The 60,948-nt window shown below is 39.5% G+C and overlaps 2 protein-coding genes across 3 annotated transcripts in view; one reads left to right on the top strand and one right to left on the bottom strand.

Moving 5' to 3' along the window:
- The window catches only part of LOC111218989 (AP-2 complex subunit alpha-2), a 25,413-nt gene extending 11,947 nt beyond the window's left edge, over positions 1 to 13,466 (bottom strand). For both annotated transcript variants that reach the window (XM_022741528.1, XM_022741519.1), the window contains exons 1-13: positions 13,285 to 13,466; positions 10,612 to 10,680; positions 8,748 to 8,890; positions 8,452 to 8,645; positions 6,854 to 6,983; positions 6,448 to 6,549; positions 6,245 to 6,353; positions 4,124 to 4,274; positions 3,863 to 4,031; positions 2,263 to 2,400; positions 1,995 to 2,177; positions 1,673 to 1,770; positions 533 to 764 (exon numbers count right to left, since the gene is read on the bottom strand). In XM_022741528.1, the coding sequence (XP_022597249.1) occupies positions 533 to 764; positions 1,673 to 1,770; positions 1,995 to 2,177; positions 2,263 to 2,400; positions 3,863 to 4,031; positions 4,124 to 4,274; positions 6,245 to 6,353; positions 6,448 to 6,549; positions 6,854 to 6,983; positions 8,452 to 8,645; positions 8,748 to 8,890; positions 10,612 to 10,680; positions 13,285 to 13,351 (1,785 nt within the window). In that variant the 5' untranslated portion in view covers positions 13,352 to 13,466. The remainder of the gene's footprint in view (positions 1 to 532; positions 765 to 1,672; positions 1,771 to 1,994; positions 2,178 to 2,262; positions 2,401 to 3,862; positions 4,032 to 4,123; positions 4,275 to 6,244; positions 6,354 to 6,447; positions 6,550 to 6,853; positions 6,984 to 8,451; positions 8,646 to 8,747; positions 8,891 to 10,611; positions 10,681 to 13,284) is intronic.
- Positions 13,467 to 26,241: 12,775 nt separating this feature from the next.
- cd81 (CD81 molecule) lies at positions 26,242 to 59,829 on the top strand. Its single transcript, XM_022743795.1, has 8 exons — positions 26,242 to 26,438; positions 37,607 to 37,721; positions 51,116 to 51,213; positions 51,707 to 51,781; positions 52,963 to 53,082; positions 54,144 to 54,242; positions 56,570 to 56,653; positions 58,582 to 59,829. The coding sequence occupies exons 1-8, from the start codon at positions 26,373 to 26,375 to the stop codon at positions 58,642 to 58,644; spliced, it is 720 nt and encodes a 239-aa protein (XP_022599516.1). The 5' UTR covers positions 26,242 to 26,372; the 3' UTR covers positions 58,645 to 59,829.
- The last annotated feature ends 1,119 nt before the right edge of the window (positions 59,830 to 60,948 follow it).

Consider the following 60,948-nt stretch of genomic DNA (forward strand, 5'->3'; position numbering starts at 1 on the left):
TAAACAGAACAGACGAATCTTATCTGATGATCGATTTATTTACTAGATGACAGCATTAACAACTAAACAACTATGTCATTAAATGTTGTTATATTTGCTGTGTGATAAGGAAAATCAGCTGTTTCTCCCTGAAAGTTAAAGTTTTATAAATATGTAGTAACTTTTTAATCCTGACGTTTGCAGAGGTGGTCTTCATTTGGGGCAAGACTGAGGGATACCATGACAATATGACTCTTTATTATTCACTATGGATGTGAGTTAATATTACAAATATCAAGTGATTCCAATTGAAATGTGGACGAAACTTCAGAAAAGATATGATGTGATGTTACTTTACCATCACTGTAATCATATCGGATGATACATCAGATTTACTGTATGGAGGAGGTTCCAGTAAAGGGCATGCATGAGTTTATATGGGTATATGTTGGGAGGCAGCGCAGCGCTTTAAAATCATGAATGAGTGAGTGTGACTAATAGACTAGAAAAGGTGTTATCAGTATTCTGTCCACTTTCTGCATAATTCACGAACCAAAATGTCAGTGCTGGCAATGCAGCTGAGCCTCAAGTACTCCACAGCTCTCTGCTGAAGCTCTACGTCGGCATTGCGGAGCTGGCTGTCCGACCGCAGGACATCTTGGATTGTGGCCTTCACTTCCGGAAACAAGTTAATGAACTTGATGTAGGCGGAAAGCAGCAGGGCCCGAGTCGGCACAGAGCAGAGATGAAACTTGGAGTGAAGGAGGTTGAACTGGACCAGAGGGCTGAAGGAGAAGACAGTAACAATAAAACCTCTTAACAACAGGTCAGCTCAAGAGCTGTCACAAAATTAAACTCACAAGACAATACTAAACCAATATACCCAGTTAAGTTTTTAGACAACATTTGTTTATAGGTTTGGTTCACCCAGATTACAAAAATACTTATTGTCTCACCTGTTCAAATGTAGCCATGCAGATAGTGTTGGTTTGATTTAAGCTCCATATTTTCCTCTTCTTCTGTGTTTTATTTAAAGTGTTGATCCATAAGAAGATATATTTGTGGTTTTAAGAACCAAAAACCATCTCAATGTAGCTTTAATCTCCTCTCTCATACTTCTCTCTGGAGCTCTAGTAACAACAAGGCAGTGAGCCAATCAGAAGAGAGGAGGCTCTGAGCCTCTCTTCTGATTGGCTGACTGTTTTCTGAGTGATCCAATAAAAATATAGCAGATTTCAGGTAAACACTCAGAGAAACCAAATCCTGCAAGGTTGTATGGTGGGGCCAGGTGGGCGGGGCTTGGAGTGTGGCTGAGAGCGATGACTGTTTTGTTGTGACATTACAAAGTTAGAGAAGTCCTGACAGCTGGTTTTAAGGCTCAGTTTGGACCTTTATACTATATGGGACCTTTAAGACGACTTCGTATAGAGGAAATAGTCTGAGAGAAACACACTTTTCTGGAGGCGAGACTGTTATTTTGCTGTGCTGTGAATATCACAAAAAAAACTCTAATCAAATACATGAAAACCTGGGAAACCATCTGTAGGACTAGACACAACTTGAGGCAGGTAAGAAAATATTTGCTTTTATAAACTGGGGGAACAAACAGGAAAGACTTGAGCTGAAACATCAGCTGAACTGAATGATATGATTGTCAGAACAGTGGACTGCACTGTGTGGATGCTGTTTCTACCTGGAGCGTGAGTCACCAGCAATTAGGTTACCAAACTCTCCCAGGATGTAACCCCCGACCTTCACCAGGTTCTCGTGGCAGGCGGGAGCCTGTAGTGCCTACAAGTGTTCACAAAGCAGGACATTAGGAACAATATGGAAGAAAGCACAAACTGCCATCTACTGCAAGTAAGATTTTGAATGCAATAGGTGGCAACTACTCAGCCAACATGTACAAGTGGACCGCACATAGTCCAGCTACAAGAATACAATCCCTCATTGGCTTCCCACTGTGTATTCTTTGGTTATTTCTTATCTGTGAATGTATAAATCTCCATGCTCACCTCAAAGACAGTCTTGGCAGCATAGCCTTGGACGTCATCTCGGTTTATGACTATCTGGATGACGCGATACCACACCTCCTCACTGACATAGTCACCTGCGATGCGGATGAGGTTTAGGATGGTGTCCACGTACCAGGTGTAGTCCACAGCATATTTCTCTGCCAGGATCGCCACCTTGAGCACCTGAGGAACAGAAGCAACTGGCTGAGGACGAGAGCAGCACACAGAGAGGAACTACATGGTGTACAGGCCTGGACTGAGGACCCACTATCTCCTCTCTGATCGAGTAGTCGGCGGTCTCCAGATAGCTCAGCATCTCTGCCACAATCTGCTTGGCGTTGCTGCGGTCACACATGGCGTAGAGCAGATCCACAGCCCGCTGACGGACACTCACATCTCGCTCTGTCTGCACAGAAAATACACATGGACAGAAGATATGAAATGACAGACGTCTCATTAGCATAGTTAATCAATTTGACCAAACCACAACATGAGAACCAGGCTGTCGCAAGTTGTGGTATATTATGCACAGCCAAACAGAGACAGAAACATCCCTGTCTATGTTTTGCTACTAATACTTACCCAAATATTGAAATGAACAGAATCTTTTGACTATAAGAAGTGCAGTGATCTCTTGATGTTGATCAAGTTCACAGTCATTAACTGAGTAAATATATAGGTATCTTATCCTACCACCATCTTATCCTTATCACTGAAGTTCCTTGCAGAGTTTCCTCTGAAGAGTTATTCACAAAGCTGCTCAGAGCAACTAAAAGAACATCTGAGCTAAGAGTTGATGTGTTTAATTAATGACTGACAATATCTACAGTGAGTGGCAGACAGGTGAACTGACAGGTGAACAGTCTGTCAGTGAAAATGAAGAAAAATTAATTGAATTGATGGAGAAAAGGAGTGAGAAAAGGATCAAATTAAATTAGACAGACGATGGATGGTTGATCTATTTAATTACCTAAATATTTTATAAACTGTGTCACAGATTTAACATGTAACAAAAAAATCCACATATGTATTTGTCAAGTAGATTGTATCTTAAATCAAACACCATCTGCATGCTGACACAATGATACTTCTCTTCAAAATACAAAAACATATCTTCATCCCTTTAATTCTACATGTAGAACCAGTTTGACCAAGTGATCCAGCAAAGGTCAAGGAATCAGTTTTTTATTATTACAGTTAGTGTACAGTCTAGTCTGTAAGTATTAGGACAGTGACACAGTTTATATGATTTGTTCTATCTGCACAACAATGGTGCTGAAGGGTAAATTTCCTGGCCTGTCCCCTTGTTGTTTCATGACAAATTAAGCAGAATTAAGCAAAATTACAAAAATCTTGTCACTGTCTAAATACTTATGGACCTGACCTGTATATTCAATGTTGCCTACACTTAACAAACTGAAACATAGGTCTAAAAAGCCAAAAGCCAAAATTCTGACAGATGGCTATAGTATTTCAAGTTCCACAGCACTGTCTGTAAACTGTATTTTTCCAGTGTCCAAGTTGTGGAGAGTCATCATCTTCAACATTATTGTTTTGTTTTAATTTGTTGGTAAGCTGTTCTCATTAATTTACCTGCCTGTCTTATGAACAATTAACAATTAATTTTCTTCCACCCTCAATAACTTTCAATTATTACATAGCTATTAATAATTAATAATTCATAACCACTTAAAAAGAGCATAATAATTCCAGTGTCACATTTCAAACTCACTGATCACATGTTTAAAAAAACATTCAAGAGAAACCATCAGGTTCTAGAAGAAGTTATCCAAGCTCTACACATCATCATCACTTTCACATTAATCTCCAAAAGCGTATAAAAGGCTCAGAGCTGGTGAAGGACTCACCTTTAGAGCATTGATCACAGTTTCTATGTGCGTCTTCACTGCCTCATGAGAAAACTCAGAGCTGGCCAGCGTGCACATACTCTCCAAAGCCAAATAACGGAGGTTGGTTTCCCTGTGCTGCAGAAACTGGCCCAGCTGGTTACAGGCTCGTACCAACAGGGTGGGTTCGCTTAGAGACAAGAGAGAGAATCTAGCTTTAACATCCACAGACCCACAAGTGTCCCACAACACAGGAATGTGAACTAATGACAGAATATGAACCTGTCGTGGTGGATGATGAGGGAGATGGCTTCGAACAGAACTGCGTTCTTGGCGTTGGAGTGCTGGACCTTCTTGGACTTGGGCGGCTCCTGGGCTTTGTTGAGGATGGTCTCCAGACACTCGGTGAGACGACTTCGCAGCGCTGCATCCTCTGCAACAACACAGGCTTTGTTCTTAACACTCTGCTACCCTTCACTTTAACTATTGTCAACATCCCCGCTTCCCAAAACTCTCAGTATGAGGGCTTCATTATACATTTACTATAATACTATAATAATGATGAATCAGATCACTCTGTGTAATGTCACTTTACAAAGAGAGACATTACAGACGTCAATGGGAAGCCCACGTGGCTGGTTTTCTGCTGAATGTCTGAGTGAGCACAGGAAATGTTTTTTCCAATTAGATGATTAGATAATTATATAAACGACAAAGTGAAAAACGCACGCCTACCTACACCTCTACAGCTGTCTTACTTATATGATGTATCTTGTTTATTCAATCTGTGCATGGCCAGAAATGTAAAGGGACAATTTGTCCAGCTTCAGGTCGTCCAATAACAGAGGTGCACTGAAGTGAAAAACGAATACAAAGCAGACTGGATTCAGAATGATGTGTGGCAAACAGTAGAGAGATAAATTATACAGTTATCATCATGGGGCAGAGATGTGTTCTAAAAAATGTGATAAAGAGTTAAAGAGGAGGCAAAGTGGCAAGTCTCACAGATTTCCATCCAATAAAATAAATCAACCGGAACTGTGGCTACAAGTCAACACCTTTAAGTGCAACACACATCAGTGCTCACACAACTGATGCTGATAGACTGCAGCTGGGATATGCACATCTGGAAAGAAAAGGTCATGAAATAGATTAAAATTAATTATATCTATGAATGTAAGCTCCGGAGAAATTTTACATCTCTGTATTGGAGGCAGGATTTCTGGGAGAGGATATGATTCAAGCTTCTCCAAAACGACACGTAGACATCTCTGCAAACCTACGCACAGAGGGGTGTGATGAGTAATGGTAGGTCAGAGGCAGAGGTTCATTGGGGAGCCGACATACACACCTCCCATATCTCAACTGCGTGTTGTGCAAACCTGTGTGTGCATGTTGACTGATATATTCAACTCCTGACAGGAGGCGAGTTCAAAACAGACTGAATGAAAACAATCGATAACATATAACATACGTGTGTAAAAGAAACAGCCACTAGAACAGGCACACGGGGTCACCTGGATATGTGGAACCTGAGGAAGCCTTATTCTGGCTCAACTGTCAATCTAGGGACTCCCACAGCAGCTGGGTGTCCACTATCCTGCTGAATACTGCACTAGTATTGGCAAGCTGTGGTTTCACAAAGCATAAGGGTGATGCTAGAGCAGTGGTTCCCAACCTGTGGGCTGTGGCCCCTGGTGGGATGATAGGAACTTTTATGTTGTTGTCAGCTGGACCCTTTGCTGCCGGACCACATTGTAAACTTGCTTGCTATCTTCATTCTGATTGAGCGCTAAAAGTGGAGGATCAAAGTGGAGAGCTGGTTAGCAACGGGAAGAATTAAAGGGAAAGAGTGAAGAGACAGATGGTGAATCAACAAGTGATCCACGAACATGTTTGCCTGCTTTCAGTTCAGTCCTGAATGTTCGATCGTTATCATTGAAGTAAAAAGTGTTATAAATCACGTTATTTGGCCTCTGTATTGTTTCTGAAATTTTCAAGTGAGTTGGAAAAGGTTGGAAACCGCTGCTCTAGAGAAAAGGTAATAATGAAATTATCAAAATGGGTCTCCTATACCTACAGTAAATTTAATGAAAATGTGGCCATTAGTTACCTGGTGGAGGAAGCTGATAAATTGACCTGGCAGTAGAAGAAAAGGCAAAAACAAGAAACGACACAAAGTAGAATAATCAAATCAGGAATGATCATCTGGGGACCATGAATATCCATAATAGTATTACTATTTTTAATCTGGCTGGTGGTTGTTGAAATTTTTGCTGTTGGAAAAAATAAAAATGTCTGTTGCAAAATTTTAGAACAACTAGATGTAGGTGATGGAACTGTATGTTTCTACGCTGGATCATTATTTCCCCTCCACAAACACAGGACTGTACTGTACCACACCTGGTGGAGGGTAGCACTGTAGGAGGCGCAGCAGTTTGACAGACAACCACGGTGCAGCAACAAAGTAGTATGTATAGTCCTGTAGGTCGATGGATGCAGAGGTCACGATCTGGGCAGGAGAGAACAAGATAACACAGGTCAGATTTTTATCTCTGACCTCAGAGAAATGAAGACAATGTGTGAAGTTAGAGAAACACACTCACCCTACTGAGCCGGGCCACAGCCAGTGAGATGGAGGTTTTGAAGTCGTCCGGACTCTTCTGTGCCAGAGTGGTGATAAGGCTGGTGGCTGCTGTGACCACTCCCTGAAAACAGAGCGACAGCATTTATACAAAACACTGTGTACCAAATCTAAATGCCAATTCTAAATAGTATGTACTACATACTGATTGTTATAGCAGTTAATACACTAAAAACAAATCAACACACTTTTGATACTTTATTTTGTTGAGCTGCTTCACCACCGACGATAATTTATTTCATTTTTTTCCAGCTGTAGGCATCTCCATTTCCTTTGTGCTTTCAGGATTCTTCTTTCTGATACTAGACACTGAAAATCTGCATAGAATCAGCACATTATATGGAAATGGGACATAAGTAGAGTCTTACCAGGTGCTGATCATTAAGCAGATGGACCACTCGTGCTGTCCATTCGCCCATGGGCACCAGGTCAGGAGACGTCCTGTTGAGTCGTAGCAGACATAATGCTGCACTCTGTTTCACGCTGTCCATGGTGTCCCTGATAGAAGCACAATACATCATCACACATCATCATCACCCAATACATACACAACATACAGTACAATTCAAAAGGTCACCGTCACACTGGGAATCCTTAAGATTTCAGTCCCGGTTGCTTTGCGGTTACCAGTGGCAACAGTAAGTGCATAATCTTAAGGATTACAGCTTTAAGTCAAAAATTGATTTTTGTAATTGCCTTTGCGACATAGTGCAAGATGTTTATCAAATACAACAAAGAGCTACTGGAGTCCACGACCGATATGAAACCACTGACAAACATTTATCATTTTCTACTGATGAATGTTTATAGCGAACGAATACAAAGGAAACAGTTTATACTGATCAACCACTTACATTATATGGATCAAACAGCTTGGGACAGACTCATTACTATACAAATGCTGTTTAATAATTAGCTTATATCTGCTATATCTGCTTACAGTTTATTTTGGTCTTTTCATACATGTTAATATATGGAAAAATACATTTTAAACTGTTGTAGCCCTGTACTACAAGCTGTCATATGCTGAGGCTCTCTTCTAACTTCTGTGTACGAGGGTTTTGGTGCCACTGAATAATGATCTGCCTGCTAGGGCAATTAACTGAAAAAGTATCAGCCAACATTTACAACCTCTCACCTCCTTAATCTTGCTCATGTTGGTTAATACTTCCCCCAATATGTGCGTTCATGAACTTGTCTTCAGTCACATGCCTCAGCCTCGTCTAACTAACATTAGTCCGCGTTCACTCAGAGCAACGCTGACGATATGGATGACACAAGCACAAACACTGAGCCTCAACCTGAGCAGCTTCTACCTTACAAAGAATAACATGTCTGTCGTTTGGACACGTTTTGACTTAGTGAAGATGACACCAAACAAAAATTCAAATGCAAACACTGCAGAAAAATGTCAATGATGACAGGTAACACAATCAATTTGTTTAACACAATCACATTCCTGAATACAAAGAGTGCATGGCACAAAATAAGAGAGAGACCAATAAGCGCCAAAGTAATTGTTCATCAATCGTAATCAAGTTTGTGATTTTGAAGCCATAACACCCAGCTCTGCTGCCTGCTCTCCCAACAAACGTTCAATGAGTGTGTGTGAGATATCCTCACCGCCACGGCTCAGTGAGTTCTTTTACCTCCTGTTCTGTGTTTTCACCCTGAACACTCAGACCAGGCTTGGAGCAGGAGAGGGCCACAGCACAGTTTATGTTAATTTATCAGTAAATAGAAAAGCTGTCCGTTTCCATTACTTTATATTCATGTAATAATTACACAAATGTCAATGGTAATCTGCATGAGATAAAGAAGAAGGAAAAGAGTCTGGTTATAATAATCATCCGCTTATAGTGATCAATTTGACCCAGATAAAAGTGATCACTGTGAGCAGTTTCCACTGTATTTTGTTTGAGACTTTAATTTAATTTGAAACATAAATTAATGTGTATGTACAAACCCTGCCACCAAAATGCCGGGAATTTCAGAAGCAAAAGCTTCAGCCATTTCTCTGCTGCCCACGTTAGCGATGCAGTGCAGAGCCAGGTTCATGAAGGTCGGATTGCGGCTGGCCAGGTCATTCTTAATGGCGTTGTTGATGAGACGGATCAGGTCGCTGTTAGAGTTCACCAGCACTGAGATGAACAGGTACCCCTGAGAGGAGACAAAGGAAAATGGTTTTTAGCGCCACTCTACCAAATAGCAGTCAACAAGCTCTCAGCTTCAGACACTTGATGAACATGAAGATAAACGTACAATTTGTTTCTCCGTGTACTTGTTGGAGCTGAGGAGGTTGACGGCCTCCATGTGTCCAAAGTCGATGTCATGGCCCAGAAGAAAGATGAAGAGCAGCTTGCAGACATACTTTTTTTTACTGTAGCCATCGAGAGCCTTGTCCCCTGTCCACACACGTGCAAATATACACACGCACATCCACACCCACACACACACACACACAAAGATGGATTTGAATGTCTACATGAACTTACAAACACAGGGATGTTGGTGGTCTGTCATTTTCTTATGAGTATGGTCATTTTAGACCAAACAGGTGAGTAACAGAGGAAAAGAGAGAGGGAAGTTCAGCTGAACCCAAGTTTCATAGTCAAATAATCCATGGCTGGAATGCTCTAAGTATTGTTTAGGATATTTAGAGTTCATTCAGAGTTGGCACTTGTCAATATTTTAATTTGTCATGCGCTTTTGATTCACACTTTATCATATCCACAAATATTTATATAGTTTTTTTATCAACACTCAAGATTATTACTCATGTTGTCCTTCAATACACCCTGCCTAGAATTGTAAGAAATGTGTTATTGTTATTGTACTGTAACAAGGTGGAGGCCTGTAATCTGTAAAGTTACTCCTTGGCACTTTCAAAAAAAGCTCCACAGGATATAATGTATTAGAAGTTTATTTTTCACAATTTTAAAAATGGTAACTTGGCAACCAGACGCTTGGTCAGAGTGAGTCAGAAACCGAATGCAGGGAAATTACACAAGTTGAAGGGAAGCCCAACAAACTACAAAGGACAATAAATTTCACTATAGTCACAAGGATGTTTCTTTATACAGATTGAGGTTTCCCTTCTATTTTGACTTTGGCTAATGAAAGCGAGTCTGAATTGGATTATTTCTATGAGTAAAACAGCGGTAAAATTAGCAAACATTCTTTCAAAGTTTTTTTTCTGCTAAAAAACTGATCTGACATTGATCTGTTGCAGTGATTGGTCACATTTCTGCTAATTCTTGTGATCGTACGCATCCTGGAGGGACTTGACCACGGCTGTGTTTTTGTCAGTGTTTTACTTCCTCAGTTTTCTAATTTTCAGTTAGACTGTAGCCTCTGATGTCCAGAGAAATGCTACTACTGTAGCTGTAAAAGCTGTTGCTCTTTATAATCACATCAGACCCTGTATCACACTTGAAACTGTTCAGCACATGCATTAACAGAAGTCTGAACTGGATTATTTTTTATGTGTGCTTCCCCATGAGGCACTAAAACACAATAGCACATGAGTCTTTATGTTTGAAATGAAAGTGCTTGTTGAATTGCCAAAAAGCATCTGCAACCTCTTCCCTCCAAACCTTTCCAGTGTTGTATTTGGTGCGACTGTGGATGGCAATCTTTATAACTTTAATAATAATTTATGTAGAAGGAAAAGTCAAGCTCACAGGACAAATAATCATCATCAGGGAAAAACATTCTTGACATAATGCAGGGCGGGGGAGCACATAGGGAATATATTAGAGAGAACACAGGGCAGAAGGCTGGGCACTGTGAGCAGAGGAGACAGCTTCATTCTGGAGCAAACTAATTATAGGCAGCGTGGAACAGGTGGCAGGAGAAACAACACCAACAGGAGATTTACAGTGAGGTGTGTGAACCTCTAACACTGCATATGTAGAAACAGCCATTAAAAAAATAGAGACAAAGTCAAGACACAGTCACGACATGAGTTGGCGAAACAGCAGCAGCAAACAGCAACAGGAAAATTGATGTCATAGAAAGACCAAGGTTTTTATACCAATCAAAAAAAAATCCACCAGGTCTTACGTATCAGTCTTTGAATGGAATGAGAACCTTGACTCGTGGCCTGTCAGAATTGTTCACCTACCTTTAAATTTGGACCGGATGTTCGCCAGTTCTTTGTTTATCCTCTTAATCTCTGCTTCTTTACTTTTACCTGCAAGACATTTTGCATGTTATGTAGTGAGAGGAAAAAACTACACTTCCTGTGTACATCATTCGTAAAAAATTACATCACTCAATGCAACCTCTATGTGTTCTGTATAGGGCACTGGAGCTCCATTATACACAAACATAATAGCTACACTCATTGGACACTTTATTAGGTACACCCACAGCCTCAATTCTTCATAGCGTGGATTCAACAAGAAGCTGGCAATATTCTTTAGAGATTCTGGTCCATGTTGACATGATAGCATCATGTTGCTGCAGATTTGTCAGCTGCACATTAATGCTGCAAATCTCCCATTCAACTACAACCCCAACATGAAGTGGAAGCCATTAGAGAGCCATGAACTCATTGTCATGTTCATGGGACCAGCTTGAGATGACATATGCTTTATAACATGGTGCTGGAAGTAGCTGCTAAAAGACGGTAAATTATGGCCATAAAGGAATGCGCATGGTCAACAACATTTTTAACGATGCTCAATTGGTATTAAAGGGGTCTAATGTATGGCAAGGGAACATACCTCAATCAGACCACCATCAGCAATCATTTAGTTTATAACAAATTCTAACCCTACCATCTCCGTATTGCAGCAAAAATCCAGATTCATCAGACCAGGCTGCATTTTTTCAGTCTTCAACTGTCCAGTGTTGGTGAGCGTGTGTCCACTGCAGCCTAACAAACACTGGATGTTTTTTGTTTTACACTATGTAAACTTTACAGACTGTTGTGCATGAAAATCCCAAAAGATTATCAGTTCAGCAGGTCTGAACAACAACCAAACCTCTCCACCATGTCTGCATGCGTGTATGCCACATGATTAGCTGATTATATATTTGCAATAACAAGCAGGTGTACAGGTGTACCTCATAAAGTGGCCACTGAGTGTATATCACACATTGAAATACATAAAAGTCATAACAACATCTCAATTGCAACAATGCATTTAATAAAGAATAAAAACTGGAGACTTTTTCCTGTAATTATGACACCTGTATCTCATAACCACGAGATCTGTATGAGAATATCATCTCATAATTACAAGAAAGGGATCTCCTATGAGACATAGGCATTGAAGTTATCAAATGTTGTGGGTCAGATTTTTAGAAAAACTTTAACACCTATGTCTTGGTTTTGAGGAAACAGATGTGTCCTCCACTTTTTGTCTATTATCAGAGTGAGCTTACATACACCACCCTCTCCAGCCCTGATGCTACATAAGTATCAAGCAATAGTAAAGTGATAAAGACCTGTGGTGACTATATACTGTATCCATTTTACTGGAATTTGATAACTATGGAAACAGTTTGGGACCAAGTGTACTTGCTGATAGCTGCTGACAGATTTCATACACTGAAACAGCAGAACTTCTGAACAAAGCTGTGACATTATCTTACAGGAGCTGAGACTGGGGGACTGACAAGACGAGGAGATCAGTAAGAGCTTTAAGTGTGGTTGTGATTAGACATTCCCAACAAATACAATGCCTGAGCAGTGTTGGCATGGACATGTCACTCACTATCTGATAACTGTTCATGTTGTTCTCAAATAATTCTCTCACAGTTTTCAAACACATATGTCATGATTACAAGAAGTCAGTTTTCTCTTAATTGTTAGACACAGACCATAAAATTGCAAGACCTTTATAAAACAATGAGACAGTTTTGTGCTAATTACTATTAATACCACTAATTACAGAATCCTAACCCCAGGATGTAAAAGTCAACTAATAATGATTTATTTTTTCATTTTGTTAGTGTCAAATTCTCAGAACAGTTCTAGTGAGTGACTCTTAACTTCTTGACAAACAGATCAAGGCAGTAGCTTTATCAGACCATAACAAAGGGGACAGTGGAAATGACAACTTGTTTTGCAACAGTACCGCCCTTCAGAAATACACTTGAATGCACAATGAATATGTGATATTTATGTATGTGACCATAATGGAGTCTTTAATTATGTATGTTCTTCTCAGACAGACACCAGCGTCTGTAAAGGTCTCCATCTTGAAAATATTGGGAACGTTAAAGCTCCAGTTGGGCGGTTTTTTAAGACCCAAACTGGGGGAGTCTAAAAGTAAAACACACCAGAGCTGTCCTTAGTTGTAGCTGTGTACGTCCTATAGACGTTACCTTAAATATCCCTCACAAAGTCTAGTGCCACCGTCAGCTATAACGTTGCACAGAAATGTGTAAATGGTTTTAGGGAGAAGTCGTTATATTTCTGGCAGGAAACTGTTTAAAAACTGTAGAAGTAGCAAGACAAACCAGAAAAGCCACAGACTAACAAAAATGCCAGTTTGGCGTTATCTCCACTTAGCGGTGCGGTCCACGCCCTTCGACATGACGTTAGCAGCTGGAAGCTAGCAGCTAACAGACGCTAGTCTATGCTAGCCAGCTGAGCGGTTGACTCAGTCCACTTTGACAAGTTAAAGTTACCAAATGTGTGGGTAACGATAGAAATGGCAACAGACACGGTTCTTGGCATGTTCAAGAAACCACCTGCCAGATCGATAATGCTGGTCAACGTTACACCGGCTAACTTATAACTAGCAAATCAAGAACTGTCTATGAATGTGATAAACAAACTTACAGTTCCTGATGTCAGAGATGAACACGGCCAGGCCACGCATCCCATCCCCTTTAGACACTGCAGGCATTTTGTTCGATCCCTGTTAACGTTTCTTCTGTATTTAAAACAGCCTGACTATATAAAGTAAGTTTGTTTCAGAGTTGTTTTGCTCAGCAGATAGGAAGCACTGTTTAGTCCAGGGATCCCCGATATGTGACGAAGACAGGAACAAGGCACGCTGCGGCTGCGTTCAATGACTCCCGAGTTACACCTACAACCTCGCAGGGCCGCGTTCCATACATGTGGAGTCGCCAACTCAACCGAGGCTGCGATTCCTCCAGGTGGATCTATCTGATGAGAGATTGTTGTGTTGCAGACATAACCTCAGCAGCCATAATTATTTTGTTGCTGGATGTAACCAACAATCAATAAACGCTTAAAAGGGGTTGACCTACACCCTCTTACCAAGAGGTTAAACTCCTTGTAAAACATTAATTGCAATATAACAAAAAAAAATTGTGATTAAAATGGTCATCGGGCTTTTCATAATTGTAGTAATTTAGCAACAACAAAAATGAAATAAGCCTAATGCTCTGTAAATATCTGTATTAGCCTTTTAATATGCTGTCTCAACTTAAAATTGCATTTATATTGCATTGATACTGATCTTCTACTTAATAATAAAAATATTTGCATCTTTAACAAAACAAAAGCTTCCTTTAATATATTTGATTCAATTGCTATACTGTATGTTACACTGAATAGGGGATTCATTTCTTGGCAGCTACAAAATCAGTTAAGTTTATCTGTGGAAACTTGAGCCCTTTTCAGACATGGAAGTGGCATTGTTAGCTTTACCCATCAGGTACATTGATGATTTCATGTTATTGAAGTGTCGATCACATGTCTGAAGTGTCTTTCAGTGTGTCTGTCACTGCTTAATTAATCAAATGGCTTTGCTAGCACATATTTTTGGCTTGCTTTAACTTAACAGTGTGTATTTCAGACACGTAACGTTGACCTTGGCTGAAATAATAAGGCATGCAATTCTCAGCAGGTGCAAAATTTGGGTTGCCAAATACTGCTTCAGTTTCTCTATGGAGGCCAAGTAATCAAATAGGGTACCCAACCCTACCAGAAAATTTCATTCATGTAACATTCACCAGCAGTTGTTGAGCCCCACCCCTTATGTTTCTATACAAGAAATCCCTGGTGAGCAATTGCAGCATTAAGTCTTCTTGGGTAATTCTCTACAAGCTTTGCACACCTGAATTTGGGAATTTGTCCCATTCTTCCTGAAAGATCCTCTCAAGCTCTGTCAGATTGGATGGGAAGCCTCTGAACGGCCATCATCAGGTCCCTCCACAGATGTTCTATGGGGTTTCAAGGTCCCATATTGTATAAAAGTAGATGTCCATGTGTTGTTTGACTATAAAGCAGGTCTAGTTTCTATATTAATACTGTGAAAGTATCAAAAAGCTCAGTCGACAGAGAAATGCACACAGCCTATATTCAGAAACTGAGCGTTAAAATAAGCCATCAGGACTTCTGTAACTTTGTGATGTCACAACAAACAGTCACTTCCTTAAGCTGTGCCCCCAGCACAGCCCACCTGGACCCACCATCCAACCTTGCAGGATTTGGTTTCTCTGAGTGTTTACCTGAAATCTGCTATGTTTGGCCTCTCCAATGATCTTTTCATCTTTAAATCTTTTTAACGCTAATTTTCTATTTGAGTTACACTCAGACTGAAAACCAGCTATTGCTGGTGGTGTGTGTGTTGACTGCAAACTTGCTTACTCACAGTTAAGGGATGAACCACCACCTGGAGTCACAGCCCCCAAGAAAGAAAAAGCTGCTTGATGACTTTGTCTCCATAGCTGATCACCCTCTTCCCTGATGTCCCTAGTGGCCACACTCCCCTGGTTGGTCTCTACACACACTGGCACTGTACAGGTCTGCCCTGAGGGTCTTGCAGCTGACAAAAATGAGCTGGTGGCTCAACTTCTCTGGAAGTAGATTAGTCAGGTGGTGTAGTATTTTTCTATTTTCTTCATCTGACAACCAATGACCTTCCAGGGTACAAATTTGATGGGTTACATGTTAGAGTTCAGCATTTGATATGAGGAGTCAATTTAAATGCTAATGAATATATATAATAATATGTTACAGATAATGTTACAGCCTGGCTCAACGACTGTGACAAGACAGGGGAGACAACACAAACTGGCAGCTACATTTAAGCAATTTATATATATAAAAAAAAAGAAGATTCAGGTTGACCAATATCAAAAGTATCAGTACACAAAAGAAAGGCCACAGCTATCATCTAGTTTGTCAGGGAGAGGGAATCTCCACTAGAGCGCCAGAGACCTGGGCTGCAGAATGAGGGATGTTTTTATAGCTGAGCAGGTGTGGCTCATGAGACTGGACCATGGGCTGGACACCACATTCAGCACCTACAAAACAACAAGAAAAAGAAACAGGGACACCTAGTGCCCTGGTGGAGGGGTCGTCACATGTCATACTGAGGATGCAATGTGATGGTGCATTCCACAAAGTGACACACATATAGACGACAATGGACACAGAGTTACAAACACATAGAGATCACAGAAAATCAAACACAAAAGAAGAGGTTTTCAGGTGTTCGCATAGAGTAGACACAGACTGAGGTGCATCTGTTCAGTACATCCTGGGATGAAATGTCCATTAATATTCTTTCAGAGAGCAAAATGATTGAAGTGGGGGAATATATCAAGTGTGTATCGGTGTGGCATAAAGACTGTGAGTGTGTGTGGCTATGCTTGTTTGAGTCCACAGTACGTTACTTTAAAGAGTTTTGCCTGCTGCTGGACTAGTTCTTCATGTTTTGTTGTTGAGATTTTTTTCCTCTAAGAGGATGCACGCAGTAAAAGGTGATGATGGTGTCAAATGGTATTTTGAGCTGGCTGACAATGACTTCCTTTATTGTCTTTCCTGGATCATCTGGATTGTTTTTTTCTTGGATGCCAGAAGAGACTAGATAGTGTCTCCGCTCGCATGCTTGACTCTTTCAGTCATTTATTTCTGTGGATTTATAAGCTCACCACTGTTTGTGACTGAATCCATGTTCATCTCTCTAAAGGCATCTGAATATTGTTCATGCTCAGAGGTGGCGATCTTTGTCCTGAATTTCAGCAGACTATTCCCTCAAAACCTCAGCCTCTTTTTTTCAAACCCTTCACCTGCTGTAGCAAAGCAGACACTCTGTGTCTGCCTTCCTTTTATAGCAACTGTTACAGAGGGAGTCATTTCTCTTCTCTAATTGAATCTTTTCTAAGTGCTCAAACATCCTGGACTCTGCTTTCTGTCTGAATTACTGCCTGTTCTAGAGCCACGTCCTGTCTTCTAAGATTCTCAGTTTGTCTGAAATATATATTTTTGTATTATACAGTTGTTTATTTGCTAGCTATGTATATATAATCAGAGGTTGTGGTCAGTATTCAATGTAACCAATCAAAGGTGTCCCCGCCTCAAAAGGCAACTTGACCGGAGAGTGACTGTTGACCATTTTCTTCCTTGCCAGGATTTTATGGGCATTGAGACCTATATACTATGAATGCCAAAAAATAACATAAGTATAAATAAATAAATAAATAAATACATACATACATACATACATACATACATACATAAAAAATGCTATTTCTTCTTTCTTTCTTTTTACATTTATTTATTTATTTATTTATACTTGTCCTTTTTTTGTCCTTTTAATAAAAGCAGATTGTAGCACTGTAGCTTTTTACATATATTTTGCTTATTTTGTTTAGGTCTAATATATACTTTTAGAATTGAAATCAAATTAATTACTTTTGGGATGCGTTTATTTAGGAAGAGAAGTCAGTGAGAGGGAGACAGCTGAAAAAGATGGACTGGCAATGTCGATGTTAAGAGAAAGCAGACGAGGAGTAATGTTGTGCAGAGTAACAGACATGAGGGCAGAGCGAGTGAGTAACAAGATAAAGGCAAGAATAATGAAGAAGAGCTTTCCAATGCAAATACAGAACAGACCCCAACAGGTGGAGAAGACAGACAGCACACAGGATGATCAGGTGTAGCCACAGTCTGAGTGTCAGACACAAACATAAGAAAACAGTGGGACAGAGAAAAAGAAAAGGACAACAGTGCACAAAAACAGAACACACTGACTACAGAAAGGGAAGCAGGGCCAAAAGTCTGCAAAATTGTGATGACATGAAAACAATGGAACAAAATGAAAACTAAACATGGGAGGAAAAAACTCACTTCCCATCCCATGGACTCATAGTTAGATTGACATCAAAATAATTCTCAATTTTTCTATCCCTCAGCACAATGCATTTGACAGATGTAGGGCTGTTTATAGTATCTCAAAAAAGAAGGGGAAAATCAAAGGATAAAAAATGTGTTATAAAGTGATTTACTGTGGTGAAGTCACATGCCATGTAAATCAAAGGTGATTAAGACCATGCAGTAAAAGACTTGTAAAGAGGAAAGACTGCTCTAACCAATGGTGTCAACAATTATTATTATCAAAGACACCTGTTGAAGAGATGGTGGCTGGTTTTGAAGAAAATATCCCCCAAGGTGAAGAAGAGTGTGAGGCTCCGTGATGATGTGATGCTTGAGCTCATGCTGACTGAAAAAGTAGTGAAAGAGAGTAGCAGCCATGCATCATGTAAAGGCAATCTTCATCAGAAGGCGATCTTCAGCACTTAGATCCTTCTGTTGTACATTTACACACAGACGTTGGAATAAAGATTTTAGCTGAACACTTGAGAAAATCATAAGCCATCACCTTCTAGACTGATGCTACAGGTGGTGTGGTGCAGAAAATCCCTGATCAAAAGAAACAGCTCTTAAGTTATGCTCTAGTTTTGCCAGACATGGGCAAAGATAAACCTCCCCTGCCTGTCACAGAGCTGATCTCCATCAGCCGTTCTACTCTATGAGGGAAACCTCATGAAATTCAAGAGGAAGTTATCTTATACAGCACAAAGACAAATGGCACAGGTTGAGACTGATTATAGGGGCTCTTATTAACAGTGTGTTTATATCCTTCACCTTGCCAGAGCATTTGAAATAGTATCTGCACGAACCGATCTGTTTCCCAACTTCACTGTGCTGTGCCTGTGCTCTGCCCATATCACAAAGGCTGTGTCACAAAAACAGACAGAGGCACACGAGACTATACAATAGAGCTGGACAGTTTATCGCAATATAATTGAAATCACAATAGTGCAATATCCAAATCGCAAGAGCAACAATTTTTTTTAGCGTTGTGGTGCTACAGATGACAGAAGAGAACATGTTTGTTCTGTTCAGTACAAGACCCAACAAAAATCACATCATCGTTATTTTTATCTATTTTTCAGTGAAGATTAAATGCAAAAATTGACCGTTCCAACTGAAATTGTGACACATATCATAATCGCAGTATCTGCCAAAATAATCTCAAGAGGACTTTTTTTTGTTGCATATCGTTGAGCCCTAGTATACAACATTCAGTTTCACACACCTCCTCAACTGCACGAGTGTGAATGTTGCCCTTGAGGTTTTTCCTATGTGTGTGCACATATAGGAGTACCTACACTACATTTGGTAAAAAAAACAGAGCAAAACATGTGTTTTGCAAAGCCAGCACTGGAAGAAAGAGGACATGTAATGAGAGAGGAGGAAAGCTCCAGTGAGAAAACTGCTGCCAGTGTTTACATGTGCTTTTTAAATCAGATGGGACCAAGCAGAGTGTGACATGCTGTCAGAACCATTACCTCTGTCCTGGTGGAAGTGAGAAAGTGGCAGACCACATCATGAATTATAGTAAATATATTACTGTCATTTTCATATTAATGAGTTAAAGTTTTTTTTATCATAAAAGAGGCTAAATACTTCTTAGGCAATGGCAGTATGACGTTCTAATAAATATGAACATTTTCTTTTATTTTAAGTTATTTAAACATTACAATTTAAAATGACCACTCTGCTATGGAAGAAGAGAGACACAGAGGTGGTCACTGCAGTCCCTTCACAGATTAAAGGGCGTAGCTTCTTTATCCACTGTGAACTATAACTATCTGAAGTTTCACTCTTCACTGTGACATTTACTTTATCTAGCTTTTTAAGATTCATAACAAGAAATCCTCAGACACTTAGATTCACTCAGTTTCTGGACAGGATAGTTCGGCAAATTTTGGTGTATGTATTAATTGGCCAATGATTTATGTTGTTTTTGCTGGTTTCATGTTGCTGCTCATACATTCATTGTGGTGCACACCAATAAATCATTACACAGCAGGTGGGATTTTGAACTGAGCTTCCTCATCACAAGACCATTTTAAACAGAGATCCCATTATATTGCTGTTAAAAAAAACCCTCGTTATACCAGCTTTGCTTGTTTACACTAAACCAAACAATCCTGCATAACGTCGCCCCCGTGTGTGGAGAGACAGCATGTCAGTGTTCATTCAACGTGTAACACAACAGTGTCAGTGTCTGTCCTTCCATGCCGGCTCTCAGATGTGGGTCTGGCTCTGTGGCTGCCTCTGCTGCTGGTTTAAAGGTGGTGCTACAATGTGATGGTGGGGGGGGGGGGGGGTTGATGAAGGGGGTTGGACTCATACTTTAACGACATGGAGTAACAAATGCACTCAAAAAATCATTACTCATTGGATGAACTCAATTAAATTGTGGGCAGGATTTCCATCCAATAAATATATGTAGCCCCAACTCAAAACAAGTACATCTATGCAATATAATGTATTTGAGTTAATCTAACTCACTTTTTTATGTTGGTGCAACTCAAACTAAAAACATCCATGTAATATAATTTCATTGAGTTACTTCTATTCTCATTTGTGTGAGAGCTAAAATAAAGTAACTACATTAAAGTAGTTAAAATGATTTGTGTTTGTTCAACCTAAAAAATTATAACTAATTGGAAATGAAAGTAGGTGAGATAAATTAATTTGATTCCCCCCTCCCTTAGGAAACACATGAGACCATACCTGGTTGAGGTGCTTTTATTTAAAAGTAATCGGAATGCAACAGGATCTACAGTGCAGCTAACAGATTATTTTTTAGAACCAATACCTCAAAATGTAATCAGTAAGGTAATTAACGTTCCTTATTAAACTTCAGTGCCTGAACACACATTAACTTTTGTAACTTTTGTTAAGAAGGGTGTTATAATCAAGTACCTTGGAAATAGGCCAGTACTGCCACAACATTTTCAAAACTTCCCAAGCCCAACTATCCCAAATGCCCCACAGTTGCAAACAGTGATACTACAGAGGTGGACGCTTTGCACCATTCTCAAAACAGGATGTCATTGGGTCGTTTTGATACCGCAATTGGCACAATTACATGGAAAACAAACCCTTCATTTTTAATAAATCGGAATACTAACTGAAGTACAGTTAAAATATGAAAAACTCTGTACAATTCAACAATAAAAGTGCATAAACATTTTTGCAAAATACTCCCTATTTTACAAATGCAGTTCAAAATTCAACAGGCTTAGACAACTGCTCCAGGCAATAAAACATCAGGGAGGAGCAATTACAGAACAATGCTCTACTCCCTGTGGCTCGCTGTCCAACCAAAACCACATATCTCCAAATTTAATGTTTTTGAATTTTTTTGACCAGGTTTGGTTCAGACTCAGTTCAGTTCAGACTCAGTTCAGTGCAGACCAGGTTCGGTTCGGCTCAGTTCAGACCAGGTTCAGGTAAAGCTCAGTTCAGACAATGACAAAACAAAAACAACAAAACAAAAACAAGTCCCCAGTCTCAGTGTTATTTGTCACCTGTGCCTCATTTTACACAAACAGCTTGATTTTCAGCTGCTGTATTTTGGTGTTGAGCCTGTTTCCATCCAGATTCATAAGGACTTTCTGGACAAACTCAAAAGTGTATTTCAGGCTGTCTGAGAAACTAAGAGCCAGGGCATAAATTAGCCCAAACAGTAAGATGAAAGCAGTTATGGCACTTCCCACATTGGTGAGGACTTTCACGCTTTCAATGACGACCCCCACGTCGCCTGGCTCCCCGAACTCATATCTTTGGAATGTGTAAATGCCCATAACTGTGGTGGCAATGTCATTCTCTGCATCCTCAGCAGCAGAGGGCTGAAAAACAGAAACACACAACACTCATGTTACATACAAAACACTATTTATTTGCACAGAGCCAAGTTGCAAATAACATTGAAAATACAAACATTGAAATATTGATGAATACAGTGAATATTGATGGATATTGCAGAGGTCCATGCTGTAGAGGCAGAAAAATGGTGAATATGGGTGCAGCGAAGAATGTTGTGAGACTCAACTCGTGTGTGCAGGAGAGCTGAGAGACATTCTTGGAAGTGTCTGTGTGTGTTCATCTCATTTCTTTAGAATATAATCTCTGTAGTTTTGAGTACAGATTCTGTATTGTGTTGCTGTTTTCACATTCAGGTATCTGCTGTGTTCTACTGTCATGTTCGCTTCGAGCTGTATACAGGTGCATCTCAAAAAACTAGAATATCACGCACAAGTTATTTTATTTCCTCAGTAATTTAATTTAAAAAGTGCAACTTTCATATATTCTAGATTCATTACACATAAAGTAATATTTCAAGCATTTTTGTTTTAATTTTGATGATTATGACTATTGAAAATTATAATAGAAATATACAGTATCTGAATGTTTACAGAGTCACATTTAGTTACATTCATCTACACAAACAACACTGAAAACTGTTGGAATTATGAAGAGTTGGTACTGCTAAATGTAGAGGCCAGTATTCAGTCAGTCATATTTATGGCTCATCTATCCCCGTCCTTCATGCATTAGCGATGATAAGGTAAATTTGCTGGTGGTACTAAATGTCTGTGAGCTGACATTATAATTTCACATCACCTACATAACAATGTAAAGTGTATTAACATTAATCTAATTCAGGGAAGACTTCTAGGATGAGGAGGACCTGCCATGGCCAAACAGACTGAGTGTTGTGCCACCCAGTTCAACAGGATGGAAGCAGCTGTGATGTAATTGTTGTCAAGGTAAGCTGAGGAGATTTTGTAAGATATGTTTGTGTGAAAAACAATTTAATTTGAACCAATTTAGGCAAATGTGAAGGGAAATTACAAATCTGTTAAAGGTTTTGGGAGGCTGTCTTGTCAGGGTCAATGTCATTTATAATGTGTCTCAGTGACAATCCAATGAAGAAGAAATACCCACTGTAACAGGAGTGTGGTTTGTTTTGATGGCCAAAGCAGTGATGGAGGACTTCCCTCTGATTCCAGATGTTAAATTTGAGACATCCAACAAGGACATGAAGAGGGAGAGGAAAGATCTCCAAATCTCCAAATCTCTCCAAATCCTAGAGGCATGTACATACTGTAAATCACAGTGTATACTTAAGAATCCATTAACATAATATATGAAAATAGAGCTGCACAATATTTTTTTCAGCAAAATATATTGCAACATGAAAAAATACAGAAATTCTCACCAGATGACTTGAATTCTTGGTTTTGGTCAACATAACCATATGAAATAACCTTGTTTTCATTTTTGAAACCAAATCTTCCTTTTCACTGTTTATTTCCTATTTTATCGCGTATTTTCAGGTTGTGGTTGATGACCGGGTGTGGGTGGGGTGATCCGTGGTTCACTGTGCATGCAGAGCCTGTATGTCATTCTCTAGCAACAAACTCCATGTGTTAAAGAACCCTTAAAGTGGAGTAAATGACTTTATTTAAGTTAAATAGTAACTTTATTTACCTCAACTGCAGAAGGTTAAAGATCTTTATTAGAGGCAGGTTTTTATTTCTAATTCCCTCTGTTATATAATTGGTCATATTTTAGCTGGAAGCCTTGTTTTGAGCCACTCCCGTTTGCCCTGTTGAAATTACTGCGTTACACTGATAATAAAAACTCAACACTCCTTGTAACAGTTTCAAATTAAAAGCCTTCTACCATTTCTTAACAGTGCTTTTATTGTGAAACATTTGCAGACATACCATATGCAACAACAGCTGGACAGGATTAAAGAATGACAAAGCTAAGTGGATCAGAATGAATTAATCATATACTTGAGATGAGTAATCTAGAACAACATAGCGTTCGAACATAGCCTGATTATACTGTTGAATTTATTGTCAATGATGGCCCAAAGCTATAGAACACACCATCTATGGTAGGGGTCCTGGACTTATTTTACTCTGAGAGCTGCTTTGACAAAATAAAAGGGGCTGAGAGCTCCTCATGGATTATATTAGAGGTTACATTTATTCACATATCGTATCAAAACACTCAAACTGATGTCCAAAACAAATCAGATGAATAAGATCGTGTCATGTTTCAGTCAGACCTGAACACACAGACAAGAACACCCCTATAACAAACCTCCATAAATCAGATTAGAAACCGGAGAAAAAAAAGTAACAGTGGTTAGTACATGAATGGTATATAACGAACAGGAACTTAAAATAAATAATTCACTACACTTCATTTTCCAAAATGTAAACAAACATGGGCTAAAAAAGCTTCTACGCTTTTTCTCCACCCTGTATCTAGGAACTAGTTTGTGTCGACCATTATTGGACACCCGTTGAATTACTAAAATAATAAGCAGCAAGAAAGTTGTAGCATGACTTGTTTGAGTTAATTCGCCTTACTTTACATTGCACGTACTGTGATGTGACAGTTTCGCATGCTCATATCGTGATGACAATGCTGAAACGATATATTGTGCAGCCCTAATTGACAATATCTTGTAATTTATTGATGGTCCCTAAGTGAAACTGTAGTTGAGAACAAGGTCTCGGAGTTGAGCCAACCGTCCAGTGAAACTGAGTAAGAAGACAGTAACCATGGGCCAAACTAAAACGTCAAATTACACGTCATGTAAAGTTTTCACAAAGATGGTTTCTGTCATTTTAGGAAGTTCTTATCATGCTTACATACGTTTGTTTTAATTTGATGCTAAAGAGGTGTGACATCATGTTTGACAGCACTCATTGATACTGATACCTCGGCTCCACTGCCTGATCACTACTGTTCTAGACTCTGGCTCCAAATGACATCACCAGTGTCTGAATCTGAGATATTTTGGCTTCATTTTTGTACAGTGGGAGGAAGTGGAGACGTGTCATCCAACTTTATGTCATTGGTCTGGTTCAAACACCCAACCTAAAACTAACTTCACTGCATTCTATTTTCACCATGGTTCATTTCTTTCAGTAAAGACGTCAGAAGACATTACTTGTTTACTTACATAAATTTATTTCCTCTGTGACAGCAAACAGTTACTGTCCGCAAGTCTTCAGAAAGGTTAAACTGGGCTGACAAAACATTTTCACTTTTGACTAACTTTGAAAGACTCACTAAACAAACTGAAAGCACTCACTAGCTTAGCAAAATTGAAGCCACGAACAACCATTAATGCAACACCCTCTCTAAATGACGATCGTTACAATAGCACTGGCTCCATTTTCAATTTTTTTTCTTTCTCTACTGGCGGTTGGAAAACCAGCTCAAAGGTTTATCACCAACTCTCTCTATTCTAAAATGATATCTGATGTTGTCAACACAACTTGTCTGGTCCTTTAATACAACCAAACAACCATACATGATCTCCAGAAAATACATTCTCATATATTCTGGCCAGCACAGTAAATGTCTGCAAAAAGACATCTGTCCTCTTTCATTCATGCTTACAGTTCCCTGATATATCCTGTATACACAAGGATTTTGGTGTAATTTGGAAAAGTATTTTTAAATTAGGAGGAAACCTCTGAATCAATTTCAAGTCTTAAGTATTGGAATATGCAATGAACGGTTATACAAAATGCTTTCATATTTATCATTGCGCCCTCCTATGGTCGACATGGGTCTTTTTTTTCTGGAGCTTTTTTGCGTGCACTACAACCTTCCCCTTTAAATGTCACCTTTGCACTGTTTATAATTTATCCTGCATAATCTTATTTTGATCAAGAATAATAATAATTATGCTTGGACCCCTGAAAATCAGACTGAAAACAACAGCGCTCCAGCAACCTTGATGCTTGGACCCCTAATAAGAATAAAAATGCAAACCAAAAACAATATGGTAAAAGAATGTTGGCGGTGCACTCAGGCACACCTGTGGGGCTCTGTCATCCAGCTGCACTGAATGTTGTTTGAGATCTGAGAGTGAGGAGGAGGGCGAGTCAGACAGTCTACAGTTTCAGATGTTCTGTGTTCCACATATGCAACACCAGTAGTGGCTTTATATATACATTTCCAATAGGACTGTGAAAGTTCAAATAAAACCAAAAACATTTCATATTAAGTGGATAGAATCCTATAGGATTTTCAGAATTTTATAGGAATACTAATGGATTCTATTGGGGAAGATAAAAATCCTAAATGACTTTTTGACTTGGGATATGTGATGTCGAACATCATATAAAAGCAACCTTAAGTTAAAACAGTCATTAAGTGACAGTATCAAGTGAAAGAAAAAGATATGCCTCACACATAATTTCACACACATATGTTAAAAAAATGCATTTTTAAATAATCTAAATAGATGTACAATTTTAATAAAAAGGTTACATATGCATCATAAATGTATTTTTCTATGGTTTATGTTCTAGCACATTAACTTATAGTCAGCAGTATGTGGTACATGTATGCTCTGTGGCAGCATATGGTGCATTATGGTAGATGTTAAAACCAAGAGCTCTATTTGTGATGTATGTGTGGCACATCACCACCGGGCCTCTGGTACATCACCAAAGCGTTTACTTTATCACACTGCATATCATACAACAGGAAAACGACAACAATATTTTCCAGTATCACAAGAAAAAGATTTGGGGTGGGTTCTGGGCTCTGATTGGGCTGTCAGTCAAATCTGGCGACACTGAGTGGACAACGGCGGGGTGCTGAAACCGTGAGGGAGGGAGGAGTTGGGTGTTGCCTCGGTCTGCGAGCTAAAGTCCAGTATTCACAGTTGAGATTCAGCCCCGTTACACGTCGAGGAACCCGGTCTGCCGTCTCCACCTTCTCCTGAACTCTGCGCCGAGTATATCTATCTATCTGTCTGACGAACCATGGGAGTCGAAGGCTGCACCAAATGCATCAAGTACATGCTTTTCTTCTTCAACTTCATCTTCTGGGTAAGGAGCGTGTTTTTTTTTTTTTTGTTGTTTTTTTCTTCTCACTCATTGTGTTTGTTCACGTCGCTGCGCAGCGCCGCCGCCTCTGCTTTTGTCGGTAGCGGTTTAAGGTTTGGCTGCCGAGCCCTTGATGAATGAACGTTGCTGGATAAATGAACATCGTCGTTACATCTCAACACGCTGTGGCCCCGTTGCCGTTATTATCTGCTGGTTAATCGTGTTACAGCTTCTTCACCACTAGGGGAGACTATGGCGAAATTAAGGGAAACCGATACTAAGTGCTACAAAGGCATGTGTTAATTACTACAGTGAATATTGTAGTTTACAGAAAAAAACACAAAAGTACCAGAGTAGAGTCACCTCAGGTTCTCGGATAGAATAGAATTTAATGGGGAAAATAGCGGCTGTATACCGACAATGACTCAAGTCTACAGAATAGTTTTAGTTTGTTGTGACACAAACACGCGGTTCAGCAGTTCTGGATCAGGTTTTAGGCCCCGGACAGAAGCTCAGAGACCAAATAAGTAAGGCTGATAAGTGGACAGATTTGTCAGATTTTTAGGCTGCTGTTTGAAGGTTTGGAAGATTGCTTTGTTTGGACTAAATCCTCCACCCAACGTGTGTGTGCGTGCGCGCGCGCGCGTGTGTGTGTGTAAGGGGGAACTCTTGGTGGTTTTCATTTGGTGAGTCAGGGCTCGGTGGTGAGTGATGGCTCATGGAAACATTTGTGGGTGTTTAGTTTTTACTCTTCTTATGTAACAGCGGCTGTTTAGTTTTTTCTAAAACAACACCTTCACTGATATCCTTCTATGTTGCTGCTTTACTTTTCTTTCTTTGGTTGTTTAACATCAAACCGTCTTCGCCTAAACGGAAAAAATTGACTCATATTTGCTTATATTTTGTAATAGTGCAATTAACACTGAGCTCAGTGTAAGGCAATCTGATTGGAGGCTGCTGGTTCAAAACAGGGAAGAATAAAACAAGCTTAATTTGGGATTCAGACCAAGTGCTGTTGTTCTTGAGACAATAAAATATGTTGCAGACACTCTAGTTGGAGGAACAGATCGATGAATTTAAAGGCTCCCAGATGACAAAGCAGCGCTGCACAGTGGTTTAGATAATGGTCTGACACAGGATTGTACATCTTTGGAGATTTATCACAGCGACAACAATTTTATTTTTTGTTCCTTGCGGGTATGCTTAGTCATTAGAAATATGGTGTTCAAGTTACAAATGAATACACCAGGAATGTGTGCTTGCATGAATTGATTGACCATTGCAACACTTTGCCGGATGATATTGCATTGCCCTGTAGCAGTAGTTGAGCTTAGTTCAACTTTTTTGCCAGATGACACTATGTTGTGTTGACCACCTGCTGCCACACCAGACAGGCTCCATTCAAATAAATGAGGGGTCTGCACCAAATAGTGAGTGCTAAATCAGGGTGTCCACCAAAAGGTTGTTAGGCGTGGCAGCTGCCAGACAATAAACAACTTTTCTGCACCCTAGGGTGCTCAGATTTGTTACTGGTGTCAGGGCCCACTGGTACATGTCCCGATCTGCCCAATGGCCACTCCACCCGTGGCTGTTCTTGTTCTAATGGCATTACCAAGGATGGGTTGCTCGCAGCCTCTGTGTTTGGCTCTACCCATAAAGACAGTTCAGCTGATGCTGATGGGATTGTCGTTAGTTTAGCAGGTATTTGGTCATAAACCAAAGTCCTGGACAAATATGAATTTTGTTAACAAATGTTGGCTCTAGATGAAAACTTCACCAAACATATGACCATTTATTCTATAGGGATGAGAATGTCTGAACCACGTTTCATATCAATCCATCCAATAGTTGTCAAGACGCTCAACTAAAAGCATTTGGATCACCACAGTTAAAGGGATTATGGGTACCATTAATGTCTGAACCACATTTCACAGCAGTCAACCCAATTATTATTTATGTATGAAATACCAAAGTGCTCGGCAGATATTCAAACACTGCCATCCACAAACCCATGCCACTTGCATAGATAAAATCATGAATGTTGTACAACATACAATTGGAAAAGAATGACCCTCTATTCTCTTATTTACTCTGAGAGACCAATCAGAACAAGATTACAACATTTTGTATTTGCAACTATTTACCTACATGAAATCATCTGGATCAAATTAACGTGCATACATCATCATTGTGTACAAAATGGGTCACTTCACAACACTTTCACTGTTATAGTGCTGGAAGCTCTACAGGCTGACATGTTACAGACAGTTTAGAAGGAAGCCAGTGATGATAGTTTCACAGTGTTGCAGTCACCATGTTGTACAATTTTAACATGCTGCATTCTGGTGCGTTCATCAAAAATTTGTGTTGTCCAGTTATACGTGCATAACAGTTGCTTTGTCATTGTAAGTCAGACAGCTGTAGACGTAGCTGTGAAATTCTCAAAAACTAGTGAAAGCTCAAGTACAACCACAAACTCTCAGAGCCCAAGGTCATTTCCTCAGACCCCAAAGATATCAACAGAATATTTCCCCATTTTTTCTTGATTTAAGGTAAAGTAACTGTAAGTAACTGTACATCATCGTTTACATTTATTTGTGAAATGACTCATTCATTTGTCCTGTCTTTTTTTTTTTTTTTTTTTTTTTTTTTTTTTTTTTTTGTTATATTTTGTATGTCTCCACGTTTGCATGGGCTTTTCAGGTTAATAAACATTCTTAAACCACATTGTTTTGCATCTATTTGTAAGATCATTTCTATAAAAATGTTCTTGATACTATGAATGAATATAAGATGGTATTCAGAAATTACACTAAGTATTGTAGGGTACATTATAATATTGATTATTTGGCTATAAGGGTTTCTTTAAAATGCAGTATTTCCTGGAGGCATGTGAAAGCAAAATGGGTTAGCCACAGTTCTAGCCCCAAGAGCCCAACAGGAAACGCTGTTACTCCTGATGACCATCCAACCCTAATAGCCATTATCAGTGATGAATGGCAGCTAAAGTGCTGGTGTGGAAAAGTGAGGTTCTTTATTCCACACTGCTGCACTTTTCTTCAGTCTCACTGCTCAGGGACCAGAGAGTTAATGATAAAGCTACAGCACCATGGTTATCTAGTATAGATAGGAAAAGAGAAACCACCCAGGAATCTTTAGACTTTAGTCCGTCCACTCTTGTGTTTGGGCTCACAGTGTGCAGGCACATCTGGCTCCTTGAAGAAAAATGGCTGTCAGACTTGCCCCAAAGTGTAATGTGCTGGATTATGCCAGCACTTTCCGAGAACGTCCCCATTACATGTCATTTGGCTGAAGAAAAGTGCCATTACAGCAAAATGTCTGTGCTGAGAACTTTTCAACAAGGTGGAAAAGTTTCGGTGCTGCTCCTGTCACCTGGATCCGGCCTTCAAGCCCAGTGGTCCATCTTGTGAGTGGTTGAACGAACAATCGGTGACACAGACTATGTGTTTCCACTCCTGACAGAACAACCAAAATCCATGTCAGTATGCTCAAATGCTACTTTTCCAGAGAGAGTAAATGTCTGTCTGCTGGCTCCTGCTGAGCCGGTGGTGTTCATGTGTGGCGTTGTGTTCATTGTCAGCTCTCCCTGTCTCAGCTCTCCAGTGTGATAGCTCCTAAATCCACCAACACTCCTTGTTTTTGCATAGCTGATTCGTTTGCAGTCCCTAGGAGGGAGGGCGACATAGACTGAACAACAAGACTTAGCTAAATTTGAAACAAAGCTGGATGTGTTGTTAAAAGAGCACTGGCAAGTCCTTTCCCCGCTTCAGGCATCATCACACCCGATCATTTCCTCCATGCTGTTTGGGCTGTCAGCTAAGCTAATACCACTGAAAAGGACCAGCTCCCCCTGCTATGTATACTGGGTGTATGCATACGGAAGTCTTGACGACCACAATACGTCAGTCACTGTAACCATAGATGCTTGCGCTGATCTCTCCTTCTGCAGGACTCTATATGAATTTCAAAATAGATTCAGGAAGTCATGTTGAACGGAGACCTGTTTGTACATGACTGATCATAGAAGGAAACGAACAGATTGCGGAAGGTTATGTGGTTTGATTTTGTCATATCTACAGAAAGCATTCGACACAGTGGACTGTAGGATCTTTTTTTGATGAAGCTTAAGGTTCTAGGTCCGGATGCACAAAACACCTTAAGTTTTCTATTTTAGTATGACACTTAAGGTTTAATCTCTACTACCTACTGAGGGAGTTACTTACAGGTATTACACAGAAACTCTTAAAAGGTTGATTTTCTTTATTTATTGCCATACACTTGTTGCAGTTAAGATGGAGTAAGAGGTACCTTAAGTTTTCCTTACTTTGTTGGCTAAGGTCTTTTGTACAACAGTTTAACTGACTTTAAGCGAGTCCTTAATTTGAAGACTAAGATGAGGAGAAAGCTTTAAATACTTAAGTGAACATTTTAAGGAAACTTGGAAGCCCATGGGATATAATAATTGAGCTGTTTTACTACAGTCTCATAAAGATAGAATGGTGTTTGAGCAGTCTGGTCGGTGTTATGCTAATCAGTTGGTCTTGTTTTATAAAATCAATAATGGAGAACTGGAAAAGATCATTTCATTTTCTAGAATAGTATTTTTTTTTTGTCATTAGAAAATTATGATTTTGGATTTTGTTTTATCAGTTGAATGTTGGAGAGAAAAATGGAAACTAGAAAATTAGAAATCTCAGTACTTTTAGCTCTCTTCATGCCTCAGGTTGCTGATTCCAAGTTAGTCAGCACAGTAATCACAAGTCACTTGCTGGTGGTTGTTGCAACATCGTTATGCGTACTGTGTGAACTGCTCCACAGTTCTGCAATTGAGTGTTTTGTGGGAGTTTTCAGCTGAGGTAGTTGTTTCTGGACTTAAGATGTTTAGAGCGTCCATCAGCTTTTAGAAGTCGTGGCGCCTCTTTCCATTTCTCCAGCTACGGCCACAACAGCCAAAGGCCAAGGTTTTCCAGGAGAGTGTGTTTGTGAGATCTTCTGGCTCCACAGTTTGGAAATCTGGCTTGGAAAATTACTTGTGCATTCATAAAATGGTAGTTGCAATAGATTAATTATGTGAAATACAATTCCCTCATTAGTCCTAATTTCTCTTGGGACTGCCATCCTGACTCATCTTGACCATTGTGTCATACAGAGCTATGTGATCTGTCTGATATGCGCTCTGAATGGCTCTGTCATTCTCATGCTGCAGATCTGCTTTTAAATGATCTGATTATTGCATAGAACTAATTCCTCAGGTAAATCATCTAAAGTTGGAAAGCAAAGAAAATGTTGCTGCTTTGGGAAACTCCTGCAGCCAACCTCAACTGCAAATAGCCAGGCCTGCCACCCTTTGTCCCAACATTGTTGGACCAGGTCCTGGTACTTCATGGCCATCCCCTCTGAGGGCTCTTTGCATCCGTCATCCCATGGTTCAGTCAGTTCAATGAGGGTGATCCTCTTCGCCTTCTTGTACATATGACAGTCAGGCCTTAGGGATGACTTGGGAAAGTGTAGTTTTCTTCCCAGATCCACCCTCATCTCCCACGATTGTGCCGGCTATAAGAAGCTCCTCTCGGTCTTCTTGGAGGAGAGTTGCTTCTTCATGTGGGTCTGACAGCTTTGACAGAATGTCTCAGTACAGCTCTATTACAGGTTATCCCTCTGTCTTGGAAAGACTGAACCTATTCTGTTTTGATCTAAAAGAACACTTGGACAGACCCAAGAGTTTCTAGGGAAAGTTGGAGAAAGAAGAAAGAAAGATTTTGTTGCATTTTGTAGAATTAAGAGCTCTTTTTAAAGATATTTAAAGGATTATGGATTTTTTGTAATTGATGGTATGTATGTATGTATTTGTCCGATGTTGTTCTTGTCATGCTGCTAAAGCCAACACAGTGATGCATATTTTATCATTTTCAGGAATTGCATTCTCCAGTTAACTTTTCATTTATCGTATAATTACTTTAAAGTTATGAACTTAATATTTTTGAACCAGGACTTTCAGTATTTGGATTAAGTAACTTGTGAAAAAATAAGGTGTGTCAGATGAAGTAGGCCACATCTGTTTCTGTCAGATCCATATTTACTCAGCATGCTGAGTATGAATATTGGAATGAACTCTGTATCAGAAGATACTCACTGTTGAAGGACTTGGATCGAGACCGGGGCCAAAAAAAACTTAATCAGGACATCCCGAGGAAATACTTTATTTTGTTTGGAAGCCATGTTCATTTGGACAGCGTTGGCGTACATCACTTTTTGGTCATATGTGGGGTGTGTAAGTCACAAACTAGACACTGATAAGAAGTGCTAGTAAAAAGTGACTTTACTGTGATTGTGTTGCAGCATCCCTCTGGCTCCTGCTCTTTTTAACACATTAGCCCGTTTAGTGTTATTGGCTGCCCTAAAGAGCTTTTCAGAAAGGATCTGTCAGGGCGGACATCTGTAAAGATACTCTGACCGGGCTGTGCGGTTACTGAGCGGCTCACCATGGAGGCCGGCTCTTTAAAGAGGAGACCTCCTGTTTCTATAAATCACACTGGACACTGAGAGGGTTAAGAGATGAGATCCGTTGGGGGGGAGGGGAGCGTCTGTGTGGTGGTAGAGGAGTTTTATGGGAACACCCACCCACCCCACCCCCACCCCCCCGCTCAAGAACCATTCCCTCTCACTCCCAGCATGCCCAGCATTCTACAACCCCATGTCCTCTGGGCTGGTGGCAGAAATAGTCTCTGAGGGGAAAAGCTGGCAGGAAAACTTGGGCTGTGCTGATCTCACACGTGGTGATATCGGAATCAACTTCAGAGTTTCATTCTCATTTCTTTGTTGCACTTATTCCAACTTGAGAGTGACTCAGTGTGAGGACTCAGTATGAACTGTTGAAACTGTTTCCTTGTCCTCCACGCACTTAAACTTGCTTCATATTATCATAAGTCAGAAGCAGCCTTAGTAACGCCCATACTGTTAGCAGACTGTGGTGAACATGATGATAATGACCCAGGTGTTTAGACACTTTACTTAGTGTGAAATGTGTCACAACAAATGCTGTGGGTGAATGAACAACATATGGTTCGATAATGTCTTTGACATCTGAGGCCAAAGTGATTGTAAAAAGAGAGCAGGTAGTCTATCTGCTGTGTTAGTGGGTGTTAGCCTTTAAGTAAACCCATTAACTACCTGCCATAGACAACTTATAATATAATATTAATGATTAAGTTTATTTATACAGCACTTAACAAAATAAGTTTGGAAAATGCGTCATAAGGATAAAATAAAACAAGCAACAAACACGTGGAGGCAAATTACTCAAAATGAAAGATTAAAAAATGTAATTAAGATAAGAGATTAATCAAACTCCTTGTGTGTTTTGTGATTGTCCTCTTGTCTCTCAGTTGTAATTTTCTGACAAAAGACATGATGATTGTCTGAATGAGCTTCCACCATCATTTTACTTTTCTCACTGTGTACATGTTCATTTCTAATATTTTCCACTGGTCTAATAATCCATCCTTTATTACCAGTTCTAGTTGTTTTGAAATGCAATGATCAGACATTAGCTTTGGGGTTAGCATTAATAGTGAAAAGGGGCTATGGCTCAACCTCAGACTTTTCTGAGAAACTACTGTTGTAATAAAAGACGTGTGTTTCCACTGTATTGACTGAAACTGTAAACATGCGAGCCATGAATATATTGACTTTTACATCATTTAGGCAGAATGAATGCAACACCGTACGTTACTGGCTCATTAGCTGTCTTCCTCTGACGAGCTTTAGCAGATAAACAGCAAGTGTGCATGTTATTGTTCATTCACTTGCTGGTATTACTCTGCTTACACAACTGCTGTCAGGTTTATTTAGGTTATACAAAAGGACAAATGAACTGCCATTAGTTTATTATCATTCAAATGATATATTGCACTTGGAAATGAGCACACAGATCCACTAACACTCAGCAAATCGCGCAAGCACCCGTTTTTACCCCTTTTTTGGTACAACCTATTCAGAGCGGGAATGTTGTGCTGATACTCCTCTGCCTTGTCGCTCTGTATGAAAGGTCCCAACACGGAATGGGGGGTGGGGGTGGGCCATCTGTGTAAAAGGGAGGGCCGGCATGGTGGACAGACGCTGACAGTGTTGTGTAAGTTCACACGCGGAAGGAGCTCAAAGTTCAGTTCACACAGATTAAAATGGCCTAGTTTACATTCATTTCTACTGTTTCTTTAAATGAGCTGGTCAGAGCGATTCTTTTTCTGTAGAAACTCCTCCTGCCCATCCAACCCCAGCTCCCAATCACTGCCACGTTACTGTAGATTACTATAAAATCGTGTGTCGTAACTGGCCCACTCTATATACCATTTTCTTTATTATGCAGAAAGTGAAAAGAAGAGGGGCAGTTAAGGTAAACTGTAGATGCAATGGAAAGCTTATTTAGCCATCAGCAGTTCAGAAACATAAAGTAGATTACAGGCTGGTTAAGGCTCCACCATTGGCTTCATGACAGTCACTCTGTTCTGTTCGGTTCTGTTTGCATGCCGAATGCCATAAGTCCTCAGGTGCCGCAACAAGACACAGTTCTTCTACTGATGTTTTTTGTTTGTGAGAGAGAGAGTGCGAGAGTGAGGCTAGGAGGGGCTGAGCAAATCCATGCGCTGTGCACAGCTCTACAATTAAATAAGATATTACCAATTAGAAATAGAAAATCAGTACATGGCGGTCAATGTAAGAAAAATAATGTATGGGAAACATGCACTTATGTGTAGGAATATGGTCGTTCAACACTTCACAAGATGTAATTCCAAAGGAAAGGGCTGTTTGACATCAAGATAAAGTGGTGAAAATTTCAAAATGAAGTGTGCACTTCAACTGATATTAGCTTTTTCAGTAGGCATTATTTTAAAGGGGCTAAATGTGTTTTTGTGGCTGACCCTGCCCACATCAGTACATCACTCTGCCGGTGCTCCTGCTGCTTCTCTAAACTGACAGCACGCCGATCCCAATCTATGAATAATTACCTCACATAACCCCCACGTCAAATCAGACTATCCCTTTAATGCCTGGTCTGAACAGGGCCTCTGACACAAACACCACAGATACCTTGATTATTTCTCAAAGGCCATCTCATGGATTTGTGATTAACTCGTTTATTAGTGTCTCACAGAAACAAGTGCTCAGTGGATATATTTGTAAGCCACACCCTAGTAAGTGTGGAGCTAGCTTGGGCTGGTTTTCAGACCAGTTACTTGAAACCAGTTGTTGAAATCATGGATTTGAACAATGCTCTGTCTGGGTTCTCCCTCTATATACAGATGCTGTAAATTAAAGCCTCTCAGAAATCTGTTTAAACCCGAGTTAACCACCACCAAGCATTTCAGTGACTCATCTTAGTGGTAATTCACGTGGTAGGGAGGTGGGGAGTTCTCTTAAAGTCAGTAAGTCACTCTGTGGTATGTGGTGTGGGTGTGTGTATGTGTGTGTGTGTTGTGCACTCTCTCCAGTTATGGTGTTTATCTGGTTGCTAGGCAGCGGCTGGCCTTCGCTCTGGAATGGACCTCACTTAGAGAGGAGAGGGATGGGGAAGGAATGGGATGGCAGAGCCTGTTTTGGTTCAGACCTTTTCACAGAAACTGGTTTTGGGGCAAGTTTAATTTAGATATAGACATTGTATATTTTGAATGTACTGAAGCATGAGTCTTATAAAAATCCAAACCCATGTGAAGTGGAAGGCTTTCTGTTGTGTCTGTGGGTGGTTTATTTCACTGCTGCTGTGTGTGGCGGTGCTTGTTCCTGTGTGTCTGCTGTGGTATATGCTAACTCTGGTTATATTTAGGATTTCTTTTTCCTTGGCCAAACAAATGTGCTCAGGAAGGCTCATGTCAGTGTAAACCTCCCTAAAGAACAATACATTTGAGTAACAAATGTTACACGTTGAAAAATGCGCCAATTTTCCCCTAGGAAACTGGTCAGCAGATGAAGTAAGAATGAAACTGAACAAAGAGTTTCTCAGACGTTAACTTGTAGCTTGTGTGTTCTAAAATATTCACTTAAATAAAGGAATAGTCAGATTTTTTTGGGAAATACCCTTAGTCACTTTCCTGCTGAGAGCTAGGCCAAGCTGAACTGAGAGGGTTCCCTGACATTTGCCTTTTAAATAGTTTGGCTTCAAATGAAAGTTCTGCATTTGAGGAGATTTGCTTTCCTGTTCACCAGGATGTAGTTAAAGCAGATATCTTTCCCTGAAACAAGTTGTTGTTTTTACGTCACTGGAAGAATGTAAACTAAGAAAAAAATATGTTGTGAGGACGTTAGAGGTGGAGAGAGCCAGGCTAGTTAGTTCCCCCTTCCAGTCTTTATGCTAAGCTAAGCTAACCACCTCCTTTAGTCATAATAAATGATGTTATCCACAAAATCACACATCACATCACTGGAGCAGCAGTTTTTTGTATAAAGGTAAAATGTGTCACAGACCATAAATTAAGCGTTGTGGTGCTACAAAGACACTCCAGTCTATACACACACACACACACACACACACACACACAAACACACACAAATCCACATGTATAGGAACATGCTTATTTGATACAAGACAAAACAAAATGATCATTCAGCCCTAATTTCCATGAAGGCCAGACAAGTTATTATTGTCATCTACTGGGCAGGGTCTGACATCTTCTAATCTCCAATGATCAGCTAAACAGTAAACTCACTCATTAAATGTGTGACATTTACAGTGTGAAATCCCACCTCTCTGCTGTTTTTCCCTAAATGAAAAACAAAGTGAAAGTATTTTATGTTGTAAAAGCCTATTCTTTCAATATTTTGGGAAATGCCCTCACATGAACATCACCTTTTAATGGAGGTTTCAGCAAAGACAAGGCTTTCTTTGCATTAACTAGCAGCAGGCAGCTCTGTTTCATCCATAGTGTAAAATGCAAATATAAAACACAGGCAGCATTGTAGTGTCCCTCAGTGACTTTGTTGTGATGATGCACATCATAAAACTGTTGACGTCCTTGGATGTGGATGTGGCTCAGGACCTCACTGTGTGTCACTCGGTGCCCAGCAAATGTGAAATTGAAAAAGAAAACATTAAAAACAGATTCAGTGTATTGAAAATCTACTGAAAGAATTACATTGTGTTGTGCTGTATGTTGCAGCTTGCCGGAGGAGTGATCCTGGGTGTGGCCCTTTGGTTGAGACATGATCCCAAGACAAGCAACCTGCTGGAGCTGGAACTTGATGGAGCCCAAGCCCCCAACACCTTCTACATTAGTATGTATCTCATCTGTACTGTCTCCATCTGTCTCTGTGTCCGTCTTCACACTGTCTGCATCTTATGGAAAATCTCCTGCCGAACCCAGTGGACACAGTCCAGTGCGACACTCGGAAAATGTTGGTGTTTCTGGCATTTGTGTTCATTTGCTTTACTTCCACGAGGACACCGCTGTTTGTCCGCCAACCAGCCCCAGTTAACTGTTACTCAGTGCATTAATTCAGATGAAAGTGCTCTCCAAAGTTTTTTTTATCCTTTTAATTACTCTAAATTTGTAGACTTTAAACACTGCTTTATGGTCAAAATGATCGTATCTCTTATAAAACTACATGGATGCAGGAAACCATCTGATAATGAAAACTCTGTTGTTTGTCATTTTATTTTACTGATAAGGTACAACATTTGGGGCTATGCTATATAGCACAAAATACAGTCCATGCCCATATTAGGTAATTCAGACCATAGGATCTGACTTAAGTCTAAATTTCAAAATACAAGTTGACATTTAATATATCCTGGTAGATTATCTCATCACCGTTACCTCACAGATAAAAGTTACCTTAAAGAAATACCGTGGAACCAGAAAGAAGTGTCATTGAAACAGCACAGCTATGTCTTGAAACAAGTATTGATATATCCCTTCCGTTAATATTATCAAATACAATATGACAACAAGTGCAACAAGTAACAGTGTAATGATAGGTCTACATTAACTATTAATGACAAGAATAAGTGGATCTCCTATTGATTAACTTGAAGGTAATATTCATTATGAATAAAGTAGAGATAAAATCTTACATTTATAAGACCTAATAAATAGTTTAAACAGTAGTCACACTCCTGTAAACACATAAAGAGTCTGATGGGTAGGTTTATTACTTTGGGACACATTATTTAGGGATTAAATTAATTACATACATACACATCAGCCAGTGGGTTACATGATAGTCATAATGAATTGTGAACACTCAAACAAACTCTCATGGACGCTCAAGGAAAATGGTGTTGTGGACGAAAAACAGTAGTTTTTTTTTTTTTTTTTTTTTATAACATTTTACTTTTCAGACATAAAACATTTATTTTTGTCAATGAATGTGTTGAATAGTACCTTTGTGATTCATTTGAATTCAAGCAAATATCTTAATTGTAAAAATCAAGTTATTCCAGGGTCTATAAAAACGACCAAGTCCTGAGCTGATGGCTGGGTATGTCAGTTATCTCCAGGGACAACACTCGTGATGGGAATAGTTAACACTGTATGTGCACCTGCCACAGTTTGTGGGACTATGGTGACTTCAGATGACTCATAATGAACAGATGCACAGATGTGAAGAGCACATTGAAAAGTTACTTTTGACAGTTATGTGAGTTTGTTGGTGAGGCTGATGTTTCTGCTCTGTCCAGTTAAAACTCATTCTTTCTTAAACGTGATATCTGTGCTTTACTGAGTGTCCGGTGGCGACGGCCCATAGCTGTGTGGGATAACCTGGATTTTTGGCGGGGCCACCCCCATAAATGCGAATGTCTGTGGCTGACTGAGTGAGTGATCAAGTTACACCACTGGTTGGCCAGCCAAGTGTTGGAGTTTCCCCATTGGCTGTTGCTTTTTCAAAATGATTTAGCACAAACACTTTCTATTAGGGGTGTTGCCAACTTAGAGCATTTGTCGCTGGTTTTAGAGACTTTTTTTTTTTTTTTTTTTTTTCAAAAAAGTTCAAAACCCAAATAAAAGTTTCTGTGAGAAAAGGATCAGATCCTCACATTCGAGAAGTCATAAGAGATTGATCAGTAGTAATTTTCTGTTGATCAACTCATTGATAGATTGACTTGTCTCAGCTCTACTGATACATTCACACATACAGTGTACAGAGCTGACCCTCAGTAACCTGGATGTGAGAATATTAGACTGGCGTCAAATACATTATGATGAAGTGGAGGCTACCGGGCCCCACCCAGGTCACCGTCGACTTGTGACCAGGTCTAACAGAGGACACACAGCTCATCATATGACTCTATAAAAAGCTGGCACTCCCACACGAAGTCAGCCGCTGTCATGTCTCCAAGTCTGGAAACTAGCATCAACATCCAACATTAGTCCAGTGAGTTCCTCCCGTCTGTATTCGCAGCCCGAGTAGTGAGGAAGAAGAGGGAGAGGAGAGGTCAACTTGACAACAATAGGAAAATTAAATTACAAAATCCGTGAGAGAAAGAGTGTGTTATATAAAAAGTGAGGGTGTTTGAATCATTGTTGTCGTCCTCTGGGGCAGCAGAGCTGTGTTCAGTGTAAAAGAGGAACTACTTGGGGACTTTCTCTCAAACAGCCTCAATGATTGCATCCTACCCATTACATAAAGCCTCCCTCTCATTCCAAAGGAGGGGAGAAAAAGTTGGTTCAGGAAAAAATTCCTCACCAACCCCCCTCCCCACTTCTCCTCCTCCGTCTTCCCCCGGCCCCACCCCTCTCCCTCCCTCCTCTTTGAAAGTTTTCCTCTCCTTCACTCCGCTCAGTTTCTTTCCACTGTCGCTCCCCATTACTTCCCCATCTGGTTGTGGTTAGTGTTCGAGTCGCGCTGTCTCAATTCTCCTTATTTCTCCCTCCGTCTTTCCCTCCCTCCCTCCCTCCCTCTATCTCTGTCTGCCCTTTTTTCCTCCCCTCCTCCCCTCCTGTTTTCGTCTCCTGCTGCCAGGAACTTTTCAATATGAGGTCCTACATCTGCTGCTCTCCTTTCTCTCACCCCAACCAGCTCACACACACACACACACACACACACACACACACACACAGTGGTGAACAGCCTCCAGCTTTTCTACAGAATTAAACACACACACTTTTTAAATACCCTGAAAATCACTTAAATCTGTTCTGTCCCTACTTCAAAACAACAGAAATTAACTGAACTACAGCAGGATAATCAGTTAAGATTAATCAGATAGGAGTTTTTTTTTTAGTGAAACTTTTGAAAAAAGTGTTTGTGTTAAAACTTAATGTGTCAGTTCCCATGAAGTCATATTATTTTCCAGTTAAATCAGTTTTTTCAGTAGAACAGGAGTTGAGGGGTCACTTCCTTCAAGGTTACATAATCATTACAGCAATTGTGGCATAGCTAGCAACTGTCACAAGAATGCTGGTTGGGACGAGTTAGAAATGCTTTTTATCTGAGAAAAGGTCAAAGAAAACACACACTGAGCCTCAATCATGAAGCTTTTTATTTCAGACTTGAACGAAAGATTTCAGGGAGTTAACATCAATAGGATATAAGCTGCTCACACTAATGAGCTAAAAATAGGGTGTCACTGATCTTAACTTTCCACTTTGATAACACAAACCTAAGTATCCAATAAAACAGAAAACCCTATACAACAGCCTGCCAGTGAATCCCGTATAATGTTCAGTTTTTGTCAGGGCTATGGCAGAACGGTGTTGTTGTTTAGGTCTTATTGGTAGTGTTTTATTAGACTGTGTTATACTCATATAGTTAGTGTTTAATATAGGTTGTACACTACAATTTAGATAATGTTGTGAAGAAAGTACTTGGAAGCTCTTTGCATACAACCCTGTGGCAGACAGTGGTTGTACAATAAGAAGGCATTTATACATTTGAAAATTGATTTATAAATCTATATTAAATAAACAAAATCTGTAACCTTTCTAAATTTGAAAAATTTATTGATGATTAATATTTAATTTATAAATTCTTTTTATACCTCTTTTTATTGCTCAATAAAATATCAAATAATGAATTACTTATTTACTACTTAAGTACTACATACTTATTTATAGATTAATACATTAATTTGTAAACAAATTTATCAATCCCTTTTTTTATTGTAGAATTTGACGCTTAGCTTTAAAAGTAATGTAATGTTATTCAACATCTTATAATGTTAAATTTAAAAGTCACCTCGGTTTGTTTGTGATTCCGTCGGGTTTGTGATTTTATAGCAGTTTTAAAAGAAAGAAATTCAAGATTGGACATGTGTAGAAAAGACTTGTATTTGTAAGAATAAAAAAGAGACGGTGTGGATAAAATATGTGAACAAATGATATAAATAATGTGAAGAAGAATGGAACTGGCTGTTTGTCTTCCTGCTTGGATGCATTTTGTGCAGGTGAAGTGTCTGGACTTCACTGCTGCATCTCTAATGAAAAACGCGGTTGTGTTTGACGCTCAGTTTAGACACAAATATTTTTCCTTTGGAGTTCAAGCGACACACAGCGGCTTCAGCTCCACTGTCAGCAGCAGCCTCTGCTGGTCAACGGCTCCATCAGCTGTGTAAAGTAAGTCTTCTTTTCTAAGGTTTGTAAACTTCCAAATTATTCAGCATAATGATTTAAAAATGAGAGGCAAAGTGTAAGTATTGTTGTAAGCTAGTGTATCTATCCTGTAAAAACCCACCAGCCAATAAAGCATAATGGCTGACGTTAGCTAGCATTAGCATGCTGTTCTGTAAAACATACCATTTAATAAGGTAAGTTCAGTTTGCTATCAATAGAACCCTTAAGTCATAGTTTGGTAACTTGTTTGCACAGCTAATACATTTGTAATATATGTGGTTTTATAAGGTTTCTGGGGACACTGCAGATCGTATAGGAACAGTGTTAATGTTAGTGCTGCAGTGCTAGGCTTCCTCTCCACCACCATCTGTGCTTCACTGAGGCTCACAGTGCAACCCCCGAGCCTCCCATCATCCATCAGGTGATGTAAATTTACTCTTATATCCAGCATTAGCTGTATGAGGGAGGTGGTAAAAATAAAGCATGACATAATGTCTACAGTATGTGGCTGAAAATACTAGTATTCCAGTCATCAGTGTGCTGGTTGGTGCTTAGATTATTTTGGTTTCAGTGCACTCAGCCATAAATATTCTGGTGGTTAATATAAACCAGGCAAAGAACTCCTCGTGTCCTAATGTTATAGAGGAGATACATAGATGAGTAATTGTACAGTCATGCATTATCAGTGCATGTCTTAAATGCATATAGACAATTCAACTGGAACAGCATTGGTGAACGATGTTCAGCAGTAACCACCACAGCATCAGAGCTTTTCACCGGAGGCATTTCACTCCCTCATCCTCCATTTTGCACCGCAGCACACTGGGTTCTCCTTCCTTAGGATGCATCGCCTGTAAATATAATGGGAGTGTGGCTAAAACTGAAGCTGTCTAACACAGCAGCCCAAACCTTGTTGAAATAAATGGGACAGCGAAAACAGGAAGACCTCTCTGTGTTACACAATACAGTACTGCAGAGCCACAAACTACGCATTCAAAAACGGCCAAGTTGACGCCTCTTTAAAACAGGTTTAATAAAGATGCACATCATTCGTGTAAGATTTATTGCTGGGCTTTTGAATTGGACTGCATTAGTCTCAGTTAGGTTTATAAGTATTTATTGGATTTGAATATTTCTTCCTATCAGTAGCTAATGCCACTTTTTAGTCACATGGCAGTGGTCGCTCAGTACTTCATAATACAAAAAAAATCTGGCTTTACACATTTTGCACATTGTTTTTTTTGTACCCACATCTTTAAAACTTGTGAACTACATAATCTGCTTTTCATTTCAACCATAACGGCAACAGAGTTGTTCAAACCAGTGATGGTGAGCTCTCTCTCTCTCTCTCTCTCTCTCCCCCCCTAAGTCTGCCCTCATTTGGTTTCCGAGTCAGTCAGTCCCTGTATATTATGTGTTACATGAATCAACTATATTATCACTGAATTTAATCTCAGCATTTTTTTCTTTACAACAGCATTTGCCTCGGCCCCTTAATGGAGTCTTTGAGAGAGGGCTACTCCAGGTCACCGGAGGCTCTAGTGCTGTATCCTCCTCTGCATCGACTCCCCCTCTGCAGATCACAAAGAATGAAGCAGCTGCCTTTATCTTGCACAGCATTCATGGTTCAACACAGGACATTAGTGTGAAACCAGCAGAGATGTGCTGCCCAGTGTCCAGGAGGAGAATATTATAAGTCAACACAAAGTCGGACCAATTCCACTATTGATATGCAATTTAACCAAACTGAATGAGGTTAAATATTCACTCGCATTTGTTTATTTGTGATACATCAAAAACCTTGTAGGAGACTTTGGTGAAATCTGGTGCATCTACCATTTCTTCTTAGTTTCTGTTTATGATAGAACTGCATGATGTGAAGCTTCTCTCTTTTTGTCAACATTGAGGACATGGTTGTCTTGTTTAAACAGGACCAAGAAGAAAGTGAACTTATATTATTCTCAATGTTGAAGGATTGTTGTTCGGTTAATCTTTCTGTTTATCAGATGAAAAAACATCTGGCATGTCTCTCATGATTTTGTATATTTTGATGTGGAGCCAAGATGCCTTTTTAAACAGCTTGTTGGGGTTTCCACAACTTCAGTTACTAATATTTGTACTTCAGGATGTGCCTCATTGCCTGAACAGCAATTCATCAATATAACAATACAGTTTGTATTTATATAGGATGTTTGTTATTAGTTTGAGGCTGCTGCTGCACATCCAGCTGTTAAACCGCTATCTGTTTCATATACTATGTCTGATCTGAACTGCATAAAATGGTCTTATGTGGCATGACGCACTTTGTGGTTGTGATTAATGTCATCACCAAATTGAGGCCTTCCTTTTAACAAACCTTTGTAAACTCCTCCTCAAACATCAGGCCAGACAACCTGCCTGTAAGTGGTTTTGCTTAGGGGTTGGGACACAATATTTAAGTTAAACTGTTTAAATTAAAGTGCAGTTATAGGTACTGGTTTTGTAAATATAGGCAACTTGTGTAGAATAACACAAAATTACTCATTCAGTTTTAATATTGTCTCCAATATACCGTTTAGCAACATATGATAATTCTACTATTTGAAAGTTGCAAGTGTGTGATTTAGAAGCAGTGAGGTCTGGGATTAAACTGCTGAACACTCAGCATCAATACGTACTTAATTACCTTTGTCAACTAGGCTTTTATTCTAATTGCACAGAGAGGGTAATTGGAAGAACTCGATATAATTATTTATTATATTATTACTGCCGTCCCCTCTGTTTCAGTATGCCCATTTCTCATCTCTCTCTGAATCTGGCTCTCTCTCTCTCTCTCTCTCTCTCTCTCCCTCTCTCTCTCTCTCTCTCTCTCTCAGTCTAGCATATAATAAGCAGATCACTCCCTCTATACAAATACAACTCCTAATGTTACTGTAATATATACAGTAACATTTCTACTTTATTTCCCCACACATTGATTCAACTATAGGGTCCCCAACCTGCAAGTCCCTTGCTCTTTGAAAAATAGCAAATGCACCGCTCCACCCTGTTTGCAAACTGCTAAGCATGATGATGGAAATATTCTGCCTCAGGGTTGTGTCGCAGCCAGCGACACAGGAAACACTGCACAGACAGAGGGAGAAATGGATTCCACTAAATATCAGCAAATCTCAAACAGTCAGTCAAGAAACTGAAACTACTGAAAAGAAACTGAAACTACTGAAAACAATGATCCAAACTACTGAACCAAACTACATTGCCTGAACTACTTCAACAGGCGGAAACCGTCACAGTCCCCTGACTAAAACATCTCTGACAATCTGAGGGTAGGTCTTAAACATGCAGCATGTGGAGGACAGACTTAAAAGATCTCAGAACTTGAAGCGAAGAGTGGGTGAAAATTCCTGAATCAAGAATAGAAAAACTTCTACACTTTTACCGGCTACAAGTGTTTACAAGCTGTTTTATCAATCAGGGGGGATTACTCAGCACTAACTCACCACATACTGACTGACCTTTGCACAAACCGCAATAAACAGTTTATAAAATAAATAAGTAACAATTCATTAACAGGGAGGTTTAATATCACAAGAATTTCAAATTTACAGATGAAACCCTGAAAGAAAAATCACATGTTGACCAACAAAAATGTTTTCAGATATTTTCATGAAGTGTGCACATGTGTGTTGTGCAGTGCATTTATTGCAACTGCATCCTCAATTTTACAACATATCACCTCCAGAATCTAAATAATCTCTGAATCGATGTTGGTAACATTAGAACAAATCATTTAGGAGTTAATTGCTACTATAGATTTCAGTGAAGCAAAGATGAATCACTTACAGCAGGATGTCCTGCAAAAAAAATGATTTTTGAAAATTTGATCAGCCCAGTTTCACCTGCTGAAGGGAACATGACCAGAGATCATTTCATATTAATTTAAAAAAAAAAAATGTGCCGTCAGTAATGAAAGACTGTGGAACGAGCATCTGAAAATGTGCACCAGATTTATCAGTGACGCTTTCTGAGAGTTTATTTATCAAATGGACTTTAACAACACAATTTTATAAAATGTGTAACTCAAAATAAAAAGTAATAACTTTCATGAGGCTTGGTCCAGACTTTATCTGTGAACCTTCGTGAAAAATCTAATTAGAAATCCTCCATGAAACACCACCTCTTTTCCACTGTATTCAATCCAATCTGACGTCAGAGTTTCTGATGTAATACACGTCTGGACCGGTGAATAAATAGTAACCTTCCAAAATAAAACAGGGAACAGGAAGCAGCAGAAAGGAAGGCTTCGCTGTATAATAAACAATAGTCGGATGACTTCAGCAGCTAAAGTAAATGCGTGTGGATAAAACATGTGGAGCCACATTGTTTTATTGGCTTAATCATCTGAGGGAAATTCCACCTGTCCATTCAGTATGTTATTTGCAGGAGATGAACAAACACAGTTGGCTGAATTTCAAGAACATAGGTGGCGGTAGTTAGTGTACAGTATGTAAAGCTCATTGTAAAGGACAAGTAGGATTTGATGAATCTCTAGTAAATAAAAGTATACAACAAAATTAATTAAATTAAATGATATTAATTGCCCTCAATATCTGACCACTTGTAAACATGTGACTGAAGCTCCATACTTAGGTCACATGATGAAAACCATTCGTCATATCCATGACGAATGGGCAAACTGCATCCCCCCAGGAAGACTGTGACATGTGCAGTAAAAGTGGACCTTGAGTTAAGATTTTCTTTCTTTTTTTGTGAATGAAACGCAGTAAATTTGTGGTTCATTATATATTGCAAGTGAAAATATTAATTTTCCACCTCTTCAGTATTGTGATTTAACCATGCCAGCAGCATCGTGGCTCTGGGGAAATCAGAAATCAGAAATCTGTTGTTTTCCCACTTCAGGTCAGAGTGCAATATCTTCATATTTTGAAATATTCCAAAATGTTGAATAAACTGATTTGGAGTTTTGTACAGACATTCATGGCATCTAGATTGGTTGGTTTGGTTAATGCCACCAGCAAGTCAAAGCTGGAGTGGAACCAAATGTGGTCCAGACATTTTGCTTCCCAGAAGATAAACTGTAATAACTTTGTTGATCTCTTGACTAATGTTAGTGCCAACAGGTCAGAATTTAAAAAGTGTATCTGATACTTTAGTTTATGACTAAAATACCTGCAAAATGATTGACTTCAGCTGTACTTTTGTTTATCTGCTAAATCTAGAAGGTGGGCATATTACCTGCTTTACAGCAGCATGCCATTGTGAGCATGTTAGCATGCTGTCACCACTGCGCCTGAGTATATTCTAGCCTCAAAGAGCTGATAGCATGGCTCAGAGTTTAGTTCGTTTCCAGCCTCAGTGAAGCTCCGTGAAGATCAGGGTGTACAACAAACAAACAAACAAGTTCATGTGATATGTGTGTTTTAAACAGCGATGCACTAAAAGGCAGGGTGAGACGTCTGCAGTAATAGGGAGGGGCAAGAAGTGATGAGTAATACAAAGATAATTCTAGCAAACTTTTGCAGTTTTTTTTTATTTGTCCGTATCACACGTGTCTGATGGAACCAGTATGCTCCTAGTCTAATAACTTACGCTTGATTAAACACAACCTGCAAGTCTGTTTTCCTTCGTTTTAAGTGTGTAACTTCATTAATTATGTACTGGGCTCTGTAATCCTGAAAGACTGGTGACCTACGCTTAGTCCAGTGCCTGAACGCGCACAGATGAGACAGTGACACTCCTGTTGCTTTCACTACACCTCCTGATGATGCTGCACTTGCTGGGAGAAAAGTCCAACCTCAGGATGGTGTAGGGAGCGAGAGTTTAAAGCTTACCACAAGAACACTTACACCTTAAGGAGGAATAAAGATTAAAACCTAACACTAATAGCAATGTAATGCTAAGTAGTTTAGGATTTCTTATTGCTACCTCTTTATATTTGTAGCCCTGAAATTTGAGAAGACATTGACACGTCTCATGGCAAAGCTGTAACAGGGAGAGTCTTGTAATCAATCAGACGAATAAAAGCAGGAGAAAATTAAATCAAGACAGACAGGAGGAGAGATTTAAGTAAATGAAATTATTGAGAGCATAATTTTGAAGGAGCAAATGTATTACACAGAGAGGACAGATGGGTGGTGGTGTAGCAAGAGAGGGAGACACTGAGATTGCCAAACAGCGTCGCAGGATGACTGTGTCAGACCAGAGAGCCACAATACCAGAGATTGAGAGAGCACTTGGTCAGTCGCCAACATATCAATTTAGAAATTAGCTTTAGTGTGTGTGTGTGTGTGTGTGTGTGGGTAGAAGAGGGGTGGGGGATGGGGTATACGAAGTACAGGACCAGTTAGTGGTCCAGAATCAAATTATGTCTGAAGCTACATTATGTCTGAGCCTGAGTACAGGGAGCCGCATTCTCAACCTGATACGGCACAGTCAGACCGTGGGAGACTGACCCGCTTCTCACTGACATCAGTGTGTACTTCAGGTTTTCAGTGTTTGTCCTGCTGACATCAGTGTTTGTCTGGCAAAAAAATATTTAGTCTGATAAAGTAGAGGTGTGTATTTTGTTATTCATGTAGAACAAAAGTGCTTAATGTTATTAGATAACCAATTTTTCCTCTGTCGCAGTCGTGTGTATCTCTGAGGAACATCGTAAGAATCAATAGTGAAGATGTAACTCGGAAATTAACCAGTTAGATGTTGCTTTTAATGCTAAGTAAGCATGAGAATCCCAACTCACGATCCAAACCAGACAGTCAGCTGGCTAGATAGGTAGCATGTGAGGCCAAACCATGTGTTACACTGAATAAAAGATGAGGGTTGTTATTGTGCCTGTCTACTTTGTTCATAGCAGCAGCCTCTAGCTGCTTGATCCAGAACTACAATGACACTGTTGTTCCTCTGGCTAACAGGAGTTACCTGGATAAACTTAGTGCTGTTGTAGAGTGTGTTTGCTTTAATAGAGGCAGAAAACGTGATGTGGTGATGACTAGTGTCAATACCAATACAATACCACTATCAGTATTGTCAGGAAAAATGCAATTATTTTAAAAAAAAACAGACTTTTGAGGGCATAAAATGAATATATTATTATAAAAATATATTTTATGCAATTCATCCATGTGATTATATGTGTCATAATTACTTGTTTATCTAATATTGAACACTTACGGGTGTGTGAGCGACTGAGTGAGCGTTGAACGACCGGTCGGCCGGCCGAACAACTTTCCCCATGGGTCGTTGGTATTTCAAAATGTAGTGACACAAACAAGCAGTGTTGACAACATAGATACTTTTTTGAAAAAAGCCATTAAAGTGCTCTGAAATCTAACAACAAAAGCACTAATGATAAATCTAGAGACATTTTTGACAAACCTTAGCTACTTCCCACAGAAGAGCGAGAGTCCCGCCTCTCTCTGTGTCTCCCCTGGTAAGTGAGGCGGAGCAGCAGTTTGTTACCCACACAGTGGCTGCGCACCATGTGAGATACAAAGCAAGACAGATAGTCCGTCTCTTCTAACTTTCTCTCTGAGTGATGATTTTACAGTAAATCAAGCTGAAGTCACAGCTCAGTCTTTGTCTTTGACTAGTGTGTTCTGTGATTTTGTCAGATGACGTCGTGGATTTTAGCAACAGCTCGAAGGGGCCGCTGCGTAACATGTAGTCTTAATGAGCCACATTTCAGCCACCTTTTCAAACTTGTTGCGTTGCCATGACAACAGAAACAAAGAGACATGCCAATAAGAACAGCTTTATTGGGAATTCAGCTGTAAATATGACCTGATAATGTCAGTTGTTTACGGTGGTTCCACAACAGTTTTCAACTACATCGTCAATCACTGACCATACGCGGCCCAGTCATATACTAAGTTTTGACCTGGTCTTGTTTGTATATTGTTGAGGTGTTGTTGAAGCATCACTTGTTAGAGTAACGGAGCATGAAAATTAGCCCCAACATTTTAGTTCAAGGAGCTCTTAGATTCACATTTCTGTTTTCATCATGGGCGTGTTTGTTTATTTAGTTTGTGGAAGCATCACTAGTCTTCAGCTAATGCTAATATCTCACATTCCTGAGCCTTTGATCTGCACAGGAATGCATCACCAATTGGCAGTTTACTTCTCAAATGTGTCCTCACATTAAACAGCATTAACACAGTGTTAAAAACCAGAGTAATCACTGTAATAAATGATCTCACTCAAACACTCTGCTTGTAGATTTTTTCTTCATGTTGACTGCAGTGAATGGAAACTAAACAGCTTTAAACCCAGTTAACAATGTAGCAGCGCAGTCATTTATATTTATAGGAGTAAAACTTGCAGAAACAGCAGATTGGTCTTCAGAGAAAGAACAAACCAGAAGTGATTTTCTGTGGATTTCTCAATAAAGTTTCTACTGAACAAATTCAGAGAGAATAAATATTTTATGACTTCTCTATTTGTGCTTTGAATTTATATTTAAAACCACCAAATATTTCAAGTATAATCATGTTTCTCCTCTACAATCCCATCTTTCCATCCTGCTTAAAAAAAAAAAAAAAGAAAGAAAAAGTAAACTGCTCAGCTTGGGGTTTACAACCACACACCTCCCGAGATTAACACAAAGCAGACAAATGACTGTCCCTGAAGAGACCGTTGAGCACATTAACACACATCTCTCTTTCCACGCTGCACCCCTGCCTCCATCCTCAATAAAGTCAAATATTTATCTCCAGGCATCTGACAGTTTAACCAAGAAAACATATGGACGTCTCTACAGATACTGTGATGTAAGTGTGTGTGTGCGAGGAGAGGAGGGAGCAAGTGCAGGATCTGTTTCACGCCCTGGATGAAAAACAGCGTTGTTGAATTATGGAGCAGGAGCTTTGTACAAGAAAACAAAAAACAGCTTCCTGTGAACATGACTCATTGCTTTCTACTGGCATTGCACCCCCTGTTGCCCATCAGATGTTATTGCATGCATGTAGCTCTTAAAGGGAAACTACAAAAAGTGATTTGTTATTCATTGTTTATATTAAGTATGCTGAGTATCCATGCAGCTGTCTTATTTAAACATGTTAATGTATGTGTGTTGCCATGGATACTAATCAATCAATCTATACTGTCTGTCTGTTTGTCCAGGTGTCCACATCCTGATTGCTGTCGGCGCTGTGATGATGGTGGTCGGTTTCCTCGGTTGCTATGGTGCCATCCAGGAGTCTCAGTGTCTGTTGGGAACTGTGAGTCACAGTCACATTTAAAGGTCCCTGTGGGGTTTGAGACCTCTGTGGAGCTGTATGACGATGAGTGGGGTCATGATTTTGTTTATGTCATGGCCATGACACGATACGCAGTCCTGCCAGTGATTTCACACCGTTACACTGATCAACGTGTGACGGTGCTGTGTCGAGATTAGCTGCAGTACATCAGCAAAGGCAGAGAAGAATAAGACTGTAAGACAGTGAACACTGATGTAAACAATGTAGGATTTAATTACTTTAAAAAATCTGCTTTGTATTTGTTTTATGAGAAATGAAATGACACATTTGTTAGACCTCAAAGATACACAGAGCGTTTTGTTGAGTAACATGTGACATGTGTTTGTTTACAAGAGACGCAGGGCTCCTATAACTTATAAAACCTTATTCTGTCTCATTATGTAATCATGTAAAACCTCAGTAAGCTAAATCCTTAAATGGAGCAGTTATCTGACGTCTCTGTCCTCTCCTGCAGTTCTTCGCCTGCCTGGTCATCCTGTTCGCCTGCGAAGTGGCAGCTGGAATCTGGGGCTTCATGCACAGAGACACAGTAAGACTGCAAACATACACTAGAGGAGATAGACATGTAACATTGAGCCTAAAAGTACAGTAGATACAGTGGCTTCAGAAAGTTTTCTGACTCTTTTTACATTTAAATGTGTTCTAGATTTACATTTGAATGGATAAAATTGCCATTTTTGTCCATCAGTCTACACTCAGTGATCCACAGTGAAAACATGTTTTTGGAAATTTTAACACATTTATTAAAATCAAAAACTGAAATCAACTGAAAAGTTTTCAAACCCTTAATTCAGTACTTTGTAGATACCTCTTTTAGGCTGCATTCATCCTTCCCACAAAGCCCTCATTCTCCCAGTCCCTGCTGCTGACTTTGGCTTTAGAAATGGTTTTATACCCTCACCCTGATCTATGCGCTGACACAATCTTATCATGGAGGTCTACAGAGAGTTCCTCGGACTTAATGGTTTAGGATTTGTCCTGACATACAGTGTGAATTGTGGGACCTTATATACATAGCTGTGTGCCTGTCTGAACTATGTCCAATCAGTGCAGTTTGCCACAGGTGGACTAGAATCAAGTTCTAGACACATCACATTCATTTAATAAATGAAAGCAAACAGGAAGCACATGGTCAATTTACTTTTGTAAATGTGAGGTTTCAGTAAAAAACATGTTTTCAGTTCTTTGTGGGTTATTGAGTGCAGACTGATTTTATCCATGTAAAATTAAATCTACAACACAGTAAAGTGCAAGAAGAGAAAAGGTGTGAATAGTTTCTGAAGCCATTTTAAATCTACAGGATATGTATAGGTCCTGAAGTTGAGGTTAGATATCGTATTATGAAACAAAGGCTTCAAAAAGTCTGGTTTGTATATGGTGTTTTCAGATATCCTGGATTATTATGCCTGAATTATGAAAGAACCCTTAATCAAACTTTTATGATATCAGACAGACTTGTCTGGAAGATTAGTCATGGAAAATGAAAAACCGTGTGAGTTTTCATTCTGTATCAAGCAGGAAAAAAGTTGTTGAATGATATGTTTGGGTTGATTTATCATATTGGACGCTGCATCGCCTTGACCATGCTGAAATGATATATTGTCTGAATGCCCTGTTACTCTTTCTTGAAAGTCATTTGATGTTTGTCATTTTTTCTGAGCAGACACGTATGAGTTTGAGCTTGTACTCAGTTCCTTGTTACTGTTCCAGGTGTCAAAGGAGATGATCACCTTCTATGACTCTGCATATGACAAGGCCATGACACAAAGCCTCACTGACCCGAACAACAAGAAGACTGCTACCACTGTGCTCAAGGTCTTCCATGAGACGGTATGAACAAACACTATACATTTATATTTTTAAAGATATAAGTTATAATAAATTATATTAAATTAAATATATATTTTCATTGATTTACAAAACCATCAACTCAGGTCTTGAGGTCTATTTTATGTGTCTAAATATAAATAGCAAAAACCTTGCAAGACTTGTAAGGGCTGGGACCCTTCAGCAGAGCAGCAGGTGTGCAAGTGACCTAGATACATATCAAGTGTAATACATGCACCTCACCACAAGGCAGAGCTGTGCTGAATACAGACACTCGCTGTCGCAACAATAGTCACACAGTCAAGATTTCGTGTTTCAATGTGGCATGAGTTTTTCCCACATTAACAGTTCCCCTTCAATCCATTAACCTTTTTACTTGTGAATATACGTATATCTAACACTGGTATTGATCTGTACCTCAGGGCTCCATTTATTTTCAGGGGCACTATTATTTTTCTTTAAAGAAATAACATTGATTTATTAGAATTTTAGCATAATATCCAATATAAAGCCAGTATCTACTATCTGAGGCCTTTCAAAGCTCCTGGTGAACCTATCTATGTTCTTGCTGCTTTTTTTTCTAAAATTACAAACAACAAAAAATTGAAAAATATCTACAACTCTAAATCAGCTGAAATCTGTAGGCTGTGAAGACAGAAACAGTTCCAAGTGGCAGCCTGATCAATGTTCAAAGACATAAGACTAGGACTTTAAGGTCCATATTTTCCTTTTCTCCTGTGTTGTATTTGAAGTGTTGATCCATAAGAAGATATATTTGTGGTTTTAAGAACCAAAAACCATCTCAGTGTAGTTTTACATCTCCTCTCTCAGGCTTCTCTCTGGAGCTCTAGTAACAACAGGTCGATGAGCCAATCAGAAGAGAGGAGGCTCTGAGCCTCTTCTCTTGTGATTGGCTCACTGTTTTCTGAGTGGTCCAATAAAAATATAGCAGATTTCAGGTAAACACTCAGAGAAACCAAATCCTGCAAGGTTGGATGGAGTTGGAGTAAAATTAGCAAGGATCACATGTACAGCATGTTCACGGTGTTGTTTTTGTATTTCAGCTGAACTGCTGTGGTAAAGGCCTGGGGACCTCTATTCTGACAAGCTTCACAGACGCATTCAGCATAACCGACCTCTGCCCCAGCGGCTCACAAAAAGTTGTAAGTGTGATTGTCCATCGCGACAGTGTTGTCACCACTTTCATGCAACAACAGCCCCGGGCCAGACTGTGGACAGAAAGCAACACTGGCATTTTAGATTAAATATTAAAGGTGAAGGAGGGTTGTACAGCACCACGTCATCACGCTGGTGTGTTCCTCAACCTTTCCATTGGGAGCCTGATATGCAGACGCAGATAAAAAAAACAAATGGATTTGAAATTCAGCTGAATTTGTTCATTATTTGGAACCAACACAATGCTCTTAAAAATACAATAAATGCTCACCTTTCACATAAACACCAGACACCTTTACAGCTCTCAGTGGTCATGAACCTTTTCTGAAGAACGGACCTTCCACAAAGCAGACATCTTGTCTTGTCAAAGCACAGCTGGAGCTAATAACAGTAAAGACTGCTCTGTTCCTTTTAGATGTACCAGTAAGTTATGTCAGAAACAATAGTTCAACAGGGAAATTCACATTCTTGCTGAGAACCAGATGAGGAGATTGATACCACTCCCATCAGTACAGAGCTGGAGCCATTAGACGAATCATTACTGATTTTCTCTGGATTAAACAAACAAGATAAAATGTGTTAATCAGTGTGAACGATGCTGTTGAGGTACGGCTGATGCATTTTGTAACTTTGGACAGAGCCAAGCTGCTTCCCTTGACTTCCAGTCTTTATGCTAAGATAAAATCTGGCTCCAGGTCCGCACTTAAAGCACCGGAATGAGAGTGGTTTCAATCTTCTCCTCTAACTCTCAGCAAGAAAGAGGAAAAACATAATGTCAAACTGTGTAATGTTGTCAGTTACACATGTTTGCAAGTCAAAAATGTCTGCTATGAGAAAGGTCTACAGGGTCAGGGGCCTGAAAAGGTTGAGAAACCGTGATGAAAATAAGTGGTGTATAATCCAACAAAATGTGTGATGTAGATGAATAGATAACTTAAGTTTCTTCTTACTCAGCAAATTAAACAAACAAGCCAGAGAATATTTGTCTTCATTTATAGATTTATTGTAAATGATGAAATTACTTTTATCAGTGATAAGAAATATCATGCTTGTCTTGGCAGCCATCTTTATCCCAATTTTACACAGGAAAAGCTGAAAGAAAAATCGCATTTTTCATTTATTGTCACTGTGTGTTCAGTTTTAAACAGATTTCAGAACTTTTACATCATTTCATCTGCAGACTCCGTATAATTTTCACAGCATTTAAACAATCACTGCAGGTATTTTGAGAGGGAATTGATTCATAATTTATCATTGTTTACACTGAAGCAAAGATTATAAAAGCTTATAAACCTTCGACCCTTGAGACCAAACTTCACATGCCTGATCTTAGTTTCAGAGAAAAAAACAGTCAATTATAAGATATAAACTTATCTTTTAGCAGCACGTAGAGACTGAATGACCCAAGACTCAGAACTAACATCCAAACAGGTTCAGCAAATTTGCTTACAGTAGCTTAAACTGAATTTGATTTACAAGTATTTATGTGAAATTGACCTGAACAACACAACTATACAAAATGTTTAACTCCAAACTGGAAGAGTATCAAAAAAAGAAGTGCTCACCTTCCCGTGGCGCAGTCCAGACTTTTCATGTGTGAACTTTTGTGAAGTTTAAAGGAGCTATTTGTAAGTTTTGCTAGTGTTACATACAACATTAGCATTAGCAGCTTTTTACTTACCACTCTAGAAGAAACGTTGTGAGTTCAGCATCAAACTTCATTCCTTTACTCACCAACAGCTGTCTCCAGTGCTGGAAATCAAACCTTTTGTTTGGCCTCTATTTCTATCGCTTTTTTTCTTCAACTGAAGTTAGCATGCTAACCAGCTAGCCCTGATGCAGCCGGACCATCTTGTCACTTTCTAATACCAAGTGACTGTAGTGTCCAGAGTGCTTGGGTTCCAGCAGTTGTGGTGCTTGGAACAATAATAATAATATTAATAATAACAATAATTTCTTCTATTCTATACCTTGGTCTGACATCAACACTCAAAAATTACCCAGATTTTTAAGTGGTGAATCTGCCTTCATGGTCATTGTAAACTACATATGTCCTGTGTGAGAACAGAACAGGCATAGCAACAGTTACTAATGTGATAGGGCTTTGTAAACAGTCTGTTAAAGATGTCAACAATTATGGTGCTGTGCTCTTGCCCTAAACTCTGATTATAGCCCTGAGTGAAAACTGGTCACTGGAATAACTGTGGAATATAACTTAGATAGTAATTAGCCAGAGTCAGATATGGAACATCAACATGATACTGTTGTTCTGAAGCTGATTTAAATTAATGTCTTGATGTTTTTTCCTTTGCAGAATTGCCACCACAGGATCAACGAGTTGTTCTCAGATAAGATTTATCTGATTGGTATCGCCGCTCTGGTGGTTGCAGTTATTATGGTGAGAATTTGAAGCAGCACATCACATAAGTAACAAACCTTTCAATAACACAGTGTATTTCTTCCTTTAATTTATCCAAAAGCAAACAGGTACATACTGCATACCATAACACAGGGCACAAGATATTGTGTGTGAGATTGTGTGCCATGGCAACATTAAATCCAGATCTGTTGTATTTAACCACCACCACGTGTTGTGTAGTCATGGCAGTGGATGTGTGCAATAAATAAGTGATTATTAGTAAAATGTATAAAACAGATAATATGTATACATTCATGCTGGTTCAGCTGCATCACTTACCTAAAAGACAAGACAAGTGTAGTTAATGACTCATATTTCTTTATAGCACAGCTGAGTAATTGTTGTTCAGTCGTTTGTTTACTATTTCTAAGTAATGTTACCAAGACTGCATTTTAAAGAAAAAAAACATGGCAGCAAAGGAGAGAGACCAACAGATAATTCAGAGCTGCCAGGCCCAAGTTTGTCTTCGTAAAGAGTAACAGTTTAAATATAACTTTATTAACTGAATCATTTAGACTGTTTGAGCCTTCACATCTGTAATATGTTCATAGCACCAAAGTATCACAAGGGTGCTCACATCTGTCCCTTCTTGACTTGTTTTTTTTGACCAGAATGTTTGATTTCCATTATCATTTCGTCAATTTAAGTACTTTAGTATTAACTTAAGTCAGCTTCCATGGAACATTTAACATGTTTATTCCTCAACTGGAGAAAAAATGTTTTGTGTTTGGTGTCTGTCTGTCTATTGGATATATGATGTTATGGCTCTATATTACAGGATGAGACTTGTGCTATTCTAAATCTTTAGCGTTGTCAACAGATCCCACAAAAAGATCAAAACCAACATGTTAGTCATTGATAAATACTTTCTGACTTCTCTACCCTGTCAATGACACTCAGCCTCATGCCAAGTGGTTCCTATGAAAGGGGTCACAAATAGTTTGATATTTCTTCCTAAAACAGCTGGTCACTGAGTTTTTAGCTAGCGTCACTGAAACAGGAGGAAATGGTACGTTTGGTTGGGGCTAATTTCAGTTCACATTTACATGTTTCTGGTAGCAGTGTGTGTGGGACTGAGTCAGAATAAACCACTTTTACAGGGAATTATGTGGTTTGACTGTTTCTTGCCAAACACCAGCTGGATACAGTCAGTCACTGAGTCATTGAGTTGTTCCTCAATAAATAGTTCTAGCATGTAACTCCCTCTAAAACCACACATTGTCAATTTTACATCACTGTTTGTAACAGATTAAAGCAAATAAGTGTTAATTAGTGACCTTTGGAGGTGTTGGTAGGTGTATTTTTAAAACGTGCTTCCAGTCTTTATGCAAGAAATGCCAAAATTAGAGAGATTAGAGAGAGTCAACCTGTTTCTTTAACTGTTAACTATTTCTTTGGATGGACCCCAAGCTGGTCTGGGGTAAAGGGGAGTAACAAAAGAGTAGTTTAGGAGCTTGAGGAGTCATATTATTCAGGTTTTCAAAGATTTATTGCCAAAACATGAAGCACAGTATAATTGGCCAAGGCCAAAATAACAAATGTAACTTCCCTAACTAGAAACAAAACCACAATACTGAAACTAAAACAAAAGAAAAGTTCACAGTACTAATCTCCTTAACAAAAGAAAGGGTTGAAATAAAATGGCAGCTCTCCCCTACAGGGCTCCTTGGCAGGGTTTACCAACTACAGTCAAATGAAATCATACAAACGGTAACCAATAACTGAAATTCAGCAAACAAAATGGTAACAAACAGCATGTTGCAGAGGGAGTGACCTCAGAGGTCTGGACCAATTAGCTGCAGGTCCTGAGATGCAACTAATAATCATGAGCTGAGGCCTACAGAGCCTGAGGAGCAGCCCAGTAAATCAGTTATCTAATCATCCTTCATGTCTGTGTCCACCCTCAGATCTTTGAGATGATCTTCAGCATGGTGTTGTGCTGTGGGATCCGCAACAGCCCCGTGTACTGAGGCGCCGGGCTGCCAGCGTCCTCGCCAATGAAGGAAGGACGACCTCTCCGTCTCGCTCACTTTTCTTTTCTTTTATAAGCAGGAACCGTCACATACTATTGCTTGCTGGATTTTAGTCGGCTCGTTGAGAAGACAACATAAACCATCCTCCATTGAGCGTTTTAATTACACTGTCAATGATTTTGTTTTTGTTAGTCACAGATGCTGTTATGCATATTTGACCAGTACTATCCTAACCTGATATGTAGATATTATATTACACTGTCACATTGAATTACTTCCACCAGTCCTGGTGCTCTAATCCTTTAGGGATTCATTAGTTGTTTACTGCCTCCTTGCCTATGAACATGCTCTTATATTCTTGGTTTTAAGGATGTTTTTTTTTCACTGTTTTATGTATAAACTGTATATAAATATATATTAACAGTGCTTTATGACTGCATGAGCATGGATACTACAGTAAATTCTCCTGTATTCTTCCTGCACTATGCTTATATGTCTTGCCCTAGACCGAACCAGATGATGGTGTATAAGACCGGCACTAGTGTTGGCCTCACCATGCTGCATAGAGGTGAACATACACAAACACACTTCCCCGTCCGACAGATCATTGTCTCGGTTCACATCCACATCAATGAGAGGATTTATACCATCTCTCATGTCTTTAGGCTAAATATGAAGCTACAGCTAGCAGGTGATTAGCTTAGTTTAGCAGAAAGACTAGAACAAAGGGGAAATGAGTGCTGGAAGTATTTTTCTCCGGGTGCAGTGACGTCTGGAGTCTTGTCATCTTGAGTTGGCAGGTGGAAAGTCGCACCAGGCCGAGAAATAGTTCCAGCAAGTCGCTCCCCTTAAGTGTTACCCATAATAATGCCAAACAGTCATATTCAACTCCCCATATTGTTACATTTGTCAGATTCACAATTGAATGGTGTTTTTCAGGGCTGTTGTATTAGATTAGATATTACAAGTGTTCATGCTTTTGTATCTGCTCCCTTCAACTTTATTGTGTAATAGTCTCAGACTACTAACTGCAGTGGTAATATTTGTAGTAGTAGAGGGCAGTGCAGTCACATGAAAACTGTTGATCTAAAATCAGACTTAAAGGTGCCATATTTTACACTTTTCCTGTGTTGTATTTGAAGTGTCGATCCATAAGAAGATATATTTGTGGTTTTAAGCCAAAAACCATCTCAATGTAGTTTTACATCTCCTCTCTCAGGCTTCTCTCTGGAGCTCTAGCAACAACAGGTCGGTGAGCCAATCAGAAGAGAGGAGGCTCTGACAGCTGAGAGCAGTCACTGTTTTGTTGTGACATCATAAAGTTACAGAAGTCCTGACAGCTCGTTATAAAGCTCATTTCTCAATTTCTCTGTGGACTGAGCGCTTTGATACTTTCACAGTATTAGTAACCTAGACCTGCTTCATAATCAAAACACACATGGAAATCTGACTTCATACAATATGGGACCTTTAACTGCTGCTTGAAGTTCCACCAATTAGAGAACTGCCATCTGGCAACTGAACATCCAGTGGGATTTTTTATTCCACTACAAAGGCTTGAAGTATTTGGTCCTGAGGTCTGTTCCTGCTAGATGCATCTGCCACTGACACTAACTCTTCAGCACTGCAACGCATCATAAACTCACACACTCACCGAAAATCTTGCCATCTTGTGTAACCTCCCATATTATCAGTGTTTGTCAACCAACTAAAAACCTTGTATTGTTAACATCTCTTACTTAAACTGAGAAACCGTAAAAGTGTCTTGTAATAGTTACAGCTCTGAAGTATTGTACTAATGAAAATAATGAAGGCTGTAAAAAGACAATGTATGCCTTTTTTTCTCTTTGTATTGTGATATCTTTGTCTGGTATGTCATCACAGGAGTCTGAACAGGAAGGGTGGAAGACTCTGTGCAAGTGGCAACTGAGAGGAAGTCGAACTGTCAATATATGTCAGTACATCAGCTGGTTTCTCCCCAGAAATCATTAAATAAAATATGACACCCATCAGTCCAGAATTCCCCAGTGATAAGGGCGATAGCTGTGTTTCTCTGTCCGTGTTGCTGCCTTTTCAATTTTGGTAACTGACAGTCAGGAGCCACTGCCATTTAAATCTCAACCCATCACTACTCTCTAGACTTCGGTTTGCCCAAATATAAAGGGATTAAATGTATTTTACAAATAAACAGTCAGGTGGTCTCGTCTTTTTCTTTGGGAATCCTAACCGAAACAAATGAAATGTAAACCTACAGACCTACTTCTTGCACCTCAAGGTGATAGGGATAAAAGAAACAGCAAA

Source organism: Seriola dumerili, unplaced genomic scaffold (assembly GCF_002260705.1).
Source record: "Seriola dumerili isolate Sdu_G_001 unplaced genomic scaffold, Sdu_1.0 BDQW01000003.1, whole genome shotgun sequence".
Classification (NCBI taxonomy): Eukaryota; Metazoa; Chordata; class Actinopteri; order Carangiformes; family Carangidae; genus Seriola; species Seriola dumerili.

What these genes read in the sequence shown, in the direction of transcription:
- cd81 (XM_022743795.1), top strand. Translation starts at nt 26,373, where the DNA reads ATGGGAGTCGAAGGCTGCACCAAATGCATCAAGTACATGCTTTTCTTC. An exon ending in CCAGCGGCTCACAAAAAGTT is followed by an intron (nt 54,243 to 56,569) that starts GTAAGTGTGATT and finishes TTTCCTTTGCAG; the next exon opens with AATTGCCACCACAGGATCAA. An exon ending in TGGTGGTTGCAGTTATTATG is followed by an intron (nt 56,654 to 58,581) that starts GTGAGAATTTGA and finishes GTCCACCCTCAG; the next exon opens with ATCTTTGAGATGATCTTCAG.